The sequence below is a fragment of the Alosa pseudoharengus genome, unplaced genomic scaffold (assembly GCF_046254945.1).
Source record: "Alosa pseudoharengus isolate Yale_2024_CS ecotype anadromous, Long Island Sound unplaced genomic scaffold, YU_APseudo_1.1 YU_APseudo_1.1_scf_11, whole genome shotgun sequence".
NCBI classification, from domain to species: Eukaryota; Metazoa; Chordata; class Actinopteri; order Clupeiformes; family Clupeidae; genus Alosa; species Alosa pseudoharengus.
The window spans coordinates 14,235,549-14,306,494 of NW_027468576.1; the positions used below are offsets into that span (position 1 = coordinate 14,235,549).

The window sequence follows — 70,946 nt, forward strand, 5'->3', positions numbered from 1 at the left end:
AACTAACCAGAGCATAATCAAACACTAACCATCTTCCGTCTTAGATGAAATTCCCATTGCAAGCCGTAGCCTTGAGAACACAAAAGAGGGCTGAACTGTTACTTTGATGCCGAACATTACATATTTTGCAACGTCATACTCGTAATTAACATTACGCATGTTATGATTCACTTCCGATCACCGGCTTTTTAATGCAACGTCAATGTTATTCCATTTCCTCTTTCACCCTGTCTGACTATTTCAACTCCGAATGTAGCCTATTCTGAGGAAAATACAACGCAGCCTTATTTTGTAAAAAAAAAACCCGATATCGATAAGCACGATAACATCCTTTACACTTAAACATAATTGCTTCCGCTGTGACCAAAAATACAACTAGCGGCACATGACATGCACAACCGTATGCCGCTTTGATGTTGGCGGAATCATAGTGTCCACAATTAAACTAGCTAACCATTACATGTTCTTGGGATTTTTTAGGTAAAAAAAAAAAAAAACACAGAAAAATTACATATTGACGGTAAATTAAACCGGACAACTGGTACAGTAGACTTACTGCATGATTTCCTGGACCATACTGTTTGAACGTGGTTGAAAGGGATATTGGTGGCACAACGGCCATTGACTTCCACTGCTCCGGTTCCTGGCCAACGTGTATGGCATCTGTGGCAAAAGACTTGAATTCATCCCGAAAGCCGGTTGAAACGTCGTTCTGAGAGTGTGAAGCCATTTGTAAATCCTAATTCAAGCGGCTGTTTGCCAATTGCCAGTTCCCTGAAATGCCGACGTTGCCACTGTACAGCTATAATTGTTGAATAACGTATCTGAAATCAACGTGTGCATTTAACAGCGACGTCTAGTGACAAGTCCCCTTAATTGGCCAATCACTGAATCCAAATACCGAAAACATGACATCGATTGGCCTACCCTCAGGGGCGTTTGCACCACGTGGTCTTGTTTGCAGAGCACACAGGATGGCGAGAAAGTAAATTGTTAATATGACGCAACCAATCAAAAAAATTGAGAACAAATCTGATGTAACCAACAGTGTCTTCATAGGTTATTTTGTTCAGATGTCTTGTTGGGCATACTGTGTGTGTGTATATATATATATATATATATATATATATATATATATATATATATATAAACATCTCAGCTCAATGTGACTGTAGGCCTAATGAAACACACCAATGTTACTCATAATAATATCTTTATTATCAAAACGAAGAATGATAAGATAGCCTACATAAGAATGGTATCAGAAATCAGGGGATCTGTCATGTTTCACATTTAACATAATTGAATCTTTCCAGGATAAAGCGACAGGGAGACATACAGGCGGCGGCAACCCTATCCAAGATGCTGTTGACTTTAGGAAGAAGGACTTATGGTGCATATTAGTTGGTCAGCATAATAAGTAGATAAAGCTGTCTATAAAATTATAAAAGCGAAAATGTGCTCTCTTTTACACACATACACAACCAGAATAGCCACAGAGTAGCCTAGAACTTGAACAGTTTTACCAAAATAAAAAAAGTAATAAAGTCTCGCGAGATCACAAGCGGAAGATGGCAGGTGGGTCTTCCTTGTCAAACGCTCTACTCAACTCAGCCGCCGTTGGACCTGTGTGTTGAAGCAGGGCAGTGTCGCCTCTGATACACGGAAACGAAAAACTGTTCATATCTGGAAGTACTCAGCTTTACTTGTGTTACCGCATGTTTCTGTTGAAGAACTTGAAGTTTTCATGTTGTGCGACTCACTGTTGTTGTGTAATCTTCCACTGGCATTTTTGCCAGCGACAAATTACATTAATTTCCAAGGGGTCGTCAAAAGCTGCACCCTGATCTGTGCATCCGTCTATTTGGAAGATGACAGGAGAAAAGATCCGATCCCTTCGTAAGGATCACAAACCTAGCAAAGATGAGGATTTACTGGAACCGGACGAGGAAGCTGCAACTGGGACATTCACATCATCAACTAGGACTACTAGTGGTAAAGGGAAAGCTAACAAGATATTCAGCAATCACAAGATAATCAAGTCTGCAGCGACACAACAGCAACATAATCAACAACAAGCGCAAGTCAATGCAAACACTAATACAATTGCAACCTCAGACACCGTCGATGATAAAAATAAAAATCCCATCATTCGAGCAGGGCAAGATTTCCCAGTCCACGAATGTGTGTTCAAAGGAGATGTACGGCGATTATCATCACTCATTCGAACTCAAAATATTGCTCAGAAGGATGTGCATGGTAAGTTCCAGCCGCATGTAACATTATAGCTGCCACTTGAAGTAAGTCAGAGCTGCTTGTATGTGCACATTTCAGAGGTAGGCTAGTTAGCTGTTTAGTTTGCTGTGTACATTTTGTATTAGTTCGTGGCACATATCAGCATACACCTTTTGGATAAACCTAACCAACCGCTGTGTACTTAGTGCTACATTTATTGATCTCAGTTGTCCTCCTCTCAGTGAACCGATGCTAACGTTACGCTAGCACTGTTCCTCTACTTACTTAGTACCCGTAGGCCATGCAGGGCGCCCGTGGCCCCCACTCGAACAACGAACAAGAGTAACAAACAAAAGCTCGTATTTCATCTTTAGAACTGAACAGTCACAGTGATCCCACTGATTGGTAAGAGGCATGAGATCTGAGTCACCTATAGCTTGTGATCTTTCCCAGGGCACTTTAGGTTATCAATGCAGCCCACTGGCAACTCCCTGATTATGTCTACATGCTAAAAAGTCATCCGGAGAAATGTACATCACCACTACAACAATCCAATGCAATATTCTGAAATGTGTAACAATGATTTAGACGCAAAACATTTATTCCAGTCATTGGCTGGGGGGGATTTATATGACGAGTGCATGTCCAAAACACAACCATATACTTTGTGGGTGTTTTCCTTACAACTCACAATCTCTTAGCCACATATATGACAGTTCTTGTATTGTTTGCCTAGCATTAGAGAACAGGTGCAGTGAGCCAGTATGCTATCCCATCCCCAGTGTGGTTTGATTCAAGATCCCATTATTGTTAGCCTGAGTAATGTGGGTATTGTAGAATACTTGAGAAAAGCAAGATAAAGGCAATAACATAATTTCGTGTGAAAGCCCATTTGGGATTAAGAGTGCCCCCCCATACATGAACAGTGCTCCCATTGTCATCTTAGAGAGACAGTGTCCAGTTCTTGCTCTGGATCCAGTCAGCCTTAACACTGTCTCATTAGTTTGGTCATCAGTATTTCCATTATGATGAGACATTGGACTCTTGTTTTTTGCACACGTCAGGAGGTCTTTCAAAGACAGTTCTGTTTTTTTGGTTTGCTCTACTTCACAGAGCATAACTAATGAAAGGCAAGACTCATTCAGCGTTGTGAATCTGTCAGCTCAAGATTCTGCCGAATAGAAGCTAATTATTACCCTGTTTACAGCTCGAGTAGGTAGAGGGCATCTTTTTGGGTCATATTCTGTTATTTTACAGTCCATGGTACTTGGCTGCACATTGTGCTCTATGGAATGAGTGTGTTAATACCCAATATCAAACAGCTCTAGAAGTACATGTAGTCATTTCTTTGTTTTTTATATTACTCTTAGGGTTTAATTTATTTGGAATAAATCATGTCACACAACTAATCTCACACAGCTAATGTAACTCCTGATATGACAGCTAAGAAGTTGATATTGACCATTACATCAAAAAACAAGGCTAAGTATTAGTGTGGCTTTTAATAATGTTCAAAGCTTAATGGTCATTTTCTCCCCCCCCCCCCCCCCCCCCCTTTTTTCCAGGGAACACGCCACTGCATCTGGCAGTCATGACGGGCCACAAAGGTGAGTGTGTAACCGTGGTTTGAGCACTTTCAGAGTGGGAGTCATGTTGTAGTGCTGAACAAATGCTTGCTGATGTGTGAGGGAAGAACAGATGCTATTTCAGTATCCAGTGAGGGGATGGATCGATGACTAACAACCCTAAGCTGAATCACTTCCTTGTGCGTGTAGTGCATTAGTCTCCTTATCAGTAACATGCAGGTTACTAGTGCACTTAAATGGCTGAGTTGCAGACCTACTGCAGCTACTGGTCTTGGTCGCACGTCCAAGGATTATATCTGTATGTTCCAGTCTATCCAACAGTGTCTGTCTTATTTTAGAATATGACATCCAACAATATGGAAAAGTCTAGACTGTTACACATAATAGGCAAAGTCTACTTTTAATGCCGTGCAGTTCTGCAGTTCCGAATATACTTCTGCAATGATGACCAGTTGTTATTTTGCTCTACGTAGCGTATTCTAGAGCACTTGAATTGTGCTCTGTGTTCTGTGCATGCGGTTCACACAAAAAGTCCTCCAGTGTCAAATATCCGTGAGGGTGTCTCGAGAGTTGTTTTTTTCAGGTGGATGAAGCACATCACTCATAGATATTTGCCAGGAAATGTCACAGAAGGGCAGTGCTGGCAGGGTGTTAGACTGTCAAACAGTAGGAGGGATGACGATTACCATTTCAGCATCTCATGGTACTGTATGACACCACACACGCACACACACGCGCACACACACACACACATGGTGAAGGAGAACACACTACATGGCTGCAGGGAGACGATATGCAGAGGAGATGCAACTAAACTGTGGTGTGATACGTCATCACTTACATTTATAATCAATATCTTGCCACTGAAGAGCAAAGTGGTTGTTCTCATTAGTTAATTTAGTTGGTCATTTAATAAATGCAAATGCTTCACCATCAGTTAAACTTCACAGGGACATCAGTGCACTTTTTAAAGCTGTTGATGAACCAGATGGTTTGGTACTTGTAGCTCAGTTGATAGTCATATATTGAAAGAGCAAATAGTATAGCCAGAAGTGGGAAGTTATTGCATAATGATCTGTTTCATCTTTTATTATGATCATTGTTTCATTCAGCTCATGTTGTATTTCTAATAAGAACACAGAGACAATAAAATCTGGTTTGGTTTCTCTTGTCAGGGCCATCAGTGGTTCGGTTCGGTATTGTCAGTGGGCTTCATGTGGAGACACCGGCCCCATGTTTAAAACGCTAGACCAGGTTTCACATGAGCAGTCCTCTAAGCGAGCACACCTCACAAGCCAATACATTCACACAAGTGCTCCATCTGCACTCTGACCACGTCAGCCAGAGAGAGCTCCATTCACTGAGTACCCCTGTCTGCTGTCAGTCTCCGCTGGGCGGTGGACCCTTTGGTCAGAGCTCTGTTCCAGTTACTCTGTTCTGAGCAAAAGGCCCTGGCTGGTCCTCTAGTTCAGTCTTGAGCTAAGACCTCTGTTCCAATAGCACAGTTCTACACAAAGAGCATTAGTCGTCCAGTTCTGTACTGTGTTCAGAACTCTGTTCCAATAGCTCTGTCCTGCGCCTTTTTATAGTCACTCAGTCCTGTGCCATCTGCCAGTCACTCCATCGAGTGTTAACCCTTCAGTAGATACTGTCACACCAGTGTAACCAGAATGTTATAGAAAGAAGGTTCTAAACAAGAATAGCTGGTTCCATCATGGCACATAATGTGGAATTTTAGAATCTCACATTCTTGAGGAATGCCTTATTTTAGTAGAATGTTCCAGACACAGCTGAGAGCCGTGCTCCAGTAGCTCTCTGCTGAGCTAAGAGATCTGACCTCACCTCCACTGGCTACTAGCTACTCCAGCGGCTCTGCCCACAGGCTCTCGGCTCCAGGCCCATCCTGCTGAGGACCAGGCTGACCGGGCAGCCTCCTCCCTCCCTCTCGCCCGCTGAAGTGGCGGCTCTCTGGGCTGGACCAGACAAATGGGAGATTTGCTAAAGCATGTGTCTGTGTCGCTATTACATAAAGCATTTCTACTAAATACTGTCCGCGTTACGCAATCAAGGCGGCAGGAAAATATAGGCCAGAGGGGTGAGTGCCCCTGCTTGTTGGCTTACGTCACTGCGGGGGTGGGGGTGGGCATGTGCGTTGCGCTTATGCCGCCAAGGCCACAAATGATGCTCCAATGCTTTCACTCGCTGCACTTTCCACTGCTCTCCAAAGCATGAGCATCCTGCAGCGGAAGCATGTGGGATACTGGCAGGCTTGTCATCGATTCTTTGGGTGGCAGTTGACAGCATGGAGTCAGATGACTTGTCCACTCAGTGATCTGTTAAGGGTTGCCCAGTGTTCACCAGTTCATTCAGATATATTGCCCAGAATTGACATCACAAATTATTAGCAAGGAACTATAAAGTATAGTGTAGTCCAAAACCATGCTTTTTGCTTTTAAACCAATGGTTGATTTTTTTTTTCAGGTCCTCAGCCTATGATTTAAAAATGCTGCTTGTTTACAAAGACAAAATCATCAAAGCCAGTTTGGCTTCAGATCTTTATCAGAAACATATGTGAATGCACACCTAATTTTGCCCTGGAAGATTTTTAGCAGTCAAGTTTTCTGTCAGACCTTTTTATGTCATCCTTTCATATATTCAGTTCAAAAGAACTTTTAGTTCAAATCTGCAGTTCTTTTACTACCAAAAAAGTGACAGTTCATTGGTTTAAAAACATTTACCGTTTCCCTGCGACTTGCACATTTGAATGTGGTTTCAGTTACTGTACTTTACAGGGTGCTGTGAATCTGGTTTGGCCTCTTAAATCAAGAAGCATCTTGTATCTATTTTGAAGGCTTGCAAGTTGCTGCTGTTCAGTTCATGATGCACAATTCCTCGTTTTACTTAAGTCTGGTCCATACATAGATGAATTTGCTGTTGAATTTGACTACCCAGCTGGGAGGACTTTTTACAGGGATGCTAACTGCCCCACTTTTGAACACACCCAGCCAGGCTGTAAGGTGTAAGCGCCGTCACTTATGTTTTAATAGACGCACGGTGCAGGAGGTCCTCCCAAGAGATGCCAAGTTTCCAGCCCAAAATTAGAGCTTGTTCCTGCATTGGGACGGTGTCAGATTGATGTTAAAATTAGCTTCTGGGACCTCCTTTTGTGCCTGTTGGGGAAGCTTAAAAGGAAAATTTGTAATGCAGTGTCCAAGGGGAAGAAGCTGTTAAGCCACAATTCATAATATTGTTCTCTTTTTGATATGTATGCTGTTTTTTCCCTTTTAAAACCATTATTCTTGATATGAATCTATGATAATCTCATCAAAATCTATATTGGTAGTACTGTTATGAACAGTTGGCTCAGAACAGGAAGTAATAGTACAATCCAGTTGTTCTCATATATTCAGAGATTCATAGTGTACAACCCTCATAGAAAGCTCTTCACAGATCAAGGCCCATCCTAGCATACACTGTGGGTCATTGTAGGACAATGCAGATGTTCTTAATATAGCCTAATCTATACAACTGGTGCTCTGTGTAGAGTCTGAAGACACTCACAATGAGAATATGAAGATGATTTTCACCTGCACCCAAATCTCTCTTCTTGGTCAGGTAAATGTCAGAGCATCTGTTCTCTCTGTACTGGCATTTACTGGTCGTTTCATTCTGCGTGTGTCTCTATGCTAGGGTTGGCACTGTTTGTTTATGCTCAGTGTGTCTGAAGCATACCTGACTTAGGCTAGCAGCGATATGGACTTGGCGCTGCGGTATGGGCGGTACTAGTGTAGTGGCTAATGAACTTGGTTAGCATATAGTAGCCACACAAGTTGTCATGGGTTAGATTCCCAGCTGCTAATGGTGTGCTGTTAAGCAAGGCACTTAACCTTGACTTGCTCCAGGGAGACCAGCCCTGCAATTATCTGTTACTTGCTTTGGATAAAAGCAGCAGCTTAAAAGCCTACATTTAAAAAATAATCAGCTTTGTGCTAAGTGTGAGTAATCTGTCACACCTATGGTGTGGTTAAAGCTTCAATTCATGATGACTAGGCATAAAGTCCCATCAGGTAATAGTCATCCAGCTGTAACAGTAAAAATGTTTGGATAAAAGTGGTAGCTAAATGCGTACATTTAAAGAAATTGATTTGAGAGATATTCATGCCTCTTTAACCTTTTCCCCCTTCCCCCCTCTGCTCAGACTTGCGATCCAAACCAGTTTCATAGATATAATCCTCAGTGAACTTTCTTTTTAAAAAAACAGCTTAGTGTTAAGTGTCAGTAATCTGTCACACCTTTAGGGTGGTTAAGGCTTCAATTCATGATGACAAGGCATGAAGTCCCATCAGATAGCAGTCCTCCAGCTGTAACAGTATAACTGTCTGCCATTTGTAGCTTTCAATGTATGTCATGTATAATGAAATGGGGACAGTATACATCCTTATGATTTGTGTTCTTGTCATGAGTTTGTTTGTTTGCTTTGTTTGTTTGTTTGTTTTTATGTAGAGTGCGCCCATCTGCTCCTGGCCCATAATGCACCTGTGAAGGTGAAGAACGCTCAGGGCTGGAGCCCTCTCGCTGAAGCCATCAGCTATGGAGATCGACAGATGAGTAAGTGCCCCCAAAGACTGTCTCTTTTTCTCACGCTCGCCCCCTCTGCCTCTCTTTCTCTCTCTCACTTTCCCTCTCCCTCTCTCCCTCTGTCCCCATCCCTCTCCATCTCACTCCCTCTCTCTTTCCATGCCTCGTCCCCTAGTTCGGGGGTCTCTGATCCTTCAAGGGCATAGGCTGGGCAGCATTCCTTTCCCCTCCTCCGCCTCTGCAGTAGTGGGCTGCCTTTGTGCACTGGAGATGGACTGCACAGGCTCTTTGTACTGGCATGAAAGGGAATTCATTAGAAAATATCTCGTATGGTCCTTACACTCGTCTTTGTTTTTTTTTGTTGTTTTTTTCCTTCAGCGGTGCTCTTTTTTCTGTAACGCCTGGTGAATAATTACCTCGGCTGAGCATTTTGATCTTCTCAGCTGCCACACCATTAGAGCAGACAGAGAAACATGAAAGACGTGTTTCAGTGTGAACGGATTTTAAACCAACATGCAAAATATACCTCTCTTCACCAGAAAATACAGGTTTAGCCTTCCTTTGGAATTATTTGCCAGTTTTTTGGGGCTCACCCTCACTGCTAGAGTTTTATCCCTTTGAGGAGTTTTGTGTTTGCGAGTAAAGCAGATTTCAGAGGTCTTCTGGCAAGAATGGATGACCTGGTGGTGACCTACGGGGATTGGGTGGAAGTGAAAATCTCAACAGCTTCCCTTTGTGTGTTAACATGTGTTATAAGGATGGAAAATATAGACAAGACATCATAATATGTCATGGTATTCTTTTGCAATGGTCAAGTCAAGTCAAGTCAAGTCAAGTAAAGTCAAGTTTATTTATATAGCGCATTTCATACACAGAGGTCATTCAATGTGCTTTACATAAACAAAACCAAACAATAATATCAAATAAAAGCATAGAAGGGCAATATAGTCAAAGAATAGTTAAAAGGTAAAGATCATAATAAAAAGGAAACATAAAACAAGGTAAAATCATTTAAAAATAAAGAATAATTAGTAAGCAAAACAAAGGCAAAAGTAGTAAAAAAAAGTAATAAAAGACAAAGTAGAATAATTATCAAGGCAGATTCAGAATTTGTTACTCGGCACAGTTAGCAGAAAGCATCTGAGAACAGTTTGGTCTTAAGTCTAGATTTAAAACTGGCTACAGTTGGGGCCTTTTTGATGTCATCCGAAAGTTGGTTCCACAGCTGAGCCGCATAGCAGCTAAAAGCTGCTTCACCATGTTTAGTTCTAACTGTAGGTTTTACTAGCAGGTTTTTCACCTGGGACCTGAGAGGACGAGAAGGTGTGTACTGCTGAAGCATGTCTGACAAGTATTTAGGTCCTGCTCCATTTACTGATTTATAAACAAGCAATAGTGCTTTAAAGTCAATTCTGTGACTTACTGGAAGCCAGTGCAAGGACTTAAGAATTGGAGTAATGTGGTCAGTTCTTTTAGTTTTTGTTAGAATCCTAGCTGCTGCATTTTGTATCACCTGAAGCTGTTTAATAGTCTTTTTAGGAAGGCCTGTGAACAGTCCATTGCAGTAATCAACCCTGCTGGAGATAAATGCATGAATGAGTTTTTCTAAGTCATATTTTGACATCAGCCCTCTGAGTTTGGCAATATTTTTGAGGTGGTAAAAAGCTGATTTAGTTATCGCTTTCATGTGGCTGTTGAAATTTAGATCACTGTCAATTAATACACCAATATTTTTAACAGTATCCTTTGCCTTCAACCCTTTTGTGCCAAGGAGAGTGGCAACCCTAAGTCTTTCCTCATTTTTACCAAATATAATTACTTCAGTTTTTTCTTTGTTCAGCTGAAGAAAATTTTGAGACATCCAGGGGTTGATTTGTTCTATACACTGACACATAGCTTCAAGAGGACCATAGTCGTTTGGTGATAGAGCTAAGTAAATTTGTGTGTCATCTGCATAGCTATGATATGAAATCAAATTATTTTGAATGATTTGTCCAAGTGGGAGCATATAGAGGTTGAATAATAGTGGCCCCAAGATTGACCCCTGGGGAACACCACAGGTCAAGGACGTTGGTGTTGAGGTACAGTTTCCGATGGCAACAAAGAAGCTCCTTTCTTGTAGATATGATTTTATCCAGCTGATAACTATGCCTGTAAATCCAACCCAGTGTTCTAGTCTGTGTAGTAAAATATTGTGATCAACAGTGTCAAATGCTGCACTAAGGTCCAGTAGCACTAGGACTGATGTTTTACCTGAATCTGTGTTGAGGCGTATGTCATTGGAAACTTTAATGAGAGCTGTTTCAGTGCTGTGATTTGCCCGAAAACCAGACCAATGGTGAATTTATATGAAAATTGTACCATTCACCACTATCTTCTTGGCCACAAGTCACATCAAATTACAGTTGTTAGGGCCATGCAAACCCAAACACAAACATTGATCCAGAAAAGTCAAACTTAATTTTGACCACCATCAGCAATGAACTCTTCTGCCTGGCCTAAGGTCCCAACTCCGCCTTCTTCCATTCTTGATTTGGTGCTAAATGTGACTACGTTGCGGCGCATATTATGTAAACAATTCATCAACTCTATTAATATCATGGCAAATGACAAACTCTTATCATGAGTAGTTCTACCAGTGCATCATGAATGATGCAATTTTCCTATCCTCCGTTGCTGGTTCAATTAGTAACTCGTTAGGATATTGAAAGCAAATAGTTTAATGAACCTGTTTCATCTCAGAATGAAGCAGACGTGTGAGCTGTCAGACGTCTGCCCCCCTCCCTCTCTCCCTCTCTCTTGTTTTTCTCTTGCTCTCTCTCCCATCTCTCTCTCTCTCTCTCTCTGTCCGTGTTGCCCCCTCTCCTTCCATCCCTTTCTCTCTCCCCTGGACCCCACGCTTCATCCTTGACTCTGGAAGCGCCGCCCTCTCTGGTCCTGGCTCTCCTCTGATGTTCTCTAACCGCCTTTGATGTTTGATGTCTCAGCGTACACACACACAGGGAGCCAGATGTTTGGTTTGGTTCACATCTCTCCCCCTCAGTCATACAGCTGTAGCCAGAGAGAGAGGGGGAGAGAGTGTGTGTGTGTGTGTGAGCCTGTTTGTGTTCCTAATGTTGCTGGCATTGCCAGGGCAGTGAGTAGGGCAGGGCAGTGTCCAGGTCAGGTCTCCCCTCCGGCCCTTTGGAGAGAGAGAGAGTGTATGTGTGAAGTAAGTGCTTTGAAGGTGACCAGGGGAGGTCTGATGTTGACCTATGTATGAAACACCATGCCCAGCCCTGCCCAACCCTACTGTGCCCAGTCAGAGAGAGCTCTATAGAGTTGAATCAGCATGATGCCAACCCTATTGTCTCTCAACATCGCTTCTTAGGTGGGACAAAGTGTTCTGTTCTCTCACTTACTCTGAAGTAAGAATTACTCTTAGTGAGTGAAGTACAGTGCTGTGACCGGGCCTTAAGGTGAGGACAGTGTGACATGAGAGGGTTAGTCTGGGAGAACTGCTGCCTGTGCACCTCTGAAATGACCTGTCTGAACCAGTAAGTCCCTCCCTCAGAGGTCTCTGTTTCGCCACAGTCAGGTGTTTCAGCTGCCTCGTGACTTTCATTTTAGACATGGGAGCACCACAGCTGTGTTTGGTCTCGAATCTGCCCAGGTGTGTGTGAAGGAAATGTGTATCTGTTCTCTCCTAAAAGTCTCATATTTTCACAAATTTGCAATAGATAATACATATACTATACATTTCCTTTTATCGAAAGCGACTTAAAAAAAGGGAAACAAGCAAGGCACAGTGGGACATGGACATGTTAGTGAAGCAATAAGTACTTCTCACATTGAATCAAGTGGCAGTTCTAGAGGGGGACTATTGAAGTGGTAAGTGCTAGATTTAGCATGTCCAGTTGTTGGTAGTGCTAGATTTAGCATGTCCAGTTGTTGGTAGTGTTAGATTTATCATGTCCAGTTGTTGGTAGTGCTAGATTTAGCATGTCCAGTTGTTGGTAGAGAGAGAGTGCTAGGATAGGACATGTTTTTTTTAGATGCTTTTGTGTATCTGTGTATGTGTGGGGGCGCAGGTTTGTACCATTCCTTGGAATTCAATTTAAGGCTGTTAACACACTTTTGCAGGTCCTGTTAATGGTTAGAACTCTGGGCTCTCAGTGCTCTGTTAAATCTATCAAAACTGTACTGAAAGAGAAGTGGCCCCACAATTGGATGATGTGTGTTGGTCTGTTATTCAAAGTCTGATCTTGAGCTCATGGCTTGACTGGTGGCTTGTCTGTTTGGCTTTATAGGATACATACATCCACAGCTGTTAGCAGTGAGCTTGCATAAGTGTTGAAAATGAATTGGTGTTGACATGTCTTCTTCTGGAGTGTTGAACGCATGAGTTTTTGTTTATTGTTGTTATGAGGAACCCTCAATTGGTAGACTTACCGGACATTGCTGTAATGTTTACTTGGTTGCTGCAGGTTGTCATGGTAACAGACTGTGTACTGTAAAAGCTGTGGCACATCAGCAGTGGGCACGCTAGGCGTTTGTGCCCACGTGCCCCTCAACCTGGCCTGGCACCCAGATGGTGACACACACACACACACGCACGCACGCGCAAAACTTCGACCCAAGCTGAAGGATTTCCGAGGTGTTCTCCGTTGCCAGTCTGTAGCTTCAGACTTGACAAGGCAACATAGAAACCCAGTGGTCAGAGAGGAGGCTGGCCAACCCCCAGAGTGAGTGGGCTGTTCAGGAGTCCAGCCAAGACGAGGCTTTGTGTGAGGTTGGAAGACAGTGCCATGCCGTCATACCCCACTCTCCCAGAAACCCCAGGGGCGGTGTTTTTTTTTGTTTGTGCTCCTCAGAGAGTGGCAGGGATGGGGGAAAATGTTTTTTTTTACTACTCGATAATATGTACCTGGCCAGACAAAGTATCATGTGAAAGTTCTAACTGGGTCAAATATTTCTCTCTAGGTGAATTTTAAAGTCTTGTGCATGCATACAACTTGTGATATTTGGAATGCCAACTGTAGAGCCCTGAACATGTTTTTCATTCAAAACTTTCTACATGTTGGTGTTAGGTCTGGCAGATGTTCTTCTCTCTCATACTCTCTTGATCTCACCACCTCTCCACGGGAATGCTGGTTAAATGGTGTAGCTGGTAAATAACAGAGCCCGACTGACACACACCTGTAAGAGTGACCGCTGTGCCAATGCCCATCTCTCCTAAACGAGTGTGTGTCTGTGGCATTGGTGTGCCATGTCTCCAGTAATGGTGTGGCACAGACAGAGTACCAACCAGTTGGAGGCTGTCTGAGACCCGGTTGTGCTCTGTAGTAAAACCTGTCAGTAGGCCCTTTCACACTGGCAAAATTGCCGCGATTTTATGTACCAGAATCGCGGAACGAGTGTCCCTTTCACATAGACGAGGCGGAACGGCGGGACAAAGGGTCTCGCCAAATTTACTACCAAGCCCCCTAGACATTTTGCCGAGTTTTTTCATCCGCCACCAGTGTGAATGGGTCAAGGCGGAAAGGGGGAACGTGGGCGTGGGAAGGGGACGTGGGCGGGGGTGTCTAGTGACGCTATGCAACCCACCACTGGGAGATTTAAAAACACACACAGCTGATCAGAACGAAGAAGAACAACAACAACAAGGAGAAAGAAAACATGGCACACTGGGGAGACCAAGAAATCCGGACGCTCCTTGCCCTTAGGGGAGAAGATGAGGTGAGGCGCCACATGAACGGGACAGTAAAGGATGGTCTATTGGAAAGACTGGCCGGAAAACTCCGCGACCTCGGCTATGCACGGGACAAGATGCAGGTCACCAGCAAATTAAAAAGCCTGCAAAAAATTCAACAGCGTCAATGACCACAACGGCAGAAGTGGCAGGGGGAGACTGGATTGGCCATATTTCCACCTCTGTTGTGCGATTTGGGGGAGCAGCCACTCGGCCAACCCTGTCGCTCTTCAGAGCAGCATGGAGGCGACACCTGCATCCCCAGCACCCAGTGTCTGTTCTGGCGCCGACACCAGCACCAGCGATTCCAACACCGAAAGCCAACAATCAGCCACCGATAACCAACCAGGTAAATTCGTAGGCCTACTCATTTTCGCAATTGCAGGCCATAACATTCCCCTGTGTGTTTCACCGATTTGTTTGCCTATGAAACAACCCGACTAAGTATCCAAAGGGACATGCAGTCGCAGTCTTCCCTTATGCGGGACATGATTGCAAGAATACCAGCTCCTGTACCAGAGCACAGCACCCCACGCCACTACCGTGCACCTGCTGCAGCGTCCTACCACTCTCCTCCGCCACCATTCCCCAGCTTCCACATGGATGAGTCACACAACGGGCCGTCTGCGTCTTATCAGCAGCTGGACTGATCATATTGTTGTTTTTAATTTTGCGATTTTTTTAAAACATTTTTTAGCACTGCATATTTTGCAGTTATAGGGCTCTATTTTTGGTATGGATGGTCTTTTTTGTATGTTTGTAAATAGTTATAATACACTGTTGCACTGATGTTTCATTTTGCACTTGTAAATAGTTAATGTTTGTAAATAGTTAGGCTATAATATGCCTACATTGCACTGTTGGATGTTTCATTTTGCACTTGTAAATAGTTCAAGCACATTTCTTTCTATTAAAACATTTATAGTTTAATCTTCCTGTGTACTTCACTCATTTACATTCGCCAGACTTCACAAATACAGCCTAAGTCCGCGGTTATTCAAATGTGGACGTCTAATCGGTGAAATCACACTTCTTATTGTAATGCTTAATGCATTGTATACCGATTGCTTTGGTAACTGCACCTGTTTAGAATATTGTGGACTTTAATGCTAGGAATGCCTGCTGTATTGTTCGAGGACAGGCGATAATGCTCTTGAACAAGAGTAGGTATTGTAATGCTTAATGCAACTGCTCCCTGCTTCTCTTCAAGTTGCGGCAAAAAGACGTCTCCTCTTCCCGCAAATTTTGCGTAATCTCTGTGTGAAAGGGCCTAGTGTCTTCCTGTCCATCAATCATGAGGTCATTGACCTCCTCACGTGACGTGATGTTATCTACTTCATTCCTACTGCCTCACTCTGGTTCTGGTAGTAAGACTTGTTTGTCTGTGTATTTAGACAGTTCCTGCATGCATTTACTTCTGTACATGAGTTCAACTTCCAGAATGCCGTGAGTAGAATCATTTTGAAATGGCACTGTTTTTATCAGCAGAAAGACACAAGTGTGTGGATTGGAAGACTCCTTCCTGTTGTTTGCTTATAGAGTCAATGGTTGTTTGTCTCCGGTAGTTCTAAAGTCGTTTAACAGTATTCAGATAAGAACTTTGACAAGCACCAGGGTCATGTATTCTTACCTACATGTAGTTGTGTTAGATATTAAATCTCTTGGTGCTTTCTGAAAATGACGTCGTCAAGGGCGTAGGTTTGGTCTGAGCTTTGGTGGGGACACTACCCACTAGTGATTAAATCCAGTGATTAAAGTGGAATTTGGCAGGTGGGGGAACCCTCAAATTCAGTGTAAACATGACTTACCGTAGGAAAATGACTTACCGTGGGACAACGTATTGAGTATTATGGTGCAGCAATACTTTTTGGGACAAGATACTGTCAATGTGGCACCAAGATGTATCACAATACTTATTTACTTGATATTTTAGTTGTTTTATTTTGGTCAATTTATCTACTCTGATATGAGGACAGTGCTATGGTAAATAATTGCTGAAGACCACATTGTGGAACACAACCTTGTTTTTCTTGTGTTACAGTGTAAATTCAAAAATAAAAATGGGAAAAGTCCAAAACTGACTCATATTTAACACACCAAAATGGCTGCAAACACATAACAGAAATAAATGACAACCTAGATAGACCTATTGCAGAGTAAATGTGAAAGTCAAAATGCAGAATCATATTCAAGTTTTACTGTATCATAAAACATAAGAAATTGCAACAATATTGTATGATGGTACAAACATTGTGCTAGTATCTTGGTCACCTCTGTAGCTATTCTCACATCCAGTCAAAATAGCTGCCATACATGTATTTATTTGTACCTGAGGCATCATTAGACCTACAACTGCAGTGGGGCAATAGCCACCCTAGGGGGGTCCAGGGGGATGATTCCCCGTAAAAACAATTGTATATTTTAACGTTTAAATGCATCAATCTGGTGCACTTTGAAAAGAAATTCAGAGGATAGACTTGCTTATTTTTTTATCTAAGCAAAACATAACATTCAGATTAATAATGTTAGCGTTTCTTTGTTGCCTAGCCTGTGAATCGGTAAACAAATAGGCATGGACTACTTCTGTTATTATAGCAATGGTATTACAATTTTAGACAGTTGCGATGGCTAAATTAGATCACATATAGCCTAGGCTGAATCGGCCAGGTTAATCGAGGAGAATAGGGCACCATTATCTTTACATTAAACCGTGGCTTTGTGCTGCCCTATCCACTTTTTCCTTCAACATGTTTAATTATGCTACCTGAAATAACTAAACTTACCCTATACCATGAATTCCAGTTTGGTTCATGGTTTTTCTGTTATTTGGACCCTAACTTTCTTCTTGTAGTCCAAATCCAGAGTAAGACAAAGTAAAGCTAAAACCAATGTCAAAATAAAACTTTACCTTTATTTACAACCCAAGATACAGAATGGGGTAGACTAGCCATGTATCTCAAAATAAACGCTATTTGTGCTCAAATGTGCTTCGTGTTTGTGCTCTGCGCTTGGGTGCAATAATTCTGCCAGGAGGTTGTGGTGAAAACATGGCATGCATTGTCACTGATTTGGGTAATTTCCTAATAAAGTAGGTGGTCACAAAGTATAATCACAAAGTATCACACTGTTTCATTCTGTTAACAGTGTGTAAAAACCTAATGTTGACGTTTTACTGTAAGCAACCCCCATTCTGTTCAGTATGGACATACTGTAATCTTACATTTTGCAATTTTCTTTTCCCATCACACAAAGTATCGCAATGTTTAATGCTGTTAACGGTGTATAAAAAGCCATCTTAACCCATAAAGTAAATACCTTAAAAGTTATCATGGCAATGGTGTTTATCACAGATAAGAACAAAGACCTATTATTCTAATAATTTTTTTACTGTATAAGAGTAGATGCTAGAGATGCAACGATATGGAATTTTAGGGCCGATAACGATAACCGATATTTATTCGTTTGTTGTTGCTGATACCGATACGATAACCGATAATATTACTCTTGAAAAAAAATTGTGAAAAGTGATTTGGGGAAAGCATTTAATAAGCATAATTTTATTGCAGTAATTTAACCTACCACCAAATGATGGACAGAACTCATAATAGTCCTCTAGTACGGCAGTCAACAACATAACAGTAGCCTAGCCCTACAGTATGTGTGGCTCCTTTAGGTGAACCTGACGTCAGTGAATTGCGAGTGAGTGGCTAGAGAGTTTGAATCGTTTTCATTAAGGACTAAACGCTCATAAATGGCTCAGCTTGGAATAAGCTACAGTATAGCGACCAAATCAGAGTTTGTGAGGGAAACTTAGGTTTAGTTTCAACTGCGGGTAACTGAATAAAGCTGCAACTCCTCAGACTGTATCTACTCTGTTGCGCACAACCTGCTGCAGCAGAAATGAAAGGCGTTAGACCCGAAGGTTTTAATAACTTTTTATGATGACCTGTCTGGAACTGAAGCACGAATGGTTAGCATATTTCTAGGTAATAATACAAAACCCAAGCTAAAGTAATGCAAATATAATACTAAAACACAACTTAGAACTAGGCCTACTTATGTACTCGTCCCACTAACGAGTTTGTTTATTTGTTTCCCCGACCAGTGCAGTAAAGTGCAAACACCAGCACAAGACGGCTCAAGATAGGGCTGAGCTCCGCTCTGTTAAGGTTAAATGGCGGATCATTCACGAGAGGATTTTGAGATGCACAGATTCCCAAATAAACGCATATCCACAGATTTTGTTAGAGTGGTGAAATACATTCACACTGCTGACATTATATTGAGTGAAAAGTATAGCCAACCAAGCTCAAGTAGGCTAGCTCAGTGTAGCCAGACGGACCTTACGTAGGCCTATATTAAGACTTTAAAAAATATCGGCGCAAATTATCGGCCAGAATTCTGTTATCAGACCGATAATAATATTTTCATTTTTTCACTTATCGGCTAATAATATATCGGCCGCCGATATATCGTGCATCCCTATATTAGAGCCTTTCATTAGGATATCTGATAGTTAGGCCTATTTAAACACAATGTCTTACCTTGATTTTTACATTGTGCTTGTTAGAAATGAATATCGACCAATTTATCGTATCAGTTTTTGAAATCCTCAAATATCGAAATCAGTATCGGCCTTTAAAATCCCATATCGGTCGGGCTTCTAAAGTACTTCTAAAGTACTGTATAGGAGTACTTGTACTTCGGTGTGATATTGACCTAAAGTGTGTTGAAACATGATACTGAGTGTGAACTTTTGTCTCATAGCTCTTTTCGGCTTGTCATAATTCCGTGGAAATGCATGGATTCCAGTTGGAAATGCATGGATTCCAATTATTTTTGGAATCTGATCCCTTCATTCTCGTACTCGTCGCTCGACTTATTGTGACTAAATTCATGATGGCGGCGAACGGTAAACTTCCTCAAGGTACTGTCTGTATACATCGTCTTGTAAATAAACTACCAGTGCTTTTTCAAAGTTCTCAATGTCTCATTTTATATGTCAGGGCCCTCGGATGTCTACCAATGAAGTGTGGAGCTACTTTGAGCCTTGTAAATGGTGATTTATTTGCATGGCTAGTTTGCATGTGGCCAGTTTGAGAGATGTCTGATGTAACCAATGGCTACACTTCAAGCATTTCAATCTAAAAATCAGAAGTTATAAAGATAGATTATTGTAGGTACATTTCTTTGCAGCGCTACATTGACCTGCGTTTTGATTGAAAGGCAGATAAGATCCCTGTAAGACTGTGTTTAATTTGACAGTCTGCTGAAGAGAGGAGAGTGAGACACATAAATGTCATGCAGCATCATCTTCATCATCATTATTATCATCATCATGGTCACCGGCAGCAGCAGTAGCAGTAGTCTTGTGTAATGTTACGGTGCATGAGGTGCTAGAGGAGTTCTTCTCTATCAGGTTGCTGTTAGTGAGAAAGGGATTTTTTATTTTCATATCACAGTACAGAGGTATCAATATGGCCGACAAAACACTTATGTCATGCTAATGAAAAGTGTGTGTGTGTGTGTGTGTGTGTGTGTGTGTGTGTGTGTGTGTGTGTGTGTGTGTGTGTGTGTGTGTGTGTGTGTGTGTGTCCATCATCATCATCATCATCAGCAGCAGCAGTAGTCTTGTGTAATGTTACTGAGCATGGACGCTGCACTGGAACATGGGCTAACATTAGCTAAGCATGCAAAGTAGGGGACCCAGTAAAGGCCAGTATTGTAACCAGTAGTAAAGGGTGTTGTTTTTGATAGACTCCAACTGATATACACATGCATATGAACTGCTATGCCCAGATGTACCCACTCCATAATCCTTTCATGTCCACTATGTGTGTATTGCACGTTGCATATATGATATTGTCACTTTATGCTCAGACAGCCCCAGCTGATTATCAGCTAAGCGGAGCCATAAATTCTCAGATAGTTTTAAGTAATGTTGGTGCTTTACAGTTTTCCATTTGCTGCTGATAAGGAGCATTGACTGATAAAATATAAAAAAAACTCAAAGCAGCCGGGCAGGCAGTCAGACAGAGCCTGTAATCAGCAGTAAACCAGTTATAATGGCAAGACGACAAGCCACGTTTTAATGGATGTTTGGAGCATCACACATTTGATGCCACTGTTTTAAAATGCTGTATTATTACTTTGAGTGTAAGGATGTCTAGGCGTATATTCTTTTTTGTGACCTGATTTAAATACTCACTATATCATTCTCACCCCATGCCATATGACATTGTAATAATTACTTGCCACCATATCGAAAACTAGAGGTGTTCTTCTCTATCAGGTAGTCGTTAGTGGCAGTTGTTATATTTTTTACAAGGTACAGAGCCATCAATATGGCCGACACAACAATAATGTTATGCGATTGATGAAAAGACGAAAATGATTGATCTGTGTCTGTGTGACTTGGCTTGGGCATCCCAGTCTGCGGCCGCTCTCTGTACCGTTATCTGTCTGCCTCCATCAGTGTCTTCATCAAATGGCTGTAGCTTAATCTGGACTCTCTCTTTTTCCTGCAGTCACGGCACTTTTGAGGAAACTCAAGCAGCAGTCCCGGGAGAGCGTGGAGGACAAGAGGCCGCGGCTGCTGAAAGCTCTCAAAGAGGTGAGTGCTCCATCAGTGGAATCACACCTGTAGACGGGATGAGCGTGTGCTGAAGGCTGTAAGACACTGTCTTTGGGAGCATTGAGATCGGCCGCTCTCTTTAAGGGTCAAAACACTGTTTTTGCGCCCTTGACCTGACCTTTCGGGTGCACACAGCTCAGCTCCTCAACACTTAACTAAACTCAGTCAGCACACTGATTTGAACAGTAGTCCTCTCTGTACACTATACTGTGTATCTAGCTGAGGATGGGCAGAGATGGGCATTTATATTTATTGATTTAGCCTACGCTTCTATCCTAAGCGACTTACATACAGTATGTCAATTATATTACAAGGGCCATTCTTCCCAGGGTGACTCGGAGTTAAGTGCCTTGCTCAAGGGCACAACGGTGGAAGCTGGGAATTGAACCCACAACTTTTCAGGCTACTCCATGCTAGCCCAGCTCCTTCACCACTATGCTATACTAACACCACCGATATGGTGATGTGTAGTCACTTTAGTGCTCACAGGATTTTAAAAGCAAGTCAGATGTACATATTTGACATATTTGTTTGAAGAGCTTATACTTCTAGGAGCCAGACTGAGCTGAGTGCCCTTGCTCTGCGGCTCCTTGACTGACAGACCCTTCACCATCACCCATCACCCCCAGTGACTTGATTACCGTCTCTGATTACTCGCCCTGCAGACGAAGGGCTTCCAGAGATGGACTCATGACTGGCCATGTCCCTGGAGGGTTGGCCTCTTCCTGTCCTGTTGTGCCTGTGTCTGTGTCCACCCCCCTCTGTGTTATATTTCTACTGTGTATGGAGCTGAGGATGGGGCACAGATGTGGTGACGTTTCCTCGCACATCCAGTGCAGCAGTCTTCAGCTTTAATATAAAACGATATGTAGGCAGACAGGTTAGAAAGCTACACTACCGTTTAAAAGTTTGGAGTCACTTAGAAATGTCCTTGTTTTCATCATTAATGTTGTAAATGACCGTTGTAGAAAGAAATGGCTGATCTTTAATATGCATCTTTAATGCAATATCTACATTGCCCATTATCAGCAACCATTTATCCAATGTTCCAAAAGCACATTCTGTTTACTAATCTGATATAATTTCTAAAAGGCTAACTGAGAAAACATTGGAGAACCCTTTTGCAATTATGTAAGCACATAATATAGTCTGAAAACTGCTGCCCTGATTAAAACACAATGCAACTGATCTCAGCTGGTATTCTGTCTATAATGGAGTGGAATGGACATTTCTAAGTGTCTCCAGACTGTTAATAATATTAAGGATCTTTGGTGTCTCCAAACTTTTGAACGGCAGTGTTCCTAAAAAACCTATTTTTCATTGGGTTTACAGTACAGCCTTTTTTAAGTATCTGCCGGCGATTTCTTTTTTGCCCTGCAGCTCAGGCTGGAAACCTGTGCATCTTTTTCTGCTGCTTCCATTACAATTTTGACAGGACCAATCACAAGCTGGCTTATCCACCGGGTGCGCTATTGGCAGGTTTAAAGCGATGGCGATAGCGGGAGAGCCTGGAGTTTTCACGTCGCTCTGCAAATGTCACCCGGTTCGTTGGTCAGATTGGTGAATGACTATCCAATTGCGTACAGAGTCATTTGAACTATGCCCGTTGATCACGCCTCTTGTGCAGTAGAAAATACATAGCGGACTCCCCAGACCATTGTTCAATCTTAAAATATTGAGCTTGGTCTGGTGAAAGCCAGACTATGTTTTAAGGCTTTCTTCTGGAATCCTTGTGATGTGTTCTTATGGCCAGGAAGCAAATCATTTTCCTATATATCCCTTTTATCAAGCTCTGCTAGACACGTCTAATTGCTACACAGAGTTGAAAAACAAATATCCTGAAACTACACTTGCCATTTTTGCAAACAACCTGAAAGTGCTGACTTGTTGTTTTTTAATCCTTAAATGTTGGTTGGCCTGATTGCAGTCTTATCATCGGTCTGTATGACCAGCTGTAGGCTTTGTGTTTATAGCAGTGGAAATAGACCAGTTCCTCTGATAATCTGGCCATAACTGATTATCTGCTGTTCTGCTGTTTTTTTTTTTAACATCCACAATCCTCAGTATTGTGCCAACTTATCATAGCCAGCTCAGTACATGAATATGTATAAACTAAGTGACAACAGGGCAAGGTGGGACTATGTTATTTAACTAGATGGGAATGCGTTATTTCCTTCCTGGTGTGTGTCCATCAGGTCATTGATGTTGTTACCCTTCTGTGTTTTTCAGCTTGGTGATTTTTATTTAGAACTTCATTGGGATTTTCAAAGCTGGGGTAAGTTGATTTTGGTATCTCCTGTATTGCTTTTTTTAACAGGCAGTGTGGTGGCCTTTGTTTATGACAGTGTATTTAAGCTGACAGCACAAATCTCCTTTCGAGCCCCACAGAACTGTAAAGGCACAAAGTCCCTGTAGCCACCTCTGTAACTGTATAACTACTGTCATTTCTTAGAGTGGTACAGTAAGTCTGGTCATCGGAGGTGGCTTTCCCAAAAACACAATTGAGGGACGGCAAGAGAGCCTATTAAATGACCCAGGTCACTAAGTGAAAGAGTGCTTTTACTGTTCTTTACTGTAGTTACCGTCTCTGTCAGTCATTACATGACTGTACGTGCTCGACTCTGCTTTCGGGAAACACACCCCTGGCGAGTATTTAACGTGCGTATTTAACGAGGTAATTTTGATCCAATGCAGAGGGAGGGGCCACCACCCTCAGTTTATTGAGAAATACTCCTCCTGGTGTTCAGAAGCTGCCTTTGTTTTATCTACTAGGAATCGAAAATGTATCAGTGTGTGCAGACCAAGAGTTACTTATAAGGGAGATTTGTGTTTGTACCTTGCTGTGAAATATTTGATGTTTGGGCTCAGCATGTAACATCAGTGCAGTCTAGTTAGTTGTTAATTGCCCAATTAATTAGAAAACATTGGAGGCCATCCGATAAACAGAAGTAATATCATATCCATTCAGATCAGGGCCTAGCAGCTAAAGTCTAGCTGACTCACAGTCACATTTCAACAGTGCTTAGTTCCACAGTAATGATGTGCTAGCAAGCAGCATCATGATTTAATTCTGTTTCATCATGAGCACTTAAGGCCATGTAAGGCATAGCTGTAAAATTCCACTGAAATCAGCATTTCCCCCCTTAAACTGTAGAATGGCTGGGTGATGGATGCGTTTCTAGCAGGGAAGTTGCTGTGCTGCTATTGGAGTCAAGAGAGCCTTTTAAATGACCTCTTCTGGCAGCCGTCCACAAGAAATGCATTAAAAATTGAATAGAAAGGCAGCATATGCTTTTCCTAGTGTCAGCCCAGCAAGTCTGGGGAGCCCCGCCGGTTCCTTGAAGTTACTCACTGTGTGTTTTCTGAAAGTTTATTGTGTGTGTGTGTGTGTGTGTGTGTGTGTGTTCGTTCACAGTGCCTTTACTCTCACGAATACTCCCATCTGATGCGTGTAAGATCTACAAACAGGGCATCAACATCAGGTGAGGTTTCAAAATTCTGTTACCCCCCCCCCCACTTATGTCCTTACATGGGCAACCTCCCAAATCTGTAGAGATTGAACACACCTCAGTCGCTACACAGTAGTCAGGGAGACGAGTGAAAACCCTAACCCTGCCGAGCGGGTAGCGGCATCAAGGACATTGGACATACTGAGTAACGCAAAGGCCAATTCTCACAGGACCTCACGCCCACTGCTGCCTCTGTCTGAGGTGCTCTGGGATGTGTTTGGCCTTGCGTAAATCCTCCTTCCAGAGAATCTTTCTCGGCCCGAGCTTTATTGTCAACATTGGCAGCCTCAGCATGACTAATGATGAGGGCTGTTAACTAGAGTGTGAAATCACAGTCCTCAGAGGATCGTGGAAAGAGCCGGAAACGTTCAAACGGCAGCTGTGTGCAGAGCCATTACCTGGACCACTTCCATGTAACCACACAAGCAAATAACACACACACACACACACACACACACACACACACACACACACACACACACACACACACACACACACACACACACACACACACACACACACACGTACGTGCATGCAGAAGGCATACCAATGCATTCCTATGCCAGTGTTACTTTGTTTATCAATGGGATCAATAGACAATAGGCCTAATTGTCCTCCCATCATTAGTTCATGTTAAAGAAGACCTCAGTATTTTTCCTGCTGGTAATTACCAGCTGACTGACAGGTTGTGCTACTGCTCTAAATGAAGACATTTGTGGTGGATTATAGTTAGTTTTATATGGGCTTTGGCTGTGCTTGGTTTGATCTGCTCACAGCCAAGATTCAAAACTCTGGCCGGGGCGATTCAGCATTCAGGACTGGAATGTTCTTCGGGGAGTTAATTATGCTCTCTCAGTGGTGTCGGAGCATTAAACCGCAAAAAACAACTCCATAGTCTAAAAAACATTGAATTGAATTTTTGATGGTGGCTCTAACTTTTCTGTACTGGAGTTCTTATCTAAGATCTTCTAATAGTGCTGATAATGACCCTCACATTGTTAGATTTAATGGGTCTCTCTGACGGAACTCAAACCATCATCTCTATGACAACAGAATCCATTTTCAGATGAAGTTCTCTGCCCCCCCCCCCCCCCCCTAAACCTCCTCTGTCTTTGTCCGTCTCTGTCGTCTGCACAAACAATGCCAGGCTGGACACCACCCTCATCGACTTCACCGACATGAAATGCCAACGGGGCGACCTCAGTTTTATCTTCAATGGCGACGCCGTCCCGTCCGAGTCCTTTGTGGTGCTGGACAACGAGCAGAAGGTGTACCAGCGCATCCACCACGAGGTCAGGACATGGCTTTGGCCCCCCACACTTACACAATCAGTTCCCTGTCTTTACGCTTGGTCAGACAGGTCAAAACGCTGACACCCATGGTTTGTGGATTTTGACCTTACAAAGATAAAGATCAAAATGCTTTATTGGCGGATCAGTAAAACACACAAGAGTTTGTTGCAGTGCATTTTAAGGAGATGTGACATAACACACTCACACACACTTCACAAAACCACAACACAAAATCATGCTGTTCAAAAGAATATATAGGGCCTTTCCTGTCCATACCTGTAGCCCACACTATTAAATGTCAATAAAGGGGTACATAAAATAAAACACTATTAGTTGATACTGTTGTTGGGTTTGGTTGAAATGTATAGAGTTTACTTTTATTCCAAGTATCCCCCTCGAAGGCATTGTATATGTATAGCCATCAGCATTAGAGGCCTATTCCATAGCTAATCTCAGGCTCTGAGTTTTTTCAGGCCATATGGCAGATATTATACTTTGTACGTCCGAAAGCATGTGAGGATCTGCTAGATGTGATGTGATGTCAGTGTTACTGTTGTCCTTGTGCACGTCCGCAAGTGTGTAATCAAGGCATTAGAAAGCAGATTAGAGACCAGGAAGAACTGCACTGTATCTGTCTGTCTTGTGTTTCTGTCTGTCTGCTGTATCCATCTACTGTATCTGTCTGTCTGTCTGTCTGCTGTATCTGTCTGTCTGCTATGTCTGTTTGTCTGTCTTTCTGCTGTATCTATCTGTCTGTCTGTCTGTCTGCTGTATCTGTCTGTGCTCCTGTTGCTCCCTTTGAATACCAATCCGTGTCATTTACCCAGCAGGAGTCGGAGATGGAGACGGAGGAGGAGGTGGACATCCTGATGAGCAGTGACATTTACTCCGCCACGCTCTCCACCAAATCCATAACCTTCTCCCGCGCACAGACCGGCTGGCTCTTCAGGGAAGACAAAACGGTCAGGACTCGTGCTCTCGCTGCCTCCCCTTCCTTATTCAGCTCTCCCATGTTCATGTCATAATCGTCCCTCTCTTGGGAGTTGCATATCACTATGTGTGTAAGGTGGACACTGCTGTTTTGAAGTACATGTATGGAGATGTATAGAGACGTGTGTGTGTGTGTGTGTGTGTGTGTGTGGGCGGTGTGGTGATCCTCAGGAGCGTGTGGGGAACTTCCTGGCTGACTTCTACCTGGTGAACGGGCTGGTTCTGGAGTCACGGAAGCGTCGCGAGCACCTGAGCGAGGAGGACATCCTGAGGAACAAGGCCATCATGGAGAGCCTCAGCAAAGGCGGCAACCTCATCGAGCAGAACTTTGAGGTGATGCCGCACATGAGGCGTCTTCTGCCAGCTAAGAGGTTTTTTTCCTCTTCAGCGCCACTGGCAGTGCCCCACTCTCACTTCTCTCAGGAAAACTCTGGCGATGTTTCATCTTAAAATCATGCCCCCAGAGTGTAGCACTGTAGCTGTCTGGCTGAATTAGCTGTTGGCTGCAGCACCGATAATATTATTATTATTATTATTATTATTATTATATATATTTTTTTTGTACCACCAGTACTCGGTGACCTCGAAAAACAAATCTATGTGAAAAATCAGTTTTCATTGCTCAATGGTAGTTTAGAGGGTTGTTTTTCTTTCTCTCTAGCAGAACCTTCAGGTGAGCCCACAGTCAAATAAACTGGGCCGATTGGGGCCGTCGTCTTGCATGCCGTTTGATCCAACCTCCTCTTATAAACTGGGCCGATTGGGGCCGTCGTCTTGCATGCCGTTTGATCCAACCTCCTCTTATAAACTGGGCCCATTTGGGCTGTCATCTTGCATGCCGTTTGGTCCAATTTCCTCTTATAAACAGGGCCGATTTGGGCCGTTGTCTTGCATGACGCGGCAGTGAATAATGTACCATTGTTGTCCAGTCCGGGGTCAGAGCAATTCCTCTGCTGTGTGTGTGTGTGTGTGAGAATCTGGCTCTGTGCCGCCCCCCCGGCCGCGGCCCTACCTCACCACCAGCCTTCCCCAGCCGCTCCGCCCAGGCCGCCGTCCAACTGGGCCAGCCGGCGGCTTAGCCAAGGCCCCTTAACACCCGGGGGGAGTTGCAGGGCCAACTGGGCTGTATGCTGCCGGGGCCCTCCGTGCCGGAGACTGGTGGCGTATTGCCCAGGAGAGGAGGCTCAATCTGGGCTTGAGAATGAGGAGTCCAGGCTGGGCAGGTGGTGCTGATGCTGGTGCTGGATTTTGCCTCGTCATAAAGGTCGTGTTTGTTGACACTGTGTCGCCGCAGGACTCCGCCGCCAAGGCTGAGACTCTGCTCTCCCGCTGGACCCTCGGGGTGAGCATTGCTCCTCAAACACTTTTAAAGCCACACCCACCATCTGCTCCACACTGTAGCCACCCCCTACACATGCACACACACGTGCAGTCATGTAGCCCACACTGTAGTCATGTAGCCACCCCCTACACATGCACACACACACGTGTACACGCACATGCACACACACATGCACTTTCGAACACACACACACATAGAAATCTATTGACACACACACAACAAAAAAAATCACTCAATACATACACATGCAGTCATGGACAAACATTTATACACATACCTGAACAGACATCTACTGACTCACACACATACACACACTCAGACATATGTGCACATACGTTTCCTGCTCAAAGACATTCACAGTCTTGTAATTGAACACCCCTCCAAAGCATGTTTGGTTCCAGTTCTCCCAGACCAACACACACATTCCTTCTCAAGTGATCAACACACATTCCCTCCCAAGTGACCAACACACACATTCCTTCCCAAATGTGTCTGTACACAGGCGTCCTTTCCATACATTAATGCTAGCATTAAAGTTATGGTTATTTAATTATAGATATATTATAGTATATTGCTATATAGTTATAAAATACAGCATCAAATGACTGATCTGAGAGACCTCTGTGAAGCTGGCCCCCCATGTTACTCAAAAATGATTAAAAACACTGCTATTCGTTTGTGCTACGTTTGTGCCGGTTTGTGCCGTAAAAATTATCGTTTGTGCTGTTAAGGGTTTTAAGTAATTAAACTTTACATTTTTCTGACCAGTGACGTCACTCAGCCCCCCATACTTGTCCAAATTTCCCCAAAATAGTCTCAATCGTTTGTGCTACGTTTGTGCTCGTTTGTGCCGTTAAAAGTAACATTTGTGCTACTATGTTTTTTAAGATATTCCACGTTATTTGTTACACGTGTGACGTCACTCAGCCCCCCATCAATGTCGAAATCTTTCCAAAATGGTCTCAATCGTTTGTGCTAGGTTTGTGCTGATTTGTGCCGTTAAAATAAACATTTGTGCTACTATGTATTCTAAGTTATTATGGTTTATTTTTTACTCGCGTGAGGTCACCAGCCCCCCATCAATGTCCAAAACTCACCAAAATGGTCTCAATCGTTTGTGCTATGTTTGTGCTGATTTGTGTCGTTAAAAATAACATTTGTGCAGCTATGTTTTTTAAGTTAACACGCTTTGTTACATGTGTGACGTCATTCAGCCCATCATCAGTGTCCAAATCTCCTCAAAATCGCCGCTGATTTGTGCCATTTAAATAAACGTTTGTAGGGTAGGCTACTATGTAAATTGTCCAGCGGCCTTGTCCAGCAATTGTAGCCTAGCTCATCACCCAGCCCCTCCATCAATGTCCAAACCTAGGCCTATAGCCTACCCAATCGTTTGTGCTGATTGCGCCGACATTTCTCCTATGTTTATTACACGTGATGCCCAGCCCATCAATGTGTTTTCTGTAACTATATTTTTACATTAGCCTACCAAGTTCTATCTGCTATGCGCATGACATCAGTCTCACACACACTGGCCAAATCGTCCCAAACTGTAGCCTACCAAATGTTTCTCCTGATCTGAGCAGAAAACACAAGTGCAAGGAAGCTGTTTCTTAGGTTTATAGCTAAAGAGTAGCCTAATAATTTAGTCAACTTTATAAAGTGCTAAAAAGGCTACAAATGTACCTTTAGTTTTAGTATAGCCTACTGTCGTATGACTTTAATGTTTAAACATTATTTTGACAAACATACCAATTTAGCCTACCTTCTTGTCCATCTAAAATAACTCCTAGCTTTGCTGCCTCCATCCTTTGCTGTTTGCAAAGTTTCATATATCCACGGTGGCCTTGGAGACTTGGGTCAGCAACAAAGCCTAAGTGCTGCTTGTGTGCACAATCCACTGTAATTCTGATGCATACAGTTATTGAAGAATACATTTGTTTATCTTAGAGAATATAGGCTACAGTGCAGTGATGAGTTATGGTAGGCTAACTTGGAGTGAATATACACACACATGGGAAATTATCTCTCGTAAGTCTCTCGTAGCCCACTCCGTAGCTGCGTGATAGTAGGCCTACGCACACTGCTGTGCACACCTGCAGACGCTACTGGCCGGAGAATGAAGTGGTGTTTCTCCACAGCTGAGTAATGGCCTGCAGGTTTATTCTGGTAGTGGTTGCAGTAGTTCTGACGTTATGCACAAGCAGCTGGTGTAGGCTACTATAGAACCTTTGGCAGCACAAACAGCCACGTAAATAGTAGCACGTCTTTTCTTTTCTCGGTTAAGGTCAGCACGATATAGCACAAATGTTTATTTTTTCCTTTTGTTTCTTTTTTTAACAGCGCAATCAGCACAAACGATTAGGACTACGATTGGGCATTGATAAGGGGGGGGGGGGGGGCGCTGCTGGGTGATGTCTAGCATAGGCCTACGCTACAACTGCTGAGCAACTTCTGCATAGTAAACACACGTTTCTTTAAATGGCACAAATCAACACGCACGTAGCCAAAGCCATCACAACTATTTTGAGGAGATTTGGACACTGATAAGGGGCTGGATGACGTCACACCTGTAACAAAGCGTGATAACTTTAAAAACATAGCTACACAAATGTTATTTTTAACGGCACAAATCAGCACAAACATAGCACAAACGATTGAGACAATTTTGGTGAGTTTTGGACATTGACGAGGGGCTGGTGACGTCACGCGAGTAATAAATAAACCATAATAACATAGTAGCACAAATGTTTATTTTAACGGCACAAATCAGCACAAACCTAGCACAAACGATTGAGACCATTTTGGAAAGATTTCGACATTGATGGGGGGCTGAGTGACGTCACACGTGTAACAAATAACGTGGAATATCTTAAAAAACATAGTAGCACAAATGTTACTTTTAACGGCACAAACGAGCACAAACGTAGCACAAACGATTGAGACTATTTTGGGGAAATTTGGACAAGTATGGGGGGCTGAGTGACGTCACTGGTCAGAAAAATGTAAAGTTTAATTACTTAAAACCCTTAACAGCACAAACGATAATTTTTACGGCACAAACCGGCACAAACGTAGCACAAACGAATAGCAGTGTTTTTAATCATTTTTGAGTAACATGGGGGGCCAGCTTCACGGAGGTATCAGAGAGTGGTGCCCCCCTGGAAAGCCATGATTTGAGGAGGTAATACCCATGATCCCTGTGTGCTTCAGTGGGGCATCTGGATTCACTGCAAACAACAGGCCATGGCATTAAATATATATATATATATATATATATATATATATATATATATATATAACCAATTCAGTATTTCATTACAGTTCAGCAGTGTCTTTATACCAGGTCTTGTAGTGACCATCTCTAGGGCCCTTCGTCATTTTCAGTAGGATGGTCAAGTCTCAGCTTTAACTGCATTTCCCCCAAAACTGTTGTTTAACAACCACCATAGAGACCTCTCTCTCTCTCTCTCTTTCTTTCTCTCTCTCTCTCACACACACTCACTCATTTATCAGTGGTAGTTGTTCCAGTTGATTGTGAGTCATCATCAGCTGTTCCCTGACACTGCAGGTGTTTCCCAGGAACAGAAGCCTGTGATTTATAAGTGTGTGAACAACTATCAGCACACTCCTATCCACTCCTGTGCTTCATAGCTAAACTCTGCGGTGTTCGTAAGGTCACTGCAGGGTTAAATGTTCTACTCTCCTGCCCCTGACACCACCCCCCTCAGCCCCGCCCACTCCCCTCTGTTGTGGTCCTTTGTTGCATGGGAACTGGTCTCAGCACGCCCCCTACTGGATGGTGAATGCAGTGACCCAAGTGGTGTTCAGTCTGTTCACCTGAAACTAAAGTCTCAAACTTGTCACTAAGGATGCAATAACTGTACATTTCTAAAACCATGTTTTTACTGTTGTTCTCTCATCTTGTGAAAGGTGTTTAATCTCGTCCTTTGCTCTTGTTATCCTTATGAACAGTGTCTAGTATTCTTCTTCCCCTGTGATGTTTTTGCACTGCCACGTGTGGGGAGGGATGGTGCTTATCAGTGGGGCTCTGGGAACGCCACCAGCAGGGTGTGTTCACACTTGCGCGCACGAGCCTCGTTGTTTACGTCCTCTCTGAGGGTGGCATCATCGGTCACCGTGGCGCCGGACGATTCGACGCACAGTGCAGCATAGCAGAGGAGGTTGTTTTTCACGTGGGGCTCTGGGCAGCTGAAAGGACGACTAAATCCCCGCACTCACTTGCTCGCACACACCAGTGCCCAGGCCTCAGGCCCCTGTGTTCTAGGGAAGCCCCAATCAGACAGCAGCCAGAGCAGGGAGCCACATACCAGGGCCCCCCCACTCGGCATTCACTGTGCACGCGTGCGTGTGGGTGGGCTTAGTTTTGTGGGTGTGTATGTGTGTGCATATATGTGTCTGTGTGTATGTATGAACTTTAGTGTATATATGTGTGTGTATTAATGGGAATTTGTGTGCATGCGTATGTGTTTATGTGTCTGTAGAAATGTGTGTATGTGTGTGTTTTTGTGTGTGTGTATATTTAGTGCTTTGGATCTGTGTGCATGTGTCTTTGCATTTGTAGGAATGTGTGTGTGTGTGTGTGTGTGTGTGTGTGTGTGGGTAGCCCTCCAGTCACAACAGCAGGCTAGGCCCACCACCACCGCAGCGGCCGCCACAAATCCCCCAGGAAATGGGAATCAGTCCTGTGCTATTGAGCTCCACTCCAGGCCGCCCGCGTCCACGTGAAGCGGCCGGGGCGGATGTGGGCTCAGGCCTCAGAACTCAATCCTACAGCTTTCCTGGACAAGCACAGGGATTTCACGTTCGAAATCTTTAGTGATCCCATAAGCGTGTGGCTACCCAACGTGTGTGTGTGTGTGTGTGTGTGTGTGTGTGTGTGTGTGTGTGTGTGTGTGTCTGTGTCTGTGTTTTGGTCAGGCTGGGTGTATGTGTGTTTTCTGTTGTATGTTTGTGATATTTCTAACATTATTATATCCTTGAATTTCAATGATCGCATTACATTTTGAGGGACTAGTTTCTCAGCAGCGGCAGAGTTTTACTTGCTCCGGTTAGTAGTACTGCGCCGAAAAGTAAACAGAGAAGTGCACTCCAATCGGGATACCTAGTAGTAGCCTAAGTAATATCAGTCCGCCGCTGCCTTTGCTTATATGCCTACTACCAACTTCAGGGAACAAATATAACTATTGCAATGTGATGCAAGGGTAGTTTTATTTCTAACACTATTCTATCAACACAGACATTTACATTGATAGTCTGGTGTTATAATTTATTTGTCTCGGGTGTACTGTGGAGTGGGTAAGACTGTTTTTAGTGGCAGGCTAACACGTACTGTTGACTTGCGCTAGCCTAGCAACCTGCGAACTCTACAACTACAGTAGAAGGACTGGATGAAACGGATTTGCATATGTTGTGTGTACTTGTGTGCATGTGTGTTTGTCTTCTACACTGAGCTGATATAGTAGGTATGGAAGTTGTATGTTGTGTGCGGGTATGTGTGTGTGAATGTGTGTGTGTATGTGTGTATATGCTAGTGTGTTCTTTCGTGTGTGTGCGTGTACTTGTGTGTGTGTGTGTGTGTGTGTGTGTGTGTGTGTGTGTGTGTGTGTGTGTGTGTGTGTGTATGTATGGTGTAGGCGGCAGTGAGCTTTGATGTTGCTGGAGGTGAAAAGTGTAGCCGTAGATAGTGGTCAAGGCCACTCTGCTCGTACAGGAAGCAGGGCAAGGTTTAGCTGAGGACACGCTGAGGTCTGCTGCTCTCACTTAGGTCCTCACTCCACTGAACTTTCCCTTATGGACCCATTCAGTCTCTGTCTAGAGGATTTCCGGTTGAACTGTTCAAAACCAATGCAGATACCTTGAAATTGAAATGAATTGGACTTTATGGTAATGGTCTACAACAGGGGTCTCCAACCTTTTTGGGAATGAGGGCTACCTGAAGACCCGAAATCATATGGAGGGCTACTCATTTGAAACAAACATACAGTCATCCCTTTTTTGCGAGGGTAGTCCTCCTAAATAATAGGCCTATGAGATTTGTACTTTTAAATGATCAATATTGTGTAGGCCTATGCAACACTACCAACATTTTTGTTCAGTTTGTTCATTCAAAGTTTGCATGGGGAATCTAATCTATTTTATTATAACAAAAAAAAAAACAATCGTTTTGTGCAATTAATAATTTGGGTTAAAATTTGTACCCAATTTATACCCACCCACCATTATGAATTCAGGGGTTGTTTAAGTTCTGATTTCAGTGGACAATTCAGTTTTAACATTTCAATAGTAATCGCCCACACCACCCTAACATATGAAAACTCCTTTTAAAGTTATTGCACACCTGAAATCTCTCCATGATCTGACAAAAAAGGTAATGCACAGTCCTGCTCAGTCATGCATGCAACATTTTCAGCGCTATTATACGGCAGTAGCCTATGGAGGAGAAAAGGCCTGTGAGCTAAAGCAATTGTTTTTCAGTTCTTGAACAATCATGCAAGAACCGTATTTGACGAACATGGAATGGCCACAGAACTTTTGCAAAGATATGCTTCCATTGGCTACACCAGACGAGCTAGTTTTTCCCCCTTTACTGTCTATGCGTGCGAGCAGCGTGTATGCGCTCCGCTTCTGTTGTTGTTTAAAGACTGAATGGGAAACGGATTTGGAGCCAAAGGCTAAAATTTAACGCAGCTACAATTTGTAAGATATCACCAATATCAATTTAATGTTACAGATGTATGGCTACATACATTCTTAAAATGGTTCTGGTCTAGACTTAAATATCGATTGAAAACTTCACAATAGAGCATGTTTTTAGAGCGTGATCTGCAGGCGACCTGTTGGCTATTTTTAGAAGGTGCGCTGGGGGCGCCTCATAGCCGTCCCGCGGGCTACCTGGTGCCCGCGGGCACCGTGTTGGAGACCACTGGTCTACAATATGTTGGACTTTATGATAATGATCTACTAAATGTTGACTTGTTTTTGTGTTTGTTTGTTTTTTTGTCCCCAAGTTGCCATTAGCTCAATGTTGTTTTTTATGCCACTGGAAATGCCTTTGCAAGGGTCTACACATACAAATCACTTATTCGGCTGGGGTTTTCAAACAGAAACATAATGAAATGTTCCTTTATTCAAGAAAGCAAGTATCAGGAATGATCAATTCAGTATCAAGATGCAAAATCACACATTTTAGCAACTGTTACAATAAATAAATATGATGTGCTGGGTAGACAATGAGCATGACCTTGTAACTGTTCTGTAAGGACATACCGGTAACTCAGGCAGAGTCATGTTCTGCTCACTCCTGCAGAATGTGTAATTGTAGCGAGGAAAGAGTGGTACAAATTCTTTGAAAGGCTTTGTCTTTCAGATTGTCTGAGAAAACTGCTTTGCAATTCGGTAACAAAGCTTTGAAAAGTTTTACTATGGAGTGGCCACTGTCTTGAGCTTGTGGCACATACAGTACATTGTTATGTTTATGTGCACCATACTTATCAAAAAAGTTACAGATTGCTCATTTCAAATTCCTTTTGACAGTTTTCTATTCTGTACTTTTTTCTACTATTATTATTCTTAAGTTATCATTATTAAGTAACTTAAATGGTGTTTAATAATAGTACTTGATAAGGTGTACTGATTGAAATGTGTGTATGTGTGTATCTTCACAAATACCTGTACATTTGATCAGACAAACAGCAGGAGGTATCTCTGCCAAGACTTTTTACGCCTCTCCATAGGAGCACACTGGTAGGCTGCTGCCTGTAGCCTTGTTGCCCCTACCTCTTTCTACCTCTTTCTTACATCTAACAATCATTATCTAACTAACAGTAATTTCTAGAATTAAAGGGCCAAAGCCATAAAATTCAAAAAGAATGAAAACTTAACCTTCTCTTTAATTGAGTTTAATAAGGCATTAACATTACAGGGTGTTCTGGGTAATCTGACACTGTAATCTGAGAAGTGTACTTTGTATGTTTCAGTTCAGTACCTTGCTTTCAGAAGCCACAGCCTTTAGTTAGTTACACATGGACTCCCTCTGGTGGTCACCTATGTACTGCCTTTCCATCCTCCAAGTCCGAATTTTTACTTGATTCAAAACTGGTGTAAACTGTGACGATTTTATTATATTTATACTCCTCATGAAAAAAGCTATTGTACTATGCTATGGTGTGGCTGTTTATAATAAGCATAATAACGGCGATTCCTGACCGGGCCTCTCTCTCTGTCTGTAGCCGGTGAGGCGGCAGTCTCTCACAGCTCCTTCTCCAAACACCATCTCCTGGGAGGAGTACATCACGGCAGAAAACGGAAAGTAAGGACTCTACTTGACTTTGTCATGCTTAATTCTAATATACATACTGAATGCTTAATGTGATAACTTTCTTCAAACTCTACCTGACTGCAAGGCAGATGTTGAATCTGGGCCTGATTTCACACTAGCTAATCTTTCTTTCTAACACTTGGCCGATACTTTTATCAAAGGGTCACTCTCCCCAGTACAACTCAGGGTTAAGTGCCTTGCTCAAGGGCACAGCGGTATCAGCTGGGACTTGAACCCAAAACTTGTCTGAATATTGCATGTTAGCCCATTTCCTTAGCCACTATGCTACCACCTCCTCAACAACTAGCCAGGAAGACCTCCCAGGCCCTCTTCATTAGCCTGTCAATCATCTGTCAACAGCACTGTCAGTCAGTATGCCCTTCCTCCTTGGCTAATGTGTATTGTGTTTCTGTCCTTGTGTATCTGTGTGTCTGTGTCTGTGTCTGTGTGTGTCTGTGTCAGAGCTCCTCACCTGGGCAGGGAGCTGGTGTGTAAAGAGAGCAAGAAGAACTTTAAGGCAACGGTGGCCATGAGTCAGGACTTCCCCCTGGGCATCGAGTCGTAAGTACAGTCTTAGTATATATGTGGGCATCGAGTCGTAAGTACACTCTTAGAATATATGTGGGCATCGAGTCGTAAGTACACTCTCAGAATATATGTGTACTCTCTCTACTCTCTCATCATAACTGAGTTAGTATAAATATAATCATGGGCATCAAGTCGTAAATACACTACTCTCTCTCTCTCTCATCACCACTGAGTTAGTTTAATTTTTTTTATAATTTTAGTATCAAAACTTGCCAAGTTTGGAGGCCAGCTAAACTGATTTTCCGTTATTTTCATATGCAATAACTCTATCCATACATCCATCTATGCAAACACACATGCATGCATACATACATAAAATAAATACAATATACAGTATTTATAATATATTATAGTATAATATTATAATATAATATATTATATTACCACAGTTTTGAATTTACATTTGAGTAGTGCTTATGTGATACAAATGCATCATTCTACTCTTTGACAGTACACAGTCTTCATATGTTACTGTTGGTCTGTGTCTTTCAGGCTGTTAAATGTTCTGGAAGTGGTTGCCCCCTTCAAGCACTTTAATAAACTCAGAGAATTTGTCCAAATGAAACTCCCTCCTGGCTTCCCTGTTAAACTAGGTAGGTGTGACTTGAGCATACTTCTTAACTGTTTACAATGTGCTTGTGTTTCTCTCTGTTCATATTATGTCTGTATGTCTGTTTAAGTATAAATACTCTTTTGATCCCGTGAGGGAAATTTGGTCTCTGATTTTATCCCAATCCGTGAATCACACTCAGCACACAGTGAACACACAATGAGGTGAAGCACACACTAATCCCGGCGCAGTGAGCTGCCTGCAACAACAACGGCGCTCTGGGAGCAGTGAGGGGTTACAGTAGGTGCCTTGCTCAAGGGCACTTCAGCCGTGCCTACTGGTCGGGGTTCGAACCGGCAACCCTCCGGTCACAAGTCCGAAGCTGTAACCAGTAGGCCACGGCTGCCCCATGTTAATGACATATCATTCATCGTACATATACCTCTTCTGAAAACATAAACGACTGTCTTTAGATACATTTTTAAGGCTCACATTTCTTATGGTTTGGATGTGAGCTATACCCCGTTTTTTTCCCTTCAAAAAACCCATGAACGCATCTAATTGTGCTCTGCCTCGCCAGCACTTTCAGTCCGAGTTAAGCTTCATGTTTTCCTCCCACTAAGCCTGTGTGAGTACAAAACACCCTTCCTGGATGGGCACAGGATGTGAGCAGCTAACGTGCTAAATATAAACCCGTTATGTGTCATAGTCACCCAGGTATAGAGCAGTTCCTTCGAAGCCGCTTTGCGTCAGAGGACATGCTCCATTTCTGATGTTGTCTGTCATCCCTAGAAATGTGAATTGTCATGTGGATCAGGTTAAGATATTAGGAGCCCGTAAACATGAACAATGAAATTACATTCGGCACATTGTAAAGTGTAAATGACCACCAAGACATTGTGATCCGATGACTCACTTGACCACATAGTTTTTGTGGTGTAGGTTTCAGAATATATTTCACTTTTTTACGCACTGTGTAATGCTGTTGAGTGGAAGGATCATGACCCTTTTTGTTGGTTTTTAACTAACTGGGTACAGTGTAAGCGCTAAATGGTGTTATATTGACACCAAGAGGATAAATATGATTTTTTCATCGTGTTGCTTTTGGTGATACATGGGGGAACTTTGTGAGCAATGTTGCAGGGCAACTACATATCCGGTTCTATGTGTTCCGATTGGATGAATGAAATTCTCAAGAAACTTGAGGTTGGTGTTAGAGCGAGTGTATTTTGTGTTTAAGCAACCTACACATTACTCATCTACCTGAACTGGATACTTCCTGAATCATAATATTCTGATCACAAGTCTGGGCAAATTACTTTAAATAGTTAGAGGCTACATTTTGTTTTGCATTTTTATGATGTTATCACATAATTGGCAATAACCGTGGGCTACTGGTTTCGGACCTGTAACCGGAGGGTTGCCAGTTCGAACCCCGACCAGTAGGCATGGCTGAAGTGCCCTTGAGCAAGGCACCTAACCCCTCACTGCTCCCCGAGCGCCGCTGTTGATGCAGGCAGCTCACTGCGCCGGGATTAGTGTGTGCTTCACCTCACTGTGTGTACACTGTGTGCTGTGTGTGTTTTACTAATTCACGGATTGGGATAAATGCAGAGACCAAATTTCCCTCACGGGATCAAAAGAGTATACATACTTATACATACATACTTAAATGTATTGGTTTTACCAAAAAATATTTGGCAGTATTTTTAAACTACAAAAATACACACATATGAAATATTTTGATACAAAATACGGAGCCATTTTTAACCCAATAAAATACAAATTATAAAATACTATTTTGTTTTTTAAAATGCCTATTTTAAATACATGTATCATAAATACTCCCTGGGTGTCGTAGATTAGTTCCTCCACCAACCAACAAAAGAAGCCTGATGGTCTGCAAATGAGGAGAGGGTGATGAACATGTAATTGACTTACAGCGATCTGCTGAGGTTGCCTGTTGTACAGATACTCATTATGACCGCCGCGCAGCGAAGGGGCGGTCATATAGGTTTAGTCAGATTTTTTTTTTTTTTTTTTTCGCATGCCCAAATTTCCGTCAAGGATTCCAGGGACACTGAAAGACCGGGGTACACGAAACTTGGTGGGCATGTAACCCCACATGGATAGCATGGAACCATCGTTTTTCGTTTTGATCTGTAGCCCCCCCGCTGGACTGGACCCCCCGAAAGGAGGGTAGGGCAGACACAGTTCTCTGTGAATATCTTGAGAAATGTAGGGCCTAGGATGACCAATCTTTTCCGTATGTTTGCCTCCAGGGGTCATGTTAACCCATTTCATGTGCACACATGTGCACAAACAGATACACACGCACACACATACATTCACAGTAATCATACGTATGACACATACTCACACAGTAGACATATGTACGCATGCATGCACAGGCACATACGCAGGCACACACACAAGCACACAAGCACACACACACACACACACACACACACACACACACACACACACACACACACACACACACACACACACACACACACACACACACACACACACACACACACATAACATAAACATGTACATGCACACAAGCACACAATTCAAGAATTTCTCAGAATTATGAACAGGCAAGATGGAGGTGGGGTTGTATAAAATGAATTTTACATGTGAAATCTATGAACTAATAATGTTTTGGTACTTGTTGTCTAGCAGATACCAGTGAGAATTGAGTGTGGATAATGCAATTTAGTGAGACAGTTAGAATCGTATAGGCCTTTCAGCGTGATTTATTTTTGTGGAAAAAATGTGCTGGACTGGGCGGCGGTCCTATTTTGTACCGCTCTGCAGTACATCTAGTTTTGTGAGGGATTGCTGCCCCACAATTTTCCAAGTTAATGAAGGTGACACATTTGTCTTTTAGCAGCCCAGGAAATGGCTATGGTGCTGCTGCCCAGGATATGGGTATGCTACTGGCAGAGATGACGGCTACTGTAGCAGTTTCCCCCATGTCCCTGTTGCTCTGCTATCCCTCCATGCAGTGCCCAGATTGCTGCCAACTCGGGCTCAGAGTAACTCTCTACCATAGATATAGGAAGGAGGACGTTTCTTAGTCCAGGCCATATGGTGTTAGCCTTGTGCTAGTCTACCAGTAGTTAGTTGTTAGTTTGTACTATGCTGATGTATGTACCAGGCTGCTGCCTCTTTTTTAAACACCCTTTTTAAGAGCTGTCACACACTGTGTTGTTTACGAAACAACACCTGACCATTATTTACATAGTGCTTTATCTAGATACACCAAAGTGGGGTAATTACAATAAAGGGGTGGGGGAAACCTCACCTCAGTCAACACCGATGTTGACTGAGGTGAGGTTGTTGTCAATTACTGTCTCGGTCGTGGGTAAACCCAAAAGCATGAAGACGTCTGTGTTTGAAACACCTCTAACGGCTGTAAACTCTTCTCTGCCCACTCCAGACATCCCTGTGTTCCCTACTATCACCGCAACGGTGACCTTTCAGGAGTTCCGCTACGACGAGTTCGAGGACTCTATCTTCACCATACCCAATGAATACAAAGAGGATCCCAGTCGCTTTCCTGACCTTTGAACCTGCGACCCTAACAACAGAGCGAGAGAGAGAGAGACAGAGAGCGGCATCTCTCACTCCTAAAAGGACTGCTTATGGACTCACAGAAGGGCATTGATGCCAGTGTGTTCCTAATGGGGTGAAATAACATAGGGAGCTTTTTTTGTATATTATGGATGTGCTGTATGTAATGTTTGATTGTAAAAGGGAATATGTTGAACTGACCTGTAGCGAAGCACTGAAATGAATATCTGTCCATGGAACAAAACAACTGCACGAACCAACAGACAAACACTGCCCCTCAACGTGGGGCAAGAAGGGTGCGTGCGTGTGTGTGTGTGTGCGTGCGTGTGTGTGTGTGTGCGTGTGTGCGTGCGTGTGTGCGTGCGTGTGTGCGTGCATGTGTGTACCCTAAACCTTGGCACCATCCTAATGCACTACATTGCAAAACCCTGTGCCGAGTCAATCGGCAACCAAGAGGTGCTCTTCCACGGACCTATTTAATGCTAATGGTACTGTGTCCAGTACTGCATTACTCTGAATCACAAGGCCAAAGGCCATGGAAACGTGAGTGTGTTTTTCCTTTCCCCTTAATGAATGGTGCGGTCTTCATCACCTTAGATGTGAGCAAAGATGGCATTATAAAGGATTTATGTAAGCCTTTGTTTGTTTTCTTATATACTTTTTGTAAGAACTGTGTTACAAATAGTAGGATACACTTTAAAGGACAGGAAAGTAATCAAAGGGGTTGTACATTTTCAAGAAGATGTCTGTATATGGGTGAGTATGAATGATGGAATAGCATCATGACATGTAATGTAAATAGAATTTCTACAGATAAGGAAAGGCTTTTTTCTGTGTGCAAGGGGGAGACTTACCCCCACCCTTCTACCCCTCATCCTTCACCTTTCCGCTTGTCTTTTGTTGTGTTATTAAAGAGCGGGAACTGATCTTTTTTCGTCAGGGTTGGTCACTGGTACTTTTTAAGCCAAGGGTATTGAAGCACGTTGGAATGGCTAGTGGTTGTGTCATGGCTGCTGTTGCAGCTCTCCATACAAGGGCTGTGTGCTGGAGGTCTGTCTCTCCCCAGACTTCCCTCCCACTTAAGACATTTTATTTCCCCCTTAAACATTAGGAAACAATCCTGAACATCTTACTTTAATTTCCTCTGAAACTAAGCAACATCCCTTAAAGGTTTATTAAAGGTTTCTTCATTTGGAAACCGACTACCTGAAGTTCTCCTAAACCTGTTGGTAAATGGATGCCAACTGCTTAATAATTGTCCCTTATTCACTGCACAAGTTTACCTAATATTGCCTAATGAAGTACCTAAGAGAGGATATCTGTTTAGTAGTGTACCTCCTTCACTGCAAAAGAGTGTATGTATATGTATATGAGATGCATTGTTTCATGTTATTTTTCCATGCAAAAGCACTGTGGGAGTCATTATCTTTGTGGGGTGTGCTGCAGTGGAGTTGAATGGTAGTGAAGGATCAGGTGGCTCTGTCTCAATAGGGGAGAAAAGGTTTCTCACCCATGTCTATTAACTATGATTCATTTTCTGTCCAATGGATGTACAGCATAGTTAATGGAGAATAACAACTGAATGAATGAAGCCATTCAAGTATAATGACTACATGTGTAAAGCTAACATTTTTAACAGTAGTGTATCAGGTTCTGGGGCTATATTACTATCTCTACACACAAACATGACTGCTTTTTGCTGAATGCTTTGGGGCACACTGATGAAGCACCAGCAAAGTTTATATCTTGATAGCCCCCGGCTGCTTGTCACAGTTGCCCTGACTTGCTTAAAGCGTCACTCAACTTTTTATCTTCACCTGTCTCAACCTGCTATCAATTAGTTGCCTCACTACAGGTTAGTGACGCAAAGTTATTTGAAATGCTAGCTTCTCCCCTGTGGGTGCCCACCTGTAAGCTTTCCACGTTTTCCCCCCAGACACTGGGCCAGACCTGACCTGCAGCTGACCTCTCTGGGCTGGTTAGATTTGCGCTGTGGCTTCACCTTAGCTTTGAACTTTACTTCACAGGCTGTGGGCGTACTGCTTCCTGTAACTGCCTGGGACACACACACACACACGAGACACCCGCCACACCGCAGGCTGGCTGCACTGCACACAAAACTTGTATACCCTCACCTTTTTTTTTCATAAAAAGTTGTACTTAATAAAAATGTTCAAGAAACTAAGGAAAAATAATGGTCTTACTCTCCTGGTTTGTCTGTGCTCATGGTGGAATGACAGGTCACATGTGAAGAGTTGAAGACACAACTTCATAATTGTTAAGAAAGGAAATACGCAAACATACAAATATACTTTGAATTGAGTTTAATTTCATGGTAAAACATGTTGCAATGAGTGCTACCTAATTAACAACCATTCATTTTTACAAACAGGAAATGGTAGGAGAAGAACACAAAAGGCAAAAAGATCCATTCAATCTGAGAAAAGCTGAGACCGTTACCAGGTCATTCTACTTACGCATTGAACCTAAAGAAAACTCAAACCACCTAGACTGTCCAAAGGACATCACCTGTTGTCCCATTGTGAAGTTTTAATTAATACAGTCTAAAGATGAGTAACACAGAAGCACTTTCAATCTTGAAAGGCTCCTCATAGGCTACAGGAAGTCAGCGTGAATGAGTACTGCTGACTCGCACCCTCATCACTGACAAATTATATAAACTCAATCACATTTCTTCTACCATACCATAACCGTTTTTTTTTAACTTTTTTTATTTTTTTGTAATTCATCCTCAAATATACAAATAAGCAAATTGTTTTGAACATGCTCTAAGGTAACTTACTAATAATAAGATATACAGTAGAACAGTATGGTATCCTCCCCATGGTAACGAGGGAGAAAGAGATCACTGGCTCCAAAAATCCCAAAAGCGCAAGGTATGGTATGTAAGAAGACGGCAGGTTTGCCTGCGTGTCCAGGAGTTGAGAAAGGGGTAGTGGGGGGGTGGGGATAGGGTGGTTGTCGAGGTGACGGGGAGCTGGCGGTCAGTCGCTCATTTCCATGTCCTCGTCCTGCTGGTCCTCGCTGGTACCCTCTGAACCCTTGGCCGCCTCCTCCTCCTCGGCGTTCTCCTGCAAAGGCTCCTGGGATTGGGGCGAGTGGGCCGAGTCAGAGCCTTTGTCTTGTTCCTCTTCCTCTTTTTCGCTGTCATAACCCTGCTCCTCTTCATCGTAATCTCTGATCACCTGGCAATCAGAAACAGACAGGATCTGTAGGAGTGTAAAAGCAAGTTTAAAAAGGTGCCATGTCTTTTTTGAGCATTTATGTCATTCTGCAGATAATAAAACACTACTATTGTTTCGTATAGCTATTTCCCTGTTCCCGACATATTTTTCTGCATCGGTTTCTTTCTGAAGCTCTGACAAAAGTCAACATATGCACAAAACACATGCATGCAAAAGGGATACATACTGACAGACATTCCTAATTTACATCATTACTGTAGACCACTAAGAACACAGATAACAGTGTACAGCCTGTACACATGAAAGGTCATAATTGTACTAGTTCCAAAACAAAACAAAAAAAGTTCAAAACATACCAAACAATACCATCTCTTGATTACTGATCACTTGAAGGCCAGGTATGTTTCAGTAAAAAGCCCAAGCACACTGTTCCACCCGACCCAAGTGATGCCCTGCCGTTCATGTTTCGTTACCTTGACGTCGCCTTTCTCACTGTCGGACTTGCGCTCCCTCTCTTTGTCCTTGTCCCTGCTCTTCTTCTTGCTGGGCGAGCGATCCCGTTTGTCTCGGCTGCGGTCGCGGTCGTCCTTCCTGTCTCGCTCCCGCTCCTTGTCCTTCTTCTTCTCCTTCTTGTGCCTGTAGACGTAACATGTGCCACAACACACAGCTAGTGAGGTCACGCTGGAATTACATTCATCATTCATTCATTCATTCATTCTTTATTCATTCATTCATTCATTGCGTTTTTATCCTTTATTTTCTAGTCTAATATGGTACTGTAATATGATATTCTACATGGTGAACTTTACTGTGAAAGGTAAGACCCACAAATTTAGTTTCACTTTGGCTAACATTGCTATACAGCATTTAGCCTTGAGGGAGGTCTGTACTCTCAGAGTGATCCTCTAGACAAGTAGGTGTTCTCCTTGGGTGCTGAACCCATGATCTTCAGATCATAAGCATCTTTCTCCAATAGTTACTCTGGCAATAGAGCCACTGGAGTACATGGATGTCAGCACAACTCGGCTAGGATGCATCTTGTCCAGGTGCAGTGCTTACCTTCTGGGTGAGGGGGACCTGGACAGTTTCCGGCGGGGCGATCGGGAGACACTGCGGCTCCTCCGGTGTCGTCTTCTAAAAGGAGACAAACACATGAACATCAGCCAGTGGCTCATGGATCAGTAGTTTTGTATTTTACCTGCACATTGTTCCATCAATCCAAAAAGGAAAGCACATTTTGTGCATTTTGGCATTGAATTTGTATGGAATGCTAAGTAATCAGTGCTTCGTAAAAATTTAAAAGAAAGCCGAATTACAAAATCAGCCGTCTTCTAAAGGGAAACAATCAATTGCTCGTTGATCAGGAGAGGCTGAATAGTAACCCACTTGGGATCTCACACAATGTTTCCGAAGCATCATCACCCTTGACATTTTTCAGAATTCTAAGAGTAAGGGGCAGTGGTGGTGTGGTGGTGAAGGAGGTGGGCTAGTAGCATGTAGCCTAAAAAAAGTCCAATTCCTTGTTTCCACCGTTGTGCCCTTGAGCAAGACACTTATTGCCCTAGGGACAGTGGGCCTTGTAATATAATTGACATAAGTCACTTTGGATGGAAGCATCTGCTAAATGAATAAATGTAAATGTAATTTACTAGCTACATACCAACTAGTTAAGGAATCATAACCTATTTTTTTTGTCAATACCTTGATGTAAAATGAGTTCTATTAGGAATACAATTCCTCACATACTTGCTGCTCATCATACTGTGCCACTTCAAAAATGTTTCAAAAATAATGACTACGACATTTTCATTCCATTTTCATTTTCAAACCTCTCACTTATCATGTAAACAGACCTTACTGCCCTGTAACTGACCCCAGGCCAGTGGTTCTCAAAGTGTGGGGCCCCACTAGTGGGGAATAGAGACATGACAGGTGGGGCACGAGGAACAGGAGGACATTTGTATTTTGTGCATGTCTTTATTAATGATTTCTTTTTTGACAAGGAAGATCATAGTTTCAAAACAAAATAGCCACACACAAACATAGGATTCATAAACATACTGACATATGAATTAAAACACATGTCAAATGTAAAATTCCATGACTTTTCCCTGACTTTCCCTGACAAAAAAACCTGAATTTCCATGACCTATAATGAACGGTACAAGATGGTCGGGGAATGTAACATGGAACCAAAATGCGAAAAGAATATTTTAATGTTACCATTTTGTCGGGATAATGGGGTCAGGTGGGGCTTGAAAATTCCTCACATCCAAAGTGGGGAATGACAGAAAAAGAGAACCACTAGGCCGATGGGTCAGACCCTTGAGTTGTGGATCTGCTCGAGGTTTCTTCCTATATGTATCTCCAATTCTAGGGAGTTTTTCCACGCCCCTGTTACTCATGGGCTCTCTCTGAATGTTTTAACATTCTCTAAAGCGCCATGAGACATGTGTAATGTTTTGGCGCTCTATAAGTGAAATTAAATTGAAATTCAAGACCACAGGCATTGAGAAGTAGGTCATGTTATGAGTACGTCCATCTGTCTCATAAAGAAACCCTTTTTTTTTAAATGAACCTGGCGTATAGAGTCTGTTGCCTTACCGACTGATGCTCCGAGATCGCCGGCCGCTGCTGTAGCTCTTGGGCGGTGTTTTGGAGCGCTTGCGAACCTTTTCCTCTTTCCTTCTGTCCCTGAAACAGTGAAGACATTTCAAGATCTATTCTCCGAATTAACTTTTAGCAGACTTGCACTACTACTTTACAACCAGTAGGACATATTATGATGTATTATGTCCTATTATATTACATTGTAAAATACTGTATTATTTATTTTGTCATATCTTTTGAATCTTACTTGTCAGTTTATTCATTCATTCAGTAATTAATAACAGTTAATATGAACTTACTATTAACATTTAATGAATAATTTTCTGTACTTCATGGCTACTGGCAAATTATGAACACACACACACTCAACAAGTACAGGTATGTGAGAGGAGAACGCACCTGGACCTGCTGTGGGAGCGTCTGCCCCGGTCCTTTGAGTGAGACCTCCTCCTCCTGGGACTCTTCGACCTCCTCCTGCTCCTGGAGCGAGAGCGTCGTCTCGACCGGCTCTTGGAGCGCCTGGAGTGGGATGCGAAAACACGGCTCAGCAGGCAGGAACACAAGCATATGGCCTTCAGACTTCAACGGTGTTGTGCTAGGGAGGGCAACAGCTACCTGTGTCTGGAACGAGAGCGAGACCTCCTCCGTCGTGACCTTGACCTGGATCTTGAATGTTTCCGTTTGTCGTCTTTCTTGTCTGCAAGAAAAAGGGTGTTTTTTTTTTTCTTCCCTTTTTCAAATTAAGACAATAATGCCTGAAATATACATGTGCTTATACTGTACATGATATTAAATATTACATACACAAAACTCACTTCCAGGCTCAATGGCTGCTGAGATATACTTGTGCTTATACTGTACATGATTTTAAATATTTTAATATTACTCACTTCCAGGCTCAATGGCTGCTGATATGAGTGACTGTGCTTCTCTGACCCGTTTCATGGCTTCCTCAATCTCCTTGTTAGCGGCATCGGCCTTCAGGCCAGGGTTTAGATTCAGTCCTGCCGCCATTGGATTCAACCTGGGTAGTTAAGGGAAAAAAATCTAACTAGTAAATAAAGGATAAACAACTGAATGAGTGTTATAAAGTGTATGGTATTGATATTTGAGGCAATCAGAGCGTTATTGCTTACTTAGGATCCACAGAGGTCATCAGTTTCAGAAGCTGGTCGGCAGACAGGGACTGAAGACACATGCAAATCATAGTCAGTATTGTGATAGTAGCAGTAGTAATAATAATAATAATAATAATAATAATAATTTGTATTATTATATGACATTATAAAATATTATTATTATTATAACTAAGAAAAACGCTTTCATTGGCATTCTAATTATGTGTATAAGCAACTCTTAATGAAGTTTCAAACAAACGCTGAATTCCAAAATCATGAAGCCCATGAGGAGCGTGGAGTGGCGCTCAGTGTTTCTCACCTGGGGGTTCATGTTGGGGCCAGGCATCCCCAGAGCTGCCATAGTGGGGTCCATGTTGGGGCCTCCGAGACCACCGAGAGGAACACCTCCCATCTGCCGCACAGACATTCCCATGAGACTTTGCCGTTTCTGACAGCAGGAAGTACGCTAACACTATACTAAGCTAACTGGGGATGACTAGATTTAACTGCATTAACAATGTATAGATGGGTATTTGAGTTTAGATGAACAGATGAATATGTAAAACATTTTCAGACTCACAGATGCCATTGGGTTTGGAGTGGGCAAGAGCCCTCCTCCTGGTAGCAATCCCGCGACAGCATTGGCTGGAGCCAGAAGTGACAGAGCTTTTGATTCATCAGGAATTACACCTACAAAGGACCATAAGAGAAAGAATCAACTCACACCCATGAACGTGTGGACTATAAAGACACACATACACATACACATACAAACAAACAGACCCGCAAAAAGGGTCTCCTCACAGTCAGGTTCTACACAATTACACATTTGCTCAAAACTGGGGCCCTGGTAAACAGTACGATTGCATAGTACTACACAAAATGTCACTAAACACACTGCCAAGATGTTATCACCTGAACTTGTTTTTTTAAGTCATGAACCAAATGAAAGCAAGCACAGCCGGCAGTCCAGTGGGATGTGCTCTCAAGTTTCATAAGATGTTTTATGAACAAGCGATTCGACTCGCGTCGGCTGCTTCGCTACAAAGCACACAAACACATCAAGATAGACAAAACAGGGTTTATAACTTCGGAGTGACACAGCAAATTCAAAATGCATGACTACAGGCTAAAAAAGAAAAAAAAAAACTTACCATTACAGAGACAAATAAAACAAAAACAAAAACTAATTATTATTTTCATGGGCTTTTGCTGATGTTAATGTTGCCAGTACTAACATATAGGGCTAACATGAAACGAGGAAAAAAATTATGTAAATACTTTATAGCCCCAACACAAAGCTGTGTGCTACAATTTTCTTTTAAAAAAACTTAAGAGTTTAGTCCATGCTCTAAATGAGAAGAGACATCTGCAGTGCCTTGAGTGTCAGCAATCAAGGTCAGCAAAAGCCCTCTAACTGATATACACACAAAGTGTGGGCCAAGTGCTAAAGAGAAGAAATAACAGAAAAGGTGAAGAATTATATAGAAGTCTTGTGAGATGAATGAAATCCGTGGATGTATGTGCAATCTGAAATCAATTGCATTTTTAAAAAATATATATTATTGTGCTTAATTTTGTTTTCTGTCTGTTTTCATGAAGAACACAACAAAGAGAACAGAGAACACTTGAGAAACGGGACAAGCTGCAGACAAAACGGTTGGGTGGCATTTTCTGCGCGGGCCAGGTATTTAGGACTGGCTGAACCAGGAAAAAGAACTGTAAAACACAACAACAAAAAAAGAAAACCACCGTTAAGAACATCTTTCGCTGTATCCACGCCTCTGGATTCATTTGGAGAGGATGACTTAAAACATTCTACTGCAATTTACACTGCTTTGACCAAGGTCTTTTTTATTAGTGCACTTATTAGAAGGGTGGCAGAAAATGCTTTCAGTGGGATGTACCATAGAGAGCATGGAGGGAAAACACCTTAATAACAAACCTTACCCAAAACAAAAACATATTAGCAAGCATGCAGAGGGTTGTTTCACCCAAATGTAACACACCATTTAGTGTAGTTGCATGCTCTTCTAGTTATTATGGAAATATAAAAACAAATTAGTATTTCTTCTGGATTAAGGCTATGTTTGTGTGCATTTCTCCGTCCATCTCTGAGTTGGTATGATTAAATCTTAAAGATGTGTTAAAACAGAGATAAAGACTGCATGTTTAGAACAGGTATCGTCTGTTGAACGCATGTTGCCCTTTAAGCTTTACAATCCTCAGGAGGAGCACCTTTCAACCATCAACCAGCTGGAGATTCAATTTTCTTGTCTGCTAATCACACACAAAATGACAAAGAGACAGAGTTGAGCAAAGGGTTTCAAATGTAACAAGGCGTGAGACGTGCTGCATATGGAGGCCAGGGCTGTTTGTCTCCTTTCTGTTTTTCATACAAAGTTGCTCCCATTTAGACCAAACATTGGGGGAACAATTCTCAGCAAAATCCAACTAAGTGATATTAAGACAACATGCTTTGGTATTACCAACGCTAGTCTTGATATTCATAGAGTACAATAATTGGACTGCACAGAATACAAGTTATGATTGGAGTGCAACTCCAGCATGGATTTGTTAGACACAAACAACAGAAGGTGAAACACCTACCTTCAGCAAATGGGACGACAATCAAGGCTCTGTCCACGAAGACTGTGTTAGTCAAGTGCTGGGATACGCCAACGGATTCAGACTCGAGGAACTTTACAAAACAGACACGTGAAGTCACAGGCAAGGGAGAATCACTGGAAGAAAATATAAATGCTTTTGCAAGAAATACACACAAAGTTCCTCAGTATTTCCGGTAACTCACACAAAAGGTTTTCAAACAATACTGTATAAAATATTTGAATGGCAATGATTATTTCATCAACTACTTTGTTGTCTACTGTACTCTAGATACACTGGACATTCAACAACCAAATGCAAATCATTGAATCTCAAGAGGAGCTGTCTTGGTTTTGCCAATGATGTCCCAGTGTGGGATGTCATGGACGTCCTACCTTAACTGCAGTTATGACGTGCAGCCAGATATATTCGACAGGTGAAAAACAGCAAAAGCACAAAATACATGTGTTAGCTCTTTGCCGTCGCACCAAAACTAACCTTGTGTCACTGTCAACTTGCATTCTCAGCAGACTACAACCTTTACGCAATTATCTACTCCCAAGCTCTGCTAGGTATTTCACCTGGATGTCTACGTGCGCTCATGAACATTAACTTGAACATCAGCTGTCTCATGCAAAAGACTATATGAGCACTAGATATGTAGATATGAGCAATAGTACGTAGCTAGATGGGAGACAGCGTTAGTTCACTTACCTTATTAACCAATCGCCAAGTTATGAAACGTTAGTGTCATATACAGCGTATATTGCTCAATGGCAAAAATCAATCATATCTATGTAGAACTAACGTTAGTTCGTAGGTAGTGTATCACCAAGCAAAGACATGACAGAATGCCTACGGAGTCAATGGGTAGTAGTAGGTATATGAGAGAAGCTAGCCAACAGGCGATCATTTTGGCGTTAGACAACTAGTGACGTCTGCTAGATATCGTATGTTAAAAAAGTAACCTAGTAGACCTGGCACATAAATCTAGACTAGTTAATATCGGTAATATAATTACTGATAATATATACAAAAATTGAACGTCATGTCTCGTTAACGCCAGGTTTTGTTAATGTTAAATTGGCAAAGTAAGTCATGTGAACTGATAGTGGGATCACTGCAGACTTCCTCAGGTCAAGACCATAACGTTATCGTGTATGAAATGACAGCCAGTAGCTGGGTTAGGTAGCTAAGCCAATTGACATTAGCACTCAATCGCCACCATTCCTTTCGTGTCACCCAGATAAAATACTTACTCGGGGGGAAACAGCTTCAACTCCTCGATATTCCCCAGGAATCCGAAGAGTGTTCTCATCTGTTCAGAGGTTGTGCTTGGAGACACATTTGTCACCTGAATTACGTTCGTTGAGCTCATTTTCGTTTTCTTGCTGGTCGCCTATGGCTAATGTTAGCTAGCTGCCTAGCCAACAATATAAGCAACCAGACTAGCTAGTTGGCTGTATATCTACAAACTTACACAAAATTAAATAATATCACGCTAAACAGCTAGCGATAATCGTGTATTGGTAATACTCTAGTACTGTAATTGCATACCGACTAATAACAAAATTGCGGCCTGCAATTTACCAGCAGGGCTTTCAGCGGCCTTTTCCCTAACAGCAAAGCGTGACTTTTGACAGTGAAATATCATACGGCGTTTCAAAATAAAAGTCGTTTATTTTGGAATGACTGTGCAGTTTCGCGAAGTCACGAGCACCAGCTAAACAGTAACAATAGTACATTATTGGCCGCAAGGTAATAAGGAATTATACAAATATATATATATAAATACGTGTATTTTAAATGTGTTTATTATTGAGGTTTCCGTGCATTACTTCACCGACATAACTCTTATCTAAAAAGCGGAACACACACTATGACGTTTGACAGTATGTCAGGCGCGGTAAATGCTACCAGCAGCAGCCGTTAGCACGATAGGCGTAGCAGGACTGTATTATGTGTATGAAATAGACACATATAAGTTTACATTTAGTTAGTTGACAGTGCCACCAAATGTCTCGTTTTAAAAGGGGCGGAAAACTTGATTCTCGAGCTGGATTTAGGACGGAAACACAAGTGTCTCCTGTTCCTAACGGGCTCCTAAAAGCAGCCAGAAAAAGTGGTCAGCTCAATCTATCGGGACGGGGTTTGACAGAAGGTAAAGTAACGTCAACGTTACATTACAGAGCAGGTAGCATTAAATCGCTACGAATGATTTAAGGGAATTGACAAAAATCGCTGTTACAGCAACAGTCTTTATTCTTTATTCCTTTTCTACCGGGCTGGGTTTATTTGGCTAACTCTAGAAGTAACAGCCCTGGCCGTTGGCCATAAGCAACATATCTACAACTTACTTTTTGCAGTTCCACTCAGTGTCTGGAGGCTTAATGTAGACACACCGGAGGAGGCCAATCAGAATTTATCTTTCGGAGCAGACGACCGGTGGTGGGAGCAAACTGATCTAACCAAGCTTATCCTCTCATCAAACAAGCTCGGTGTACTGTCAGAAGATGTAAAACTGCTGCCAGCTCTTGTTGTTTTAGATGTACGTACAGAAACAACTTGTTCTAATTGCTGTCTACATAAGCGATTGCATTGTTTGATATTTTCTTACATAATTTCTATTTACCCATACATCACCCAACATTTTTTTTTAGCTATAATAAATTATCTCAATTTCCAGGTCCATGACAATCAACTCACTACATTACCCAAAGAAATAGGTGAATTGGAACAACTTCAGAGACTTGTTCTAAGGTAGGTTTTACTGTACGTTTTCACAGCAATGAAAGCCTGAGCTTGATTTAAGGTATTTAGTATGTTGACCCATGTTGACATGGATCTTTACATCCTTAAATGTAGGTTTCTTACACACAACATAATCTTTTCTATTCTGTGTCTTCAGTCATAACAATATAAAAGAATTACCTGTGGAACTATGGGGACTAACAAACCTCCAAAGCCTTCACCTGCAGCAGAATCAACTGGAGCGCCTTCCACAAGAAATTGGGCAGTTGATCAATTTGGATGATATTGTAGGTGTCTATATGTTGTGATTGTTTAATTCTAAAAAACAGAGCATTCCATATATTTTGGTGTGGATATTTTGGTCTGTGCCATATGTGTGATAATTAGTTTGTATTGTTTGTTGTATTGTTGTTGATGGTGCAGTGATTCTATTTCAAGTGTGCATAATTTCAGTCATAAATGTTTTACTCAAATCATGTTTCTCATATCATGTTTGATGTTGTCAATGTTATTTGAATGGCAGGATCTCTCCAACAATCAGTTAACAGAGGTTCCAGATGGTGTAGGCAACTTGACAAAGTTGGTAAAGCTCAACCTGTCTAACAACAAGTTAAAGAGTCTGTCTCCTGCTATTAGGAACATGAAAAGTAAGTATGCACTTCAGGTTCAGGGGCAACCTATATTACCTACATAAGAGGTAAAATAAATGACAAATATAAAATCGAAAGCCAAACCTTCCTTTTGGGTCATTTCTAAATGTATGTAATGTTGAAGTTCTCTGCAAATTGACATTGCTTTTCATAAATGAATGATTCCTTCCTTGTTTTACCTGATGCCATACATTAACTAACTGTAGCTCCTATAGCAAATGGTTTTAAAAGTCATGTGTTCCCCTTTGCGTAGATCTGAGGATGCTGGACTGCACACATAATCAGCTGGAGAACATTCCCCCTATCTTGGCACAGATGGAGTCTCTGGAGATGCTGTATCTTAGGCACAACAAAATATGCTCACTTCCAGAGCTGCCACAGTGCAAATCCCTCAAAGTATGACCTCACAGACACACACACACACACACACACAAGTTATTTATTATTAAGCAGTACATTGGTGTGGTTCATTTAAGGCTATGATTAATGATTGATTAACGAATATAAACAACATGTTTTTTGTCTCTGTGAGTCATGCACGACCCTGGGTCTGTATTACAAAGTGGCTTAGACTGAGCTAACTCTATCTCAGCCAATCAGCCACAAGTAGTACTGGTCATAACATAGCTCCAGGAGTACTGATTGGCCTTTGAGTTCAAATATCTAACGTATTTATTCATTAATGTTTTTATTTTGGGACCCCATGTGGGGTCGCCAGAAATTCAAATGGGGTCGGCTGAGATATTGGGTATCTTACAGTTGACCAGTACATTAAATAAATAATTTAATATATAAAAATATTTTATATATTTTTTATATTTAATATATATATATATATATATATATATATATATATATATATATATATAAAATATATATATATTAAATATTTTATATTTTTTTTATATATATATACCGGTAATCGCATTTCATAGTGACATTTGACCCAGTGCAGTCTGGCTATCGTGACTGAAGGAGGCAGACGAGAAAGTACTGCTTTAAATGAAACATTTAGCCTAGGCCTATGTTTTAAAAAGAACGCCCAGACCAATACTGTTGACAGGAGCATTAATCTACTATTTCTGCAGTAAGGAATTTCCGTTGCCTACCAATAGGAGTTTGTCAAGTCTGAAGTAGCACCTCGATGCAAAACAATCCTGAGTTAGGCCTACGAGTTAGCACAAGTTAACTTTGCTAACGTTTTGCTGAGCCTACCCTGCTATGACCGACTAACTAACTAACCGACAAACTCCCTTAATAAATTGACTACATTTGTTGCAACTTGAAACAAAATGTCTTCAAAAGTATGTAGAAGGTGGTTACATTTATTTCCATTCCAATAACCAAAACATTACATGTCCGTTTGCACTTGTAGGCTATGCTGCTTTCATTTCTTTTGTTCCTACTATTTAGTTTATTTTCTTGAACTGCTATTTCTTATCCTGGACTGCCACCTACTGGATAGAAAAGGCAACAACCGAGTAATTACCGGTATGTGAATACAAATCTACACCTTTGAATGGCCAAAAAAAGGATAAATCATAGGTGGTATTCCACACATTACCTTGGTGTTAGGGTAGCCTACTCTGCACATGTCATTGACAATGAGTGGTAACTTCAGTCATTTGCATTTATCATGCTAAAAAGCAGTGAGGGGTTAGGTGCCTTGCTCAAGCGCACTTCAGCTGTGCCTACTGGTCGGAGTTCAAACCGGCAACCCTCTGGTTACAAGTCCGAAGCGCTAACCAGTAGGCCACGGCTGTCCCCTGTGTGCAAGGACATTTGGGGAAAATCAAAGTACCGTTCTCGTCTGGATGTTACGGCAGAGTTGAGTTGTGCTCTCTCTCGCTCATTTTGTGACATCAAAATAGGATCACCTGCCAAAAAAGGTTGGGAACCCCTGCTTTACTGGTCATTAGTTACAGGTTGTTGTTCTGATCTGTTGTTCGCCGTTGGTGGAACATGCTATCAGTTCCTACCAGAGCAGGGGCATACCTCTCTATCTTAAAAAAAAACCCTGAAGACCCAGCTCTTCAGAGTGTACCTCCTCTCCCCCTAGCATGACCAACAACCGGATATGCTTAATCTTGCACTTACCACTAGACGACTCCTCTTCTGTTTCCCTTGACTTTACTCCGCTGGAACTGTCACTTGATTCTATACGAGTAGAACTTATGGCTGCACTAACATGTCCTGTCGCACTGTGCATTGATTGCCTCTTTTTTTTGTAAGTCGTTTTGGATAAATGTTGTTGCGTGAAGATAGATTGTTGTTTTTCTCTTAGGAGCTCCATGTGGGGAACAACCAAATTACGGGAATCCAGGCTGAGTACCTGAAACACCTGAGTGCCCTCTGTGTTCTGGAGCTGAGGGACAACAAGCTGAAGGCTCTGCCCGAGGAGGTCACTCTACTGGAGGGCCTGGAGCGCCTCGACCTCACCAACAATGACCTCACCAGGTGCTCGCGGCCCTCTATCTTACTACTACCACCACATCTACTGTACTACTACTAGCAGTGATAATAGTAATGATAATATAGTGACATTTTATTGATTTGATGAACTTTTCCATTCTAGAAAACCATTTCTGCACCTAGAATAAAAAATGATTTGTTCTTTACTGTAAGGCAGGAAGGCATAAAAACCTTAAAATGCTTATGCCTTTTCCTTGTATTTTCCGCTCTACTGTGCATTGATATATTTGGTCGTAACACCACACAAACAGTAATCACACAGCACAGAATCCAAGTCAAGAGGAACATGTGCTTGGCTGAATAGACCTAATTAGAGTGGTTTTGGTTGTTAACATTTCTTCTTTGTTTTCTCTATGCTGCCTTCCTCTGAATGAGTCAGCTTGCCTTGCGCTCTTGGCAACCTGCCCAAGCTGAAGAGTGTGTCTCTGGAAGGAAACCCTCTGAGGGGCATCCGGCGAGACCTCCTGACTGTGAGTGCGCCCTTCAGGACTCGGCCGCTTGGCCCGGCCTTAACAGCTGGGCGCTGGTGGTGGTGACCACACCGCACAACACAACAACCCCTCTGTCTCTGTCTCTGCCCCGGCAATGCCTCTGTGCTCACTGGCCTCACATCTATGTCTCTCTCTTTCAGAAAGGCACCGGGGAACTGTTAAAGTACCTAAGAAGTCGCATCAAAGGTACAGCAGTGAGAATTCAGTGTGTGTATCATATGTGTGTGCTTTGCTAATGGACAGCGTTTTCTGCAATTGTTCAGGCAATCATATTTATATGTTTATTAGGAATTCTTTTTTCCCCTTTGTAGATGATCCAGATGGAAATACGGCAGAGCAACCCAGTACAGCTATGACCCTGCCCAGTCAAGCAAATATAGATGTACACTCTATTAAGACATTGAAGACTTTAAATTATAGGTATGCTTTTAAGCCTCTGTATATGCTTCAAAGGTTTGAAGACATGTCATGAGTCATCTTGCGTGAGGGAAACAATTTCTCTAATTCTTCCACAGTGAAAAGCAGAAAGCGTTGATACCTGACGACGTGTTTGATGCTGCTGAGGGAGGCCCTGTTTCCTGTGTGAATTTCTCTAAGAACCAGCTGACAGCAGTGCCCCCCAGGTCTTTAATTCCGAAACTCATTTTTGAAACAAGCTCTTTAGGATGTTCAATTTTCCTGTGTCGGCCTCAATTTTGTGTGACGCTCAACACAGCAGCCAGGGCAGTAAGTCTGTTGATGCATGAACTAAAGCTAGGACTAATTTAATTTAATTACAAGGCTAAACCATTTAGCTAATTTAGTACCATTCTGTTCGCAGCCTGTTCGTGGTGCATGTTGGAGTTTCAAATGAGAGCCCAAACTTACCAAGATGGAGGCCACAGTCTTCACTGTAAAGTTCACATCCTTGTTAAAGGAGAACTCTGGCGATTTTTCACACAGATCTCTGTTTCTCGAGGTCACCGAGTATTGTCGCTATGGAAAAAAAAGCCAGGCAGCTACAGTGCTACACTTTGGAGGCATCTTTAATATCATGACCCCAGAGTGTAGCACTGTAGCTGCCTGGCTACTCCAGCTGTTGGCTGCAGCAACTCAAGCTTTTCGAACCGACAGTACTCGGTGACCTCAAGAAATAGAGATGTATGTGAAAAATCGTTTTCTTTTGAGTGCATGTTAGTAGAAATACCTGGTGTATTCTGTGCTTAAGGTCCAAATGACCTAGTCTTTGGAACTGGACCTTGTTGGAATGAACCCTGTTTGCCACTCCCTGAGCTCACACCGTGAATCACTCTGGTCCGTGTATCATTCGTTCATTTGATATTCAATTGAGAATCCAAAATAAAAAAATATACTTGTTTTTATTTATATTATTGTTTATGAATGTGATACAAACAAACAAGTAACGCTTCGTTTTTCAGACTTTTGATTTCATCAAAATCAGTTTCGGCCCTGAGGCCGTTTTTTAATGTTCTACTTTTGATCTGACAATAAAATCAAAAGTCTGACAAACTAAGCGTTATTTGTTTGTTTGTATCACATTACATATACAAATAATGAAATAACCAGTCATTTTTTCATTTTGGATTCTCAATTGAATGTCAAATGAATGAATGATACACGGACTCCCCATCCTCAACTCAGGCTCTTTTCTTTTTCTTTTCATCTGAAGGCTTGTTGAGTTGAAGGACACAGTCTCTGATGTCAACCTTGGCTTTAACAAACTCACCAGCATCCCACTGGAGTTCTGCATGCTGAAGCAACTGAACCATGTAGATCTCAGGTAAACTACCTGAGAATGACCAACGCAAGGCTTATTCTGTACATAGCATATTAACTATTATTAGGTGTGTAGTGTTTTTGAAAGTTTGGCTTGTGAATTGCAGATATACTTACTGCCGGATATCAATTATTAATGATAATTCATTTGGAGCTAATGTGAAAATATCTGACATCATAGTTGACACTGAATAACACTGTCACAAATAAATAACAATGTGTCTTTTCTGTTCAGAAACAACTTTCTCTCTGCACTGCCACCAGAACTGAAGGATCTAGCCAAACTAAGGAGCATCATTTTATCCTTCAATAGGTATTCAACTTCAACATTTTACATCGCAATAGTAACAAAGTTTTGTAATTTAAAAGCCTCATCATCATAATCATCATCATCTCTAACCCCTTCACAGATTCAAAGCTTTCCCAGATGTGCTGTACAAGATACCCACACTTGAGACTATTTTGATGAGTAACAATCAGGTCGGTGCTGTTGACCCAATTCAACTGAAGATGTTGGATAAGCTGTCCACTTTAGATCTGCAGAACAACGACATCGTGCAGGTTCCCCCAGAGCTGGGCAACTGTACCAGTCTCCGGTAACAATGCCAACCGTCCTCATTCTTTCTTTGTTTTTTCCCCACGGCTCATTTAAACAGCTATGCAGAACTCTGTAGAATTCAATTTGTCTTGAGCACAGCCGCACGGTAGTCTTGTATTTACTTGTATTGTGTGTAATGCAACGCCACGTGTGATGGAAAGTGGTATTACAAGAGAGCCAGCCCAGTACTAGCTGGTTTGCATGCAAACTTCAGTGGATATCTGGGAAACACATAGCATAGGCGTTTTTGACATTACGTCAAAACGATTGTTTCTTCACATTGTGTTGCTATATCTAGGTCATTTTGATCATTTTCCAAAAAAAAAAAAAAACACAGCACGTTTAAAGGCTGTTGAAGCCACTTCTCAAGCCCTGTTTCTCTGCCATACTGCACCACAATGGGGCCTCATGAAATAATCATGCTGTGCCGTTACTGTGACTTCATGTAAAATCAAACAATTCCTGAATTATTGAATGCTCGGTCTTAAAAAAATAAAAAAAACCTCTTGCCATACCCCCACAGGGCTCTGATGCTGGATGGAAACCCGTTCCGAAATCCCCGTGCAGCGATCGTGGCCAAGGGAACTGATGCCCTCCTTGAGTACTTGCGCAGTAGAATTCCCACTTGATCTTAACCGTGAACCTGAACATGGCTGGCTGGGTGGGTGGGTGTGTGTGATGTCCTCAAAGTTACTTGTCACAGCTTAAAAGGCATGATGCATCGTTCTCTTTCTTCCACTTGACAATGAATTGTTTACACTCTGACATTCAATAACACTACCAACGGCTCCTCTGCCAAAAATCCTGCCAGCAGTTTTCACTCTTGTTGATTGACATGATCAAATTGTGGTTGAACAGTTGTGGATGTGTGTCCTTATATTCTTTGACGGGGAAAAAAAACTGTGCATGCTCACATATTCAGCACTTCCTGGTGTACGTTTCTCATCTGTGATGAAACAAAACTGGTGCACACTCACCAGCACATCCTGCCAATATTTTTACCAAACTGTTGGCTACACTATGGTCTGTAATCGGCTGTTCTTAAACCTGTTTGGCTGTTATTTTATTATCAGCCTGTAATTATTACATGCTTATGAACCATGGTCTTAATAAAAAAGTTTTCTTATTATATGGCAATACAAACTTTTATTGCCTTAAAATACTTTGATATGAAACCAGGAAAAAAATATAATTGAATGACTGAATCATGAAATTAACTGACTACTGGCACACACTGCATTTTGTTTTCTGTCATAAGTTTTTGTTGTCAATAAAACAGGAATCTTTTGAAAGTTGGTATGGTATGCATTTTTTTTGTCAGATTGGCAGAAAGCTTAGGTAAACTATCAACACATAAACATCTGTGATTTAGGTGGGTTAAAAGAATTTCTGTCTGATCAAAATACATACATGAAGATGAGAGAAGTAGTTGGGTCATTCTATGAACGGTTGCCATTTCCATTATAACATTTTCAAAAATGGCATCAAAAGTAAACTTCTTTTCGATGTATTCACAGCATTAAAGACATGATAACCCTCCAACATATTGTATTTGCCCATATGTTTTTTTGTTTTCACACTGAAATATAATTGATTAAAATATAATAAATGTAACAAGGTGGCAAATTTCATGATAAAATGGCTCTAGTTATCCAATAACGGTCAAGTTGTTGAATTCAAAATGTAATTTGCTGAGCAATGATAGTGTTAAAACTGTAATGAAAAACATTACTACGTTATTCCTGTATAATGCTTGACGGACCCCCTCACAGTAATGAAAAAACAACAAATAAACAATGTAAAAGAATGTTACAATTTTCCTGCTTACATTCTTGGGTGCTCTACAGGCAGACATTATCAAAAATATTCTTTTTGATTTCATTTCAAGTAACAGTATGCTATTTACAGACAAAACAAGTTAATGTGACAGGGTGGTAAGTCAAACCAGGGGACGCAAGAAAATGATTAAATATTTACCAAAAAATATGATTTTGAATAAATATGTCTAATGCCATCAGGAAAGTATATTTAATCATGAAAAAATAAAAAGTTTGATAAGAATATAACATTTACGTTTTTAGATGTAAATTTCATGTTGGTCAGTCCGGACACATGGAAATGACTATGCACTTGTGGAAAATGATTCAAAATAGTGTGATAGTAGATATAGTATTTTAATAGTGTGATAGTAAGAATAGTATTTTATTGTTCATCATGTTGACAAGAACCCTTAAATTATTAGCTTTAGAAACACACTTCGGCTCTAGTTTGTGCCTTCTGCATCAAATGTTCTGGACGCAAATGGCCCGTTTCATAGAATGACCCAGTTGAATCAAAGACCACAGTTTAACAAACGGTAACAATAGTGACGTTTTATTAATTTTACAATAAAGACTTTCATACATTATTCAAAACACCCCTTAGATACTGAAAAAAATCTGTACTTCTCCAAAGCCGAAAATGGCTCTGTAATCTGCTGCACAGTATTTAACTTTTTGTCATTTTTCAAAAGTTTTTTTAATAAAATGTATCTTAAATATGTACAGTTGGCATCTGCAAAATGCATTCTAGACACAGAATATATATATATATATATATATTTAATAAAAGGGTGTGTGTGTGTGTGTGTGTGTGTATATATATATATATATATATATATATATATATATATATATATATATATATATATATATATATATATATATATATATATATATATATATATATCTATATATATACACACACACACACCCTTTTATCAATTACACATTTGTGTGTTAATTCAGAAATTAAACTGGAAGGTTTAAACTTGCATGTGCAAATAAATAGTATGGTAAGTTGTCACTCAATCCACCCTAACTAAACTGAATAATTTTTCTTCCTCATGATAAAAAAATGACTTTTTTACACACACTCACAAAAAGAAAAGAAAACAAATGAAGCAGCATTCAAGTCCAGTAAGTCCCCACACTGCTGAAGCTCTGTGTACATTCACAATCTATAGGAATAAATTATCTCCATGTGTCTTCATTCACAAGTATTTACATCAATACTGCCATTAGACGCAATAGTACCATATATAAGCTTTATATTTAATAGTATTTTAAACACATACAAAAATGACAATTTTGTATATTCATATACATATATATGTTTATATGACACAAATTCACATGTACTGTAGAAATCATTTTACATGTTGAATACTACAGCATTTCTTCTTGTGTCCTAAATCCTCCTCATCCATACACTGTTTCTGTTAACCTTATAAAATCTCACAATTTGAGCAAAGCTAAGTATATCAATATATTTTTTAAGAAATTATTACCTGAAAACATTTAATAAAAATATTTATATTATCAAACTTTTTCACAATAGTATTTGAAGTGTATATTTCTCCAAACGTAAGTTTGGTGTCTGGTATATCGATTGATAGTTCAAGCTTAATTTGGAGCAGATGTTTGGAGGAAAGGGGGGCAGGGGACTTTTCAATACAATTTGAGGTGCTCAGATTAGTTCAAAAACTCACATCTACTGCTACATTATTCAAAATAAACCTTTTAAATGGGGCTTGTTAGGATTCTATTCACAACAGGGATACTGTGGCACCAGTCTTCCACAATAATGATCCGTTTTCCCATGAAAACACTTGAACGTTATTGATCAAGTTTCAATATAAGGTCATGTGAAGCTGAAGCAAACCCCAAACCAGCAATATACATGCTGCGAGACATTTCTTAAAAACAACTACAATAAAACAGTTTCCATAAAGTGTAGGCATGCTGTAACATTAAAGCTTTAAATGGATCTCCCCGAATATGAAATGACGGGGGTTGTCTAGTGTTATGGGCAAATACAACTCTCAGTTCGATTTGATAGTTCTCATTGCATCACAGTGATTACATTTAGTGTTTCTTCTATGTGATGCCACTCATTAGAATCTGTGCAGTAATTCTGCTCCTGTGTGTTAATAATTCTGTTTGTGTGCAGTATAGTGAATTCTTTCCTCTTTTCTGAGATTTGAAGAGTGTAACTTTTGGCAAGTTGTTTTGGCACTGTTTCACATTTATAATCTAGGGTCTGTTTACCAACACATAGAGGTACTGTAGCAACATTTTGCAAAACCTCAAGAAAAATGAGCATGGCATCTTGCTGAGCAGAACTTGGTGTAAACCCTTTTGTAAGCCGTTCTTTTACCCAAATGGACCAGATGGGGGCACTGTAGCCCACTCAATTATATGTGTCATTGCAGATAAATGAATGTAGCTCTATTGCTTTGGGATTTCTCTTTGTTTCCTGTTAATTTGTGCAAACCCATACATTATTCAACATTTACTAACGATTCTAGGACACGCGATGCAGTGTGGGTAAGTGGCATAAACGTCTTACAGTAAGGTTTAAGTAGATGGAAGGAAATTTGTAATATATGCTCTTGTTCAGTATTATTTTCAATAACTTTGATTTAAAAAATGATCCTTTAATTATAATACAGGACAAATAGTTTGTTTTTCTGTAATAATAGAACACAAGCTTAAAATAGGAAAATTGTATTTTCGTTTCTCTCATACTCATTTCTCCTATCGTTTCACATCTTTGTAAGTAAATGTTAGTATTTACACAAGGCATATACAAAGTTGAGGCAGTGTTGATGGTGAATGTACCTCTAAGCGCCAATGTGCTTCCATGCTCTGAGATTAAAATGAGTAGCTACTTGGAAAAAGTAGGTACAAAATGAAGAAAGGCATAGAAATGAGCAGAGAAAAAAAGCGCACCCACCTGCAGCCTTAAGCTGGCAGATGGAGAGGACTGCTGTAGTCACATCGACAGGAGATTTGACTTGAGCATATTTTATGTAGGAGTCCATATTTAACCATATAAGATATGTATTCTATTTTACATTTGGCACTAATATTTGCCATTGGTCCAGCAATTGGCAAATGTCTCTGTTCCTATGTAAAAACATTTGAGTTTGTATGGACATGTGTGCGTGAATGCATGTCTCTCAGATGGCGGCTCGCTGCGAAACCGATTTGGTCCGGATCGGTACGAGACCAGTTCAGTTCCAGAGCTTGCAGCCATCTGGGACGATATATGTTTACATGTTTTTATACATATGTTCAACCTTTCTTGTGTTCTTTGTCAGAAGTCATGGTCTCGTAAAAAAAAAAGAAAGGAATTCATATTGTGCTCTCCCTCAAGATTACCAAGTCCACAGTTTTCTGGAAATTCTTCAGTAGAGACACAGCAGTTTCATGTTCGATGTGTAAAAAACTATGTCCATTGGCCTGTAACGCAAGAACGAAGCACATGATGAACAATCTGCAATGGACTTAGAGAGGGGCGAAGGGACGAAGCAGGCATCAGGAGCAGAACAGGCCTAGCTCAGAGGACTTAAAGACACACCAAACTGTCAAAAGAAGGAGAGGAAAAGGAAGGAGAGAGAGCAAAAAAGGAGGGAGGGAGAGAGGGAGGAAGAGAGAAGCACATCGGGGAAAAGAGATCATGCTGTTAAAGGAGAGAAAAGTGGAAAGAAGCTGGTCTTAAGAGCTCTGTTCCTCCGCTAACACTTCCATCTGTGAAGAGAGAGGAGAGAAGAGGAGTCTGCGTTTTTGCAGGCTAGGACGTGGGCGGGAGAGAGGCTTCTACTGGCACACATTGAAAGCGACACAGAAAAACGCACCGAGAGGGAAAAAGACAGGCCAATAACTATAGGGAATCGCAACAATCCCCCATCCAGTTATTTGGGCACATGTAGCCTAGCGAGTTCCGCTAGCCTACAATGTCAGACATTTTGGGAGCTGACTGATGGGACAGACAAACACTGTCTGAGAGCAACTTTTACAAGGACCACAGCTACTAATTATTACCGACTTAAACGTTTAACAGTGAGCGACGTGTAATGTATATTCTCCCTACCAGGGATGTTTGCTATAAATAAAAGCGTTTCCATCCTCCACCTAGTAATTAATAACCTCAACTCAGCTTTCAATTTTCCCAGTGGCCTACTTTTGGCTAGCAATGAAAATGCACCACTAAAATTTTATTTTCATTGTGTTTAAATGTCAAACTCAATACGAATTAGCGCTTAGAACCAAAAAATAAGACCAGATTCAATCTGCAAAGTCAGAAAGGTAGAAAGGATAGTTGAGGAAAAAGGGTTAAAGGAGTAGAGCTTTAACATTGAATAAAATAATCTTTTGTTTCTATTCGCAGTTCAGTCACAATCACTCATGCCATTTAGAGCAATGACATCCAGTAATTTCTCCTTATAGCTGTTCAAACAGTAAACATTGAGAAAGCTGAGCCAAATTCACTTTGATACAAGTGAAGCATGTTTTGAGGTTTGACGCGGTCAAAACAGAGGGTCCATGCTTACTTGATTGACACACATCCAACACATGATGCCACATGCAAAGCCTCTGTTGGCGATGTGGCGACAGCTGCACTGTCACAGACAAGGAGACAATGTGGGGCGATGGGAGACAGAGTTACCTTCAGGATCTTGTCCCCTGGCTGCAGCGCGCTGGTGGCGGGTCCGTCAGGCTGTACCCTAGTAACAAAGATACCCTATAAGTCAAAAGTGATATGAGGTTAGGAATCACATGGTGGAGATGGTTTAGAATCTTTGCCTTTCAATCTCGATGGTTCCTTTGCAAGCTAACTGACCATTTGGCTTATAAACATTACGGTACTGTTACCTTATTATTATCAATTATGCAGTCAGAGCTAATGTCAATCAGGGGACTGCATAGAGTACAAATGGTCTCGTTTAGAACTAAAGGAGCATGAATTATTAGAAACTGCCAATATTTGAGCTTCAATACAAGAAATTCTCCTCATATTTTAACATTACTCTGTAATTTGTGGTCTATTGTAAGAGTTGTTAATTAGCAATAACTAAATATTTCATGTCAAGGCAGAGATTATAAAAGCACCAACAGATCATCAGCTCACATGTCTGAATGTGCATTACTACACCTACACAGTCTGTCTGTCATTGAGGCCTTGACTAGTCTGCTGTACTGTACATAATGTGCGCAACATACTGTCCCATGCAAAACGCCACATCAGGGGATTCCGTGAGGCATTGGAGATCCAGCTTCTCTGATGATCCCACAAGAACCGAATAGAGCAAGATGGATTAAGTTCAATAATGTGCGGTGAGTGTGGTTATCTTCTTAATGTGATACCACGAGAACGATGCTTTCTAGTGTAAACACGTCAATGTGTATGAATCAAAAGTGCAATACCATCACAGAGTCCACAGGGGAAAGAATGCCAGAAATATTTCAGTGCTGTGGAAGAACAATTTACGTGAAGTTGCAACTCAACTGAATGCACATCTAATGATATTTCAATCAACAATGTGAAATTTGATTTACAGAGTATATATTTCACGTGTATCTCATTTTGTTAAATAATGTATTATTTCAATAACTATAATGATTGAGCAGGGGTTGGCAAGACATGCAGTGGTAACAACACAACGCACTTGGCTAATGCACAACAGTGCACTGCACCAGCACGTTTCCATGGTAACTCCTGAGCAATACAGAAAGACCTGAGCCATCCCAGCTTAAAAAATAAATAAATAAAAAATCTGCAGAGCTACATTTGTTTGCGATGGCAGAGAGAGTCATTACAGGAGATGAATGAAACTTGTCATTTCAGTTAACTCGAGCTAGGAGAAAATGCATTTGACTTTTCTGGACACAGTTGTTTATGCGGGGCAGTGTTGCAATGTGCATAGCGGTGTCTTACCATGTCAGAGGGCTTGAAAGGGTTTCCCTGGCCACTGATTCCCCCTGAGATGCTGAAGCCTAAGCCTGGATTCTTCTCAATCCGCACACAGAACTGTCACAAAGGGCAGGCGATAAGACACGTCATCAAAATCACACGCCGCAACATCTATTTGTCATGCTGTACACTGCCACTGCATACTTGAGTCCTTCAAAATATCTACCAAACTGCACTAACAAGGAGTCGGCTAATTTAGATATGAGATATTTTTTTCTATTGGCAGTAAAACTGATCTAAAAGCACTAGTCTATGACACTCATGTTAAGGATCACAGCTCTTATTATCTACAGCCAAATCACAATCTTAGAGGATATCCTTTACCAACACCACTCTCACTCGTGTCATGTTGCTTAATTAGCCGTACATTAAATCATGGTGTCAGATGGTCTATCCCAAGGAGTCACAGCTCTACCAGGAAGAGGTATGTGCAGTATATACCGTACCAATCTATGACTCCATTTACGAGATAGCCTATTAGACTGAGGAATAGCAAGCAGACTCTGAGCAATTCTCTTTATATCCTAATGTTACTCACAATAACGGAAATAAAACATACAAGAGCTCCTAATCCAGAGTGCATTAACTGACATTAAGAACATAGCCGGCGCTAGCTGGGCCTATGTTCTTCTGTCTACTCTAACACACCGGGTTGGGCCAGACCTGCTCCTGGAAGCCGTCCATGCTCTTCTGGCCCTTGGTCTGGACGAGGCAGCGGGCGCTCTGGGGCCGGGGGCTGGTGGTGGTTATGGGCATGGGGGGCAACGGGGACTGGTACTGCTGAATGGAGATCTTGTTGATGGCACCCTCGTACTGCTGCTGCTGCTGATGCTGCTGCTGCTGCTGCTGCTGATGATGCTGCTGTTGCTGCTGTTGATGTTGATAGGGCTGCTGTGGTTGATACTGATGCTGCTGCTGATGGTGTTGGTATGGCTGTTGTGGCTGCTGCTGGTACTGCTGCACCTGCTGTTGATGTTGCTGCTGCTGCTGGTGATGGTGGTGGGATTGCTGCTGCTGCTGCTCTCGGATCTGGCGGTGGGTTGGCGTGGCGGAGGCCGTGGCCGAGGTCATGATCATGCTCTGGGGCTGGTGGCCGACGGCCTGGGAGTAATTCAACCCGGGTGGCAGAGAGTCAGGATGCTGTAGACACAAACACGAAAGCTTACACACACTGCAGAGCAAAGAGGCCCACAGAGAGAGCCAGGAGATGGGATATCATGCACGCTACACAAAGATATTAGGCTTTTATTATTATTGTTTAAAATGTTATTTTATCAAGAATCTATAGAAGCAACATTATCAAGAGCTCTATGGAAAGGCATGAAACAGTTGGACTGTCAAAAACCCCTCATCATTCTTCTCAAGATGTAAATGAACCCTGCTCCACTGTACTGCACAAAAAGAACATTACAGTATTTGAAGAGTTTGGTTCCAAAACGCTCCATTTTTAAAAACATTAAAAAGTCATGTCTTTGTATTGTGTATTTCAGGTGATATCAATAAAATTGCAGTTGTGTTGTTTTGATTCAGTAAAGATAAATCAAACAACAATACCCAAGTACCGTTCTACTGAAATTACTTGGAAAACAAAAAAAAAAAAAAAAAAATTTCATTAAAAGTAAGTTCATTAAAATGGAGGATATAGCGTTTTGGAACCAAACTCTTAATTTAGAAACAATTTGGGCCTGTCCAATACCGGCCAACTTTATCAGCTCCTGGTTTCCACAAGATTATGGCAATCATTCAGAGTGGCCTATCTGGGGTCCGTTTTAGCCTGAGTATTCAATCACAGTGGCTCTACATCTGCTGAAGATGACCAATACCTCCAAAAGTACTGTGAAGAGGCCGGTGCAAAGCTCAGAGAAATGCCATTTCAACAGGACCTGTCTGTAGTTTCTCTACTACACTATTACCCTGCCTCCACTTCTGCCTGATCAAGAGTGCCCCAGCAGCAACATCTAAATGCGCACTCTGGCTTTGATGCCAGCCCGCTTTGCTCCAGTCTCATCTGAGACTCCTCTTACTCAAACTTTCTCGTCCAATTAAGCCAGAGAGGCTGCGGGAGCCATGCATGACGCATTAACGAGAGGGAGGGAGGCCCTGTGGGCGACTTCAGCAAGGCTCAGATGCTCTTCAGAGAGTGGCCAGCACTAGCTCTCCTCTCTCTCAGCCTCCTCAGTCCTGCTCTCCTCTCTCTCTCTCAGCCTCCTCAGTCGTGCTCTCCTCTATCTCTCTCTTTCTCTTTCTCTCAGCCTCCTCAGTCCTGCTCTCCTCTATCTCTCTCTCTCTCTTTCTCTCAGCCTCCTCAGTCCTGCTCTCCTCTATCTCTCTCTCTCTCTCTCAGCCTCAGTCCTGCTTTCTACCTGCAGCCATTTCCACTTGCGTCACACCATCTCACCTCCGCTCTGGCCCCGGGCTCAAACACAGCAGCAAAATACTGAGAAGTTCTTATATAGTTTCAGTCCAGGTTTTCAATTTCAGCGACCTTAGACAATAGCCTTAGACTGATCAGTGATATAGTCAGTCTAAGGTTAGATAGATCAGATAGATCAGTGCAATACTAATAAAACTGAAAACAATAAAAGCCAAAATGCATTGGGAAACACTGTGTGGACGTAATAATAATAATAATAATAATACATTTAATTTGACATTTCATTTGAATACATTTATTTGTATAGCGCTTTTCAAGACACTCAAAAACACTTTACAGTTTTCACATACATACATATTATATAAATATTACTACCTTGAAACAGAGGATCTAAATGTCATGGTGCTATAGTACCTTTCTCAAAGAAACTAGCCACCCACATGAAGCTATGAAGCACTACCAGCAACCATTTAAAAAAAAATGCCTGCTTGGGAGACAGGGAATGGTTTGCTTTTAAAATTCACATGTTATCATGCTTCCCTGGCTCCTCTTAGGTGTCAGGTGTGCCAGTGAATTAGACCGAACACAAGTGGGCTCTAGATCCGGGATGCTTCTTAAGATGTGCTACATTATCCGTCTCCACTGAGAAGCACACAAAAACCCTCCTGAATGACAGCCAGGGAGACACTGACAGAATATGGTTGCCAAGGAGACCGGTGTAGAATAAAGCACTGGGAAAATGATTCAGTGGCAGTCGTTGGCAATTACCCCTGACATTTAACACTAGAATGGCAATCATGGCTAAATTAAGCAGCCCATCAGAACCACGCAGATGGACCATAAGATGTGACTTAAGATGGTGACAGGAGGAACAAGCAAGGGCTTTATACAAGGGCAAGTGTATGCTTTGGCTTAATCATATTCTCGTTAATAAATGAGAGCACGTTCTTATGAGATTACAATGGATGAGGTGGGGGTTGAGCGCTATGCAAACACACAGTGAAGATGGAAGCCCTCTCGTTAAAGACATATCACAAAGCCCTACATGGAGATGGCCTCTCAAATGGGATCTTGTGCCTTAAAGTGCAATTCCAGCGAAATTGACCCAAGGGTGTTTTTCTGTATTAAAACACATCAAATAAGCCGAGACAGTATTTTTCGTTGATTAACCACTAGCAGCTACAGAGCTTGCTCCGGTATAAGCTATAGCCCCAAATAGCAGTGGATTAGCTAAGGGCCGTGAGCTAAACGCTTCCCAAATAGTAACCAGTAATATTATTCAAAACAGCATCAAACCTTGTTAGTAGCTTGCTTAGTGTCCCTACACATAAAACAAAGCACCAACAACGTAGTTAACGAACCCAGAGTTTATTACAGAAGACTAAAACACTTCCTAACCATAAATATATATACATATAGATATAAGCTCTCTTGAAACACTAGACCCCGTTCACACTGCAAGTCTTAATGCTCAATTCAGATATTTTGCACAGATCCGATGTTTTTGTTTGGCTGTTCACATTACCTTTTAAAAT

At 41.8% G+C, this 70,946-nt stretch overlaps 5 protein-coding genes across 11 annotated transcripts in view; 2 read left to right on the forward strand and 3 right to left on the reverse strand.

Annotated features, from left to right (window-relative positions):
• Positions 1-823, reverse strand: part of cth (cystathionase (cystathionine gamma-lyase)) — a 13,614-nt gene extending 12,791 nt beyond the window's left edge. Inside the window, exon 1 of the mRNA XM_076278068.1 lies at positions 557-823. Within this exon, the coding sequence (XP_076134183.1) occupies positions 557-730 (174 nt within the window). The 5' untranslated portion in view covers positions 731-823. The remainder of the gene's footprint in view (positions 1-556) is intronic.
• A 778-nt stretch (positions 824-1,601) lies between these two features.
• On the forward strand, positions 1,602-41,887 carry ankrd13c (ankyrin repeat domain 13C). 3 transcript variants are annotated; one of them, XM_076278069.1, is made up of 13 exons: positions 1,602-2,259; positions 3,801-3,842; positions 8,325-8,429; positions 20,658-20,743; positions 22,994-23,039; positions 24,180-24,246; positions 25,421-25,565; positions 26,393-26,527; positions 26,727-26,888; positions 36,150-36,229; positions 36,701-36,799; positions 37,319-37,419; positions 40,828-41,887. In XM_076278069.1, the coding sequence occupies exons 1-13, from the start codon at positions 1,872-1,874 to the stop codon at positions 40,956-40,958; spliced, it is 1,587 nt and encodes a 528-aa protein (XP_076134184.1). In that variant the 5' UTR covers positions 1,602-1,871; the 3' UTR covers positions 40,959-41,887. The 3 variants fall into 3 exon arrangements, with proteins under 3 accessions (XP_076134184.1, XP_076134185.1, XP_076134186.1); XM_076278070.1 differs by having other exon boundaries at positions 26,396-26,527; XM_076278071.1 differs by lacking the exons at positions 1,602-2,259; positions 3,801-3,842 and adding an exon at positions 3,859-4,524.
• A 1,383-nt stretch (positions 41,888-43,270) lies between these two features.
• On the reverse strand, positions 43,271-52,142 carry srsf11 (serine and arginine rich splicing factor 11). 4 transcript variants are annotated; one of them, XM_076278073.1, is made up of 12 exons: positions 51,762-52,142; positions 50,506-50,639; positions 48,476-48,585; positions 48,215-48,307; positions 47,914-47,963; positions 47,668-47,801; positions 47,393-47,474; positions 47,177-47,296; positions 46,772-46,855; positions 45,227-45,301; positions 44,641-44,803; positions 43,271-44,191 (listed from the first exon to the last, which is right to left on the reverse strand). In XM_076278073.1, exons 1-12 carry the CDS (start codon positions 51,878-51,880, stop codon positions 43,967-43,969), a joined length of 1,389 nt encoding a protein of 462 aa, XP_076134188.1. In that variant the 5' UTR covers positions 51,881-52,142; the 3' UTR covers positions 43,271-43,966. The 4 variants fall into 4 exon arrangements, with proteins under 4 accessions (XP_076134188.1, XP_076134189.1, XP_076134187.1 ...); XM_076278074.1 differs by having other exon boundaries at positions 43,271-44,167; positions 46,772-46,861; XM_076278072.1 differs by having other exon boundaries at positions 46,772-46,861.
• Positions 52,143-52,374: 232 nt separating this feature from the next.
• On the forward strand, positions 52,375-60,532 carry lrrc40 (leucine rich repeat containing 40). Of its 2 annotated transcripts, none has more exons than XM_076278077.1 (15): positions 52,375-52,663; positions 52,869-53,050; positions 53,189-53,262; positions 53,411-53,540; positions 53,777-53,900; positions 54,157-54,299; positions 56,188-56,360; positions 56,755-56,845; positions 57,007-57,052; positions 57,178-57,286; positions 57,382-57,489; positions 58,536-58,646; positions 58,878-58,955; positions 59,053-59,122; positions 59,764-60,532. In XM_076278077.1, exons 1-15 carry the CDS (start codon positions 52,519-52,521, stop codon positions 59,827-59,829), a joined length of 1,650 nt encoding a protein of 549 aa, XP_076134192.1. In that variant the 5' UTR covers positions 52,375-52,518; the 3' UTR covers positions 59,830-60,532. The 2 variants fall into 2 exon arrangements, with proteins under 2 accessions (XP_076134192.1, XP_076134191.1); XM_076278076.1 differs by having other exon boundaries at positions 52,377-52,663; positions 59,053-59,238.
• A 2,193-nt stretch (positions 60,533-62,725) lies between these two features.
• lrrc7 (leucine rich repeat containing 7) overlaps positions 62,726-70,946 on the reverse strand; it is a 106,238-nt gene continuing 98,017 nt past the window's right edge. The window contains exons 25-29 of the mRNA XM_076278078.1: positions 68,060-68,177; positions 67,701-67,858; positions 67,002-67,094; positions 65,733-65,807; positions 62,726-64,525 (exon numbers count right to left, since the gene is read on the reverse strand). Of these exons, the coding sequence (XP_076134193.1) occupies positions 64,418-64,525; positions 65,733-65,807; positions 67,002-67,094; positions 67,701-67,858; positions 68,060-68,177 (552 nt within the window). The 3' untranslated portion in view covers positions 62,726-64,417. The remainder of the gene's footprint in view (positions 64,526-65,732; positions 65,808-67,001; positions 67,095-67,700; positions 67,859-68,059; positions 68,178-70,946) is intronic.

What these genes read in the sequence shown, in the direction of transcription:
- lrrc40 (XM_076278076.1), top strand. Translation starts at nt 52,519, where the DNA reads ATGTCTCGTTTTAAAAGGGGCGGAAAACTTGATTCTCGAGCTGGATTT. An exon ending in TTGAAGACTTTAAATTATAG is followed by an intron (nt 57,287 to 57,381) that starts GTATGCTTTTAA and finishes ATTCTTCCACAG; the next exon opens with TGAAAAGCAGAAAGCGTTGA. An exon ending in CTGAACCATGTAGATCTCAG is followed by an intron (nt 58,647 to 58,877) that starts GTAAACTACCTG and finishes TTTTCTGTTCAG; the next exon opens with AAACAACTTTCTCTCTGCAC.
- srsf11 (XM_076278072.1), bottom strand. Translation starts at nt 51,880, where the DNA reads ATGAGCTCAACGAACGTAATTCAGGTGACAAATGTGTCTCCAAGCACA. An exon ending in CTCCAAACCCAATGGCATCT is followed by an intron (nt 48,308 to 48,475) that starts GTGAGTCTGAAA and finishes TCTGTGCGGCAG; the next exon opens with ATGGGAGGTGTTCCTCTCGG. An exon ending in CGATCTCGGAGCATCAGTCG is followed by an intron (nt 45,302 to 46,771) that starts GTAAGGCAACAG and finishes GTCTCCTTTTAG; the next exon opens with AAGACGACACCGGAGGAGCC.
- ankrd13c (XM_076278069.1), top strand. Translation starts at nt 1,872, where the DNA reads ATGACAGGAGAAAAGATCCGATCCCTTCGTAAGGATCACAAACCTAGC. An exon ending in TTCCCCCTGGGCATCGAGTC is followed by an intron (nt 36,800 to 37,318) that starts GTAAGTACAGTC and finishes TGTGTCTTTCAG; the next exon opens with GCTGTTAAATGTTCTGGAAG. An exon ending in TGGCTTCCCTGTTAAACTAG is followed by an intron (nt 37,420 to 40,827) that starts GTAGGTGTGACT and finishes TGCCCACTCCAG; the next exon opens with ACATCCCTGTGTTCCCTACT.